Source organism: Sceloporus occidentalis, unplaced genomic scaffold, assembly GCF_023333645.1.
Source record: "Sceloporus occidentalis isolate IW3139 unplaced genomic scaffold, rSceOcc1.0.p SCAF_15, whole genome shotgun sequence".
Classification (NCBI taxonomy): Eukaryota; Metazoa; Chordata; class Lepidosauria; order Squamata; family Phrynosomatidae; genus Sceloporus; species Sceloporus occidentalis.
This window is the reverse complement of record NW_028316995.1, coordinates 13,243,180-13,315,268: the sequence shown is the minus strand read 5'-3', so window position 1 is coordinate 13,315,268 and position 72,089 is coordinate 13,243,180. Positions and strand designations below refer to the sequence as shown.

General features: G+C 39.8%; 2 protein-coding genes across 4 annotated transcripts; one reads left to right on the top strand and one right to left on the bottom strand.

Moving 5' to 3' along the window:
* Window positions 1-25,484: 25,484 nt before the first annotated feature.
* Window positions 25,485-49,634, bottom strand: LOC149303277 (tRNA pseudouridine synthase Pus10-like). The gene is made up of 17 exons (XM_089481607.1): window positions 49,509-49,634; window positions 48,671-48,907; window positions 47,952-48,038; window positions 46,195-46,229; window positions 43,243-43,354; window positions 41,385-41,446; window positions 40,211-40,256; window positions 36,442-36,506; window positions 33,925-34,010; window positions 33,162-33,287; window positions 32,813-32,869; window positions 31,907-31,983; window positions 29,800-29,852; window positions 29,436-29,553; window positions 27,925-28,067; window positions 27,030-27,129; window positions 25,485-25,523 (listed from the first exon to the last, which is right to left on the bottom strand). Exons 1-17 carry the CDS (start codon window positions 49,632-49,634, stop codon window positions 25,485-25,487), a joined length of 1,569 nt encoding a protein of 522 aa, XP_089337733.1.
* A 3,193-nt stretch (window positions 49,635-52,827) lies between these two features.
* Window positions 52,828-57,074, top strand: LOC149303276 (peroxisomal membrane protein PEX13-like). Of its 3 annotated transcripts, none has more exons than XM_089481610.1 (4): window positions 52,828-52,876; window positions 54,342-55,025; window positions 55,950-56,075; window positions 56,779-57,074. In XM_089481610.1, exons 1-4 carry the CDS (start codon window positions 52,828-52,830, stop codon window positions 57,072-57,074), a joined length of 1,155 nt encoding a protein of 384 aa, XP_089337736.1. The 3 variants fall into 3 exon arrangements, with proteins under 3 accessions (XP_089337736.1, XP_089337735.1, XP_089337734.1); XM_089481609.1 differs by having other exon boundaries at window positions 52,828-52,879; XM_089481608.1 differs by having other exon boundaries at window positions 52,828-52,901; window positions 54,337-55,025.
* The last annotated feature ends 15,015 nt before the right edge of the window (window positions 57,075-72,089 follow it).

Here is a 72,089-nt window from a genome sequence, read left to right as displayed (position 1 = left end):
AATCCTGTCATTTGTAGTTTTCAAAATCTGGGCATTCAATGTATTAGAAGAAAAGAAGTTCGAGAGGCAATCCATAACAGGATTATGAGCAAAATCAATCCATTTGGTGGTAAGTCTGAGTTCCATTTTTAAAATATTACTTTGTGTAAAAGAATATAATTTTATAAATGATCTAATTCACATTTATATCAGTTTACATTGCTAAAACACGTAGTGTTGGCAGTTCCACAAGACGCCAAAAATTATCTTCAAGAAGTGTCTGCAATGACTAGTCAAGTCATTTTTATTATACGTTGACTTGATACATCACAATTTACCCTCGCTAGCTAAGCTTCTTTAAGAATGTTTTGCATCAACATAATGGCTGTTTTTGGTTACTGAGGAAAAGCTGAATCAGGGTGTGTCATGAATCAGGGTGATGCAAATCATTATGAATACTTTTGAGACTCACTTCCTGTTCAAATATAATTAATGAGATGGTGAATAAATGCCAGATATTTTTTTGTTAAAGGGGTAGTCACATGCAGGGCCGTAACAAAAAACCTCAGCGTCCTCGACTCCACCAAGCAACATGTCCCACATTGCCAGCTTTGCCCCCAAAGAACCTGTGAGTGCCACATTTCCCCCCAAATACCTTACTGCCATCTTAGCCCCAAACAGCTTGCTTGTACCATCTTTGTCCCCAAACAGCTTGTCAATGCCCACAAACAGCATGCCTGTGCCATCTTTGCACCCAAAACACAGTGGAGTGGTGTGTATTTCTTCCACCATTCTGTGTGCAGACCGATTCGGCATACAGGAAGTGGATTGGATGTTACTTCCTGCATGCCGGATCAGTCAGACACCGCGTGCAGGGTAAAAGCTGTGGTTATTACCCTCACCTAGTGACTTTAAAGTAGTGGACAAGTGGTCGCTCCTAGAGGGAGCGATAAAGGGCCGTTGTACGCCTATGAAGGTATTCCATTAAATATCAGCCGTATCCAGCTACAATATTAATTTACAACATTAAGGTCTACACTGTACTCTTGATTAATTTACTGTTATTTATATGGACAAAATGTGCTTTTCTTTCACACTTCTAAGTGATCCCAAACAGGTAGTGTATATCCATCCTGCTCGAGGAGCTAAACTTTAATCAGAAAAATCTTTATGAATTAATATTCATAAAAAAATGAAATTTTATTTTTTGCAAGGTTCCTTTTTTTGCATAACAGGAAGTGAAACAGTCTGGTTCTAAGTTTTACAAGGAAATACTTGTACCCAGCAAACCACCTAAAGCACTGAACAAATTAAAAATGCATTAACCCTTTAGTACAAGGTGTAAGGACTTTCAGACCTGAAGATGTTTATTACTGGTTATAAAAAGTGTGGACAGTTCCCCTTTTAGATTAAAAATAAGTTTTGTTTTTGAAAGGTTTTTAGTTTCTACATAATGTTTTCAGGCAGGTGCGTTTTAGCCGTTTCTGTGTGTTCTAGCGTTTATCTTAGTCCAATTAGCAATCACACTCCGATCATGCCAAGTCATATTGTTGAATTTTTTGTCCAATTGTGGTGTGTTACTAATTTTAATAAAAGTGTGGGGTTTTTTTTATTATTTTTAAAGGTGGGGGGTCGGCTAAGTGAACCCTGAATTTTCGGTTTTGGTCCAGAATTTTCATTTTGGTGCATCCTTAGAATAAATAGAACTATTTAATTTTTAATTACCCTGAATCCTGAATTTGTAGTCACAAAACTTTCTAGGCCCAGAAATCAGTGAGAGGAAAAGTAAAGGTTTTGTGTCATTTACTTTATTTTAATCTGCATATCTTATTAAAGGCCATATTTTCTCACAGTGAAAAAATGAGTGCGGCCCTCGCATGTATACAATTCTGAGGAAGTGGCCCACAGCAGAAAAAACAAGGACACCCCTGTACTAGACAAACACCCCAACTCCTTATATAATGCTTGTGGTAAACAATAGACTAACAAAACTCTATGGCAGAGGTGGCCAAACTTGCTTAACTTAAGAGCTTCCATGGCTTGTGGATAAAGGACGTTTATTGGGGCAAAATGAGAATAAAATGCTCAAGGAAAAATATTTCATATATTTAGTCTGCTTTAGAACTGGACTGTATATCCTTACAGATGGCAACAGGAGGGATATATTTATCTTCCTATGCAATGAGTTGATATGTTATTTTCAAAGATAATTGGGTATGTCAAGTTCCTCCATGTCATGATCCCTTAAATAATTCCATCTTCATGAGACCAGCAAGAGGTCATAGCCTTCCCCATCTAATTGCCAACATGTAACATGGCTTTTTAAAACAACCTAATCGTTAAACAGTTGGTGTTTTTATTTAGAAAATAATCTAAAACAAGAGGGTCAGATAATTAGATGGAATGGAAGGAAGTTTTACTTTACTCAGAGGGTGGAACAGTCTCCCAGCTGAAGAGGTAGATTCGTGATAGCTTTATGGCTATTTAATGCATGTTTAAATTCCCTTACTGTATTAGTCTCTAAGATTAGAGAATGTATTAGGGTTTGAGTCTTTACATCAGAAAAACACTAGCAGACTCGTGGGATTGAATGGTTCTCATCTGCTATCAAATTCTATCTTTCTAAAAATATATACAAAAATTAGAAGACTGTTAGTACATTTGTTATTTTTTGTTAATCACAAGTAGATAATCAATCAGTGCACATACTAAACAACAAAACATAAATTTAACATCCATGTTTATTAAATAATATTGTAGATAAAATATTGTGTATAAATAGTAAATACTAACAAATGCATAAGTACTTTCTTTTTCAGACTTATTTCTTACATCTTAACTTTTTGTTTCATTGGAAAAATAAATATAGCTCTCTGTTCTCACATTCTTTTCAATAGTGACTATTGTGTGGTAATTTTATTTGTAAAGTTAGTGTAGTAACGTGGGTCACGTAATTTGAATGCTAAAAGGTTGACATGCCTTGATAATCGCTTATTAAATGATTAGTTAATAATAATCGCTTATTATTAAAACACAAAATGACCATAAAGGCGAGGAACTTTGTAATTTTAGTAAAGAGCGATATATGCAATTTTTTTCACCTTTTGGTGACCTGAAAATGTAAATGCTGCAGTCATGTCGCTTTACCTTGGCAAATGTGGGCAGCTTTTCCTGTCCACTCCTCCTCCGTTTGTAGGTGTAGAGGAAGTGACTGATGTTACACTTCAGTTCTTTGACCTTATCAACAACACCCCATTCACATTAATTATTTGCATGGATTATAAATAGTAATGTTAACACATGAGCCGAAATGTGTAAGGAAGTCGTAGCAGGTACTTTGAGAGAACCACAGATGCAGCATCATCTGTAGACGTAGTAATTGATGTCATTGATGCTACAACTCCACAGCCTACCTTCCTGTTCGTGCCACGATTCAGGGTTTGAAGGCATATTCTTGACTTTGACACTTTGGCTATTTCAGAACACCTAATATATAGCCTAATTAGGTGTTTTAATTAACCTGTGAGTGCAAGAGAGGTGAGAAACAAGCAGCAGTTGTAATATAACACACACATAATGGCGTTTATTATTGATTTATACAGCGCCATCATATCCTGTAGCTCTGTACAATGGGTAAACAGGACAAAAAAAGAAGCTTACAATCTAGAAAGTTTCTGTTGGCTTTCTAAAGAAATAGGGATTTGTCCTCCCTTGCTGTACGTAGTAGACTAACTACCCTGGGGTCTCAGATGTTTTCAGGCTTCCCATATGATATCAGTTAAATATACTACAGATTATTGCTTTAATTATTTAATGTAATCATAATACATTTTTTGAATACAACCAACATCATTACAAAAAGTTGGCTTTTTTTCTGAAAATAAAGAGTGGATATCCTTTAGTGGTATTTATTTTGTTCACAGTCACTCCCAAGTCTGACCATTGGCTATAGAAAGCTTTATGATCCGTAATGTACAGTTGGCTGCTTCCTAGCAGTTCCTAGGTACGCTCACCTCTGTTCATTGTCGTCTATACTGAACCTTGCCAGAACCCCTATGACCATACCTGGGAACTTCTCGGCTCCGGCTACCCAGAGCCTTACTTTGCGGGACGCGGCCAGGACTGCACACTGACGTTGGTGGGCGGTCCCGCTGACATCGTTGAAAGTTCCCGCTGGCGGCAGCGAAAAACGCCCCCATTTAAAGGAAAAATGAGCGGGGAGCAGGGCGTGTCAAGACCCCGTTCCCGCGTCTCAGAGGGTTCGGGTCTTGCACCGGAGGAGCAGCGCTCACCCAGCAATATCCGAGTCAAACCTAGAGAGTTCCCAGGTATGCCTATGACACAATGGCCATTACAATGAAGGGGTCTCAGGCTTCCTGTAGACAGCCTTACACTGCCTGGAAGGCTGGGTTATTGAAACAAATGCCATAGCTGTTACTTTAACTTTAACAGCTCTTTGCATAACTGTCTTATGATCTATAAACTTCCTTTGCCGAGTTTGTTTGTTTTATTTTCACACACTCTTATCTGGAAGTCATCACATCACTTAATACACTGATTGTAAACATTGTTATGCAATCCTAGATTTAATGTATAGCTGGTTGTATATCCAAGGAAAGAGGAAGGTCAGTATAATGTGTTAAAACTGCCACGCCAAGGAAATATATCTTAATGCACGTGGGACATAAAAATCCGCAATATAGCATTAGGGACACTGTTCTGTCGGTGACAGTAGAAGAGAGGGACAGTAATTATTTCTGATGACTTAGCAGTAAGCAGACAATATAATAAAGCATCTGAGGGGGTAGTAGAAGCATTATAAAACACAATCTACAGACACCAGACAAGCCAGAAGGTTTGTTTTTCCCTATATGGTCTGTGCAGGGCAAAAGATAAAATTATCTTCAGAACATGTCAAAATAAATTATGAATACAGCCTATTATTGATTGGTTATGAGGTATAAATCACCGGTTTATGGATCCAACACATCCAAGAATGCAACAGCAAACAGCATGTGTTAATATCAAATCAGTTAATGTCCAGTCCACTCAGCAACAACAAATAAAATAAAAGGCAATAATTAGGGTGGTAACAAAAAGATCACTATATTAGTCCGTAGCAATGGTACTCATATATATGTATTTTAATAACGTGTATAGATTATTAGTGAAATTTCTAATAGATGTAAATAATGTCAAACTTCTGAAAAAATAACAGGTAAAAATACATCACTGCCTTTATTACGGGTTATAAACTGCAGTCTCACAAGCCGTCATATACAATAATGAAATATATTATTTCCCCAAAGAAGGGATAAACTCTTCTACTGTATATTAAATCAGACAAAATCCACGTCTATTTAGAATTATAAAACGCCATCATATTTACCACCAATTGTTGCTTTGGTTCAACTGGTCCCTGTTGATATAAATCAAGGTCCAGTGGTAAAATTAAGTGGAAAGAAAAATCTTTTTTAACAATAGGCAGCTGCCATAAAATTCCAATTATCCAGGAAAAGATAGTAAATTTGATTATTAGATAAAAGTAATTATGAGAGTAAAAATACGGTCCAAAATCTCAGTAGCCCAAAATCAATTATCCCGGTCCCCTCATTTGTCTAAACATAAACTTTGTTACCATAATCTCCACCTATTGATTGAAATTGAAATATATCAGTATGCTAAAACAAATAATTGTTTATGATTCTATATAAATTGCATATAAGAAAATGGACCAGATCATTGTGTTTTATCTTAAGCAGGATTAGGTGGGAAACTCACACTCACATGTATAATACATTTCATGTCCTAAAGTTGTCACCCTTCTCCTCATCCATCCTTTACCAAGGTTATCTGAACATTCCACAACCAGATCATTAGGTGCACCTCAATAGATCAGAGATAGCTTGATAGGAGGAATAATGTGTGTGCATGCATGAGATTGCAGCTGCAAAGAGTCCATTTGTGAAGCAAGAAGCCATGAAGGGACCCTCTAAGACCTTGAAGCTCCTTGAACTGCCGTAGCTTCACAAGCCCAAGTTACTTCTCTGGTTCAAGTTGAAAAATCCTAAAAGGCATGCATTCTAAAAATATTTTTATCGAAACAAATATATATAATAATCTAAAATATGGTAAATAAAAAGCATAAAGTAGATTGATGATAATAGTATCTAAAGATGCAGAGCAACTGTTGGTCCTTAACATAATGTTTCGATTTCTTATATCTCTACGCAGTGCGAGAAGAACAACTTCTTACCATTGAGGATTATGACCTGAATGTTGTACGGCTGTGTTTCCAAGTATTCCTCCCTGACGAACATGGAAACTATACAAGAGCTCTGGCACCTGTTGTTTCAAACCCAATTTATGATAATCGTAAGCTATTTTTATTTCATATTATTTACTAATAACATGCATATTATAGTATTTATGTATGTATGTGTGTGTGTGTGTGTATATATGTGTGTGTATATATATATATATATATATATATATAATAATACAAAAGCATAGCATTCACATAATATTTGCAATAAATTCAATATGAATATGTGGGTTTCCTGAGATTATATGTCATTACAAGACAAATTAGGAAAGTAGGGCATAGGTTCCCTGACAACATGCATTTGGTTGAAGAGGAAATATCTGCTGTCTCAGTCACCTCTTCTTGGTTACTTCACCGGCAGCTGTCCTCTTCATCCCGACAGGTCATTCAGTGACATGTGGTTGTTTGCTGCCTGTCATGCCTACCCGTCCGGCTGGGGTCCCTCGGCGTTCCTCGCGCCCGTCCTCCTCGTGTGTTGCCGTGCGTGCGGCGCGCACACGAGGGGGCATGTGTGTCGGGCAGGCACGCCTTCCTGCCTCTGACAGTCCTGATCGGGCTGCCGCTACATGTCAGCGGCGATCGAGGAGACGATCCGCCGCTACATGCTCGCGGCACCCGACCAGTACCTCTTCTGCCTGTGTGGCGCTGCCGCGTCGCTCGCGGCGGCAGCACAGGCAGAGAGGACATTGTGGTTAGCCGCCGCGGGTATGTCGGCGGCGATCGAGTGTTCGATCGCCGCTGCCTGTCCACGGTGGCTGTCTCCTTCCTCTCCTGCCTGTGTGGCGCTTCCGCGTCATTCGCGGAGGTACCACAGGCAGGAGGGTTTGTTTTGTTTCGTTGCCATCGCGACGACGCTTCTCTTGCGCCAGTCGCGATGACGTCATCGTACCTGCTCTCCCGCCATTGGTCCTATTTAAACTTCCTGGTCCTGTGTTTCCTTGCCCGTTCAACGAGTCCATATCATTGTTCTCGGGGTGTTTGTTTCGCTTGTGCCTTTTGATTGCTATTTTTGTGTACCAGACCTTGGCTATTGTTCTTTGACTTTGCACCTGTGCTGCCTGCCTCGATCCCGGCTTGTTTATTGGATTTCCTCGCCATTCCTGCATTGTGGGTCCATCACCTGTGGTGCCTGATTCCACGTAACACTGCCAGTGCTATCAACTTTAGAGTTTAAGATTGAAATATAGTAAAAGGAAGAAAGTATTTTACATGTGGCCAAAGATGACTGACCCCAGTAAAGAATATTGCCTTACAGTGATAATGCTAGAGGATTTGGTTACTCTACTACTCATGCACCCCAATAATATGCTTGTACCCATATTGTTTTTTTTCCCAAATGACGTTATTTAATAAATTATAGATTTGTAAAAATAGCAAATCCTAACAGAAAACATGAAATAATATTTATTAGGTGCTCCAAATACAGCTGAGCTAAGGATCTGCCGTGTAAACAAGAATTGTGGAAGCGTAAGAGGAGATGATGAAATATTCCTTCTTTGTGACAAGGTTCAAAAAGGTAAATATGGTGATGATGATTGATCCAAAAATGCTACGGTGACCAGACGTGACAATTTGGTGGGAATGGATAATTAAAGCACACACTTTATAGCTAAATTAAAATGCTGATTATTTCCGGAACATTTGGTGAAAAGTAGCATATATTTATGTGTGTTTTTTCACTCTTTTCATGTCCATCACTATACTCAATAAAGAAGGCAGACTCTCTAGAAGGTCATGCCCTTCACTATCAAATACAACGTTTGTTCCTCCGTTGATACCATTATTCATTTTTTTCATGTTTTCTGTTGTAGATGACATAGAAGTCCGCTTTTTCTCAGACAACTGGGAAGCTAAAGGAACATTTGGACAGGCTGATGTGCACCGTCAAGTTGCGATTGTGTTCAAAACGCCTGCATTTCCTTTCAACATCACTGAACCAACTACTGTAAAAATGCAGCTTCGAAGGCCTTCCGACCGAGAAGTCAGTGAACCAATGGATTTTCGATACCTGCCTGATGAGAAAGGTGAGGCAACCTCTTTACACTCTTCTGATGACAACATTGACAAATTATCAATGCACTATTGTTCTGTTTACTGAATATAATGCAAAAACAATTAAGGTATTCCTCTTTAGGACCCAATCGGTCTTTCTCTAATGCCCCTATTTTCTAGGAGCTCAGGCTTTAAATACATTTTCCCTCTATAAAACCTTACTCTTACACAAATAATCAGCTGGTCACAAAGCCTCATGAAAATTTCTAGTGAAGCCCTCATCACAGCCATGGAATAAAAGTGTCCATCTTTGGCCATTTTAAACGTTGGACAGTACACTGTGTTACTGTTCTTATAAGCAACTCGTAAGCCAACCTGGTGTCACCATTAAATGGCAACTTGTAATCAAAGTCCTTTTTATGGATGGATGTGCTTCAGAATGCAAGACCGTGTCTAACAAGTAGCATAGCCTTTCTGGACCATGAGGATTCATGGTGTCTCCTTCTTAGAGGAGTTGAAGCAGAAAGCTTCAAAACCTTGTATCAAATGTAAAAAAAATCTACATTTTAGCCTATATTATTATAACTATATTTTATTCACAGTTACTTTAAATCTATGTTCTTAAAATCTGTATTAACGAAATGTTGTTTTTTTTCTGCAGACCCATATGGCAATAAAATTAAAAGGCAAAGAACATCCTTAGTGCTACAGCAATTCAAAAAGAAGTATGGTAAGTAACATAATTACCTGGTTAATAACTAATACTTTTCCCTCAAACACTCTTTTCCAGTATGCAATGGAGATCAACAGAATGGGGGGCAGCAGAGTTCCCAGCCGCACAGAGAAACCCCTTCTTTCATACTCTTGCCACCTATTGTCAAAACCATAGGCTTCCTTAATTTAACCCAAAAATCCAGGGGTGCAGCCTATATTCGTGGATTTGCCTACAGTCAGGACATATGATATTCCTGATTTCAGTTCTTGTTTTGTTTGATTCCAAAACGTTGTTTGCAAAAAAGGGTTGAAGTGTAGATTCTCAACGTGTTCAAATATTTCTCCTCTCTATTATCTGGTCTAGAAATGGAGGAAAACATCAGAGTTGTGCCACAGCAGAAGTTTGTAGATGACAAACAAAGTATAAAACCAGGTAATGTGGATGTACAATATTTCATACGTAATAGTGGATAGTTTATCTTCAAATGTGTGCTTATCCTGTTATGGGAGACTAGTCTAGTCCTTAAAATAGTATTCTTTTAAATGCACATGAGTCTATTTTACACAGAATCCAATTAATTTGAATGCATGAAAATTTGTACATACATTTTAGTTGGAATGAGAAAACAAGATTTATTTTTGATTTAACAATACTTCCTGCATGTGTTCAGTAACTCTCCCATTGGGGTCAAACGGGATATTCAGTTTGCTTTATTCCTATTATTTCTGTAATGCACGTTATTTTAGAAGTCTTATACACCTCGGCCATCACATGCACATTATTAATTCATATGATAGCTGAGAGGTGCAAATGCAGAATCCCCCGCCCTGTATGCATTTGCCCCTTCATGCACGTGGTATACTTACCTCCAGTCAGCTCCAGTAATGTGCAGACCTCTGTGCGCATCTTCGGAAGGCTTTGTCATTGATTTCAATGGGAGCGCTTTCCTGCCACTGATTGGCTGCTTCAAGAACAAATCAGTGGCAAGATTTATCAGAACTGGTGGCAGGTACAGAGCTGCAGTTTCTTTCCAAAGAATGCATATTAAAGTACTCTAAGTACCTTAGTATGCATTATGCTTAATCGCTTTAATGCCTATGATAAATGCCTATGATAAAGCACATGTGATATGTGATATTTTATCAGGAAATTATTAATTGTTGATTAATAGGCTAGTTTGCGTTGAAACAGTAAACAACTCTTTAAATATGGAGCATTTTTTGTGATATAACCTTCGGAGGAGATAATGAAATGACAGGTCTGTTAAGGTTTATGTGCTTAACATCCCGGAGTGGCCAGTTAATGATCTGTCTATAAAGAACAGAAACGTAGCAAGCAGACAATTCCTGACTGGGAACCTATGCCTGAAGACATGTCTAGGTAATCACGTATTTACCTGTCTTGAGTTTAACCAAATTCTCCAGTATTGTTCCACAGAATATATATATTTGTGTGTGTGTGTGTATATATATATATATATATATATATATATATATATCAGATGTATTTAGCGCTTTACAGTATAATGAGTGAGTAGTATATTAAGTGTTATTCTCACAGACAACTATCAGAATTTATTATCTTGTTTAGTTCATAAGCTCACAAGATGTTTGAATGTTAGTGCTGTATATTTCTAAATGTGTCCTTCTCTTTTCCACCTGCCAGCTTTAGCCTCAGCCACAAAGTCTTTCCCTGTAGACCGGAAGGTGGAGTTTGTAGTGTTTTTGCATAAAACCTTAACCTGGTCCTGCCTACATGTTCATTTATTTCACATTTGAATAATATAACTTTTTATTAAACAAATGCTTTATTTTCCTTATTGCAGAGCCATTCGTTAATCAGTCGGACTGTATGAACCCTTCTCAAGTTGCGCAACCCTCCCCAAAAGCATTGTTTTCATCAAACACCCTCAGCAGCTCTGTAATGCTAGATTTCCAGAGGTTTGCTGTTCAGCCAAGCACACAACATCTTTCCAATTCACTCAGGAATTTGTCGAACATGGGGGACAACTCTTATAATGTGGCACCTAACACTGTCCCTTGTACCTTCACGCAAAATGAATTTCAACAGCTTCCAATGATTCATAACCCTGGGCCCCTCTGTGTAAGTGTTCCATATCAGTCGACATGTAGACCTCATAATGATTCCAGTAGTGCATCCAATTTGCAAGGAAGTGGTTTTAACATGTATGAGAACAGCCTGAGGAACCCATTGACTGGAACCAATGGAACAGCAGCCGGTTGTAGAAATGTACCAAGAGAAGTAAGTTACATGGGCATTCCTATTCAAAGTATGACTTATCAGTCAAACATAAAGGAAGGGACATCTCTCCTGGATTCATTAAGTGGTTTGAGCACATCCACGTCCTCGAGAGTTCTACCCAACACATTTCAGTCCAGTGGGTTTGTGCAATCAACAGTAAACTTTCAGACTTTGCAAAGCGACAGTGACATGCAAAATCAAGAAACACAACAAAACGAGGACACGTTTATAAGTATGGAGTCTCAGCTAGAAAGTATATTGAAGACGTTAGCAGAATCAGATTAAAGATTTAATGTCTAGCAAACATTCGTCGGGGAAGGCATCAACTCCCTCGCCTTTTATAAACAACACGTTCTGTTTGAATGCATTGTTTGCTATAAAAATGAAAAGCTTTTACTTTCCGGGAACCAAAGGGTTGTTTCGTGCATGGATCCACAAAACTTTGTTTAACCCCTTAAGGACAATGGGCGGTCCCTAAACCCATTGAAAACAATGCATTTTGATTTGTCATTAAGGGGTTAAAAAAAAAATACAGAGATTGTGCTAAGTTACCAAAACACTTCTCAAAACCACAGGGATTGTGCCATCCATTACTCATTTACAAATAGCAAATGTATGGAAAGCCAGGACCAGGACAAAACATCGGCCCAGCCACTTCCACCATTGTCTCAATGAAACTATGGTGTTTCTGCTGTCACAGTGTGTAACAAATGACATCATACAATGTTCATTGGCCCACAGGGCATTTTTTGTTGAAAATATGTTATGCGCCATTGACTAAGTGTTATGGGAGCAAAGAAGAAACTGAATATGATTAGTGAAAAATTTACTAAATTCACTCTATTATCTGGTAGATGTATGATTTTAATGAGTACTTGTAGACTAAAATACTCAGGGCATAACATTTTCTCCGGCAAAATCCAGTCAGATCATTTAGATGCATACTGTGGATATACCCATGCTAAATGTATGGCATCAAAAATGCAATTAATGTAATGAAGAAATTCAAATAATGTTTTTTTTAAATTTGTATGTTCTTTTATTTCTACTAAATGTTCTAGAATTTATATATAGGTTACAAAAAGTGCGGTTGATAATTTTTTTAATACTTTTTAAAAATGTTTTGAACATATGCAGTATTCGCTGCTATGCGAATGTTCATCAACAACCATAATGACTGTGTCATTGTATCGAAGTGTAAGCTAGATTACATCACCTAGATGTGTTTGTTACCTTTTTAACTAAAAGAGGGGTATGCAGTGTATACCCTTCCCTAAATCCAGGTGTTAAAGATGCATTTGCAACCAAGCAATACAATGGCAAGCAATTCCTAAGTGGCCTGCGTTCCGGAATGCAGGTATAGAGGGGAATAACAACCATGGGCAGATCAAGATCCCTGCTTGCATGGGGTCACATGTCCTTGTACGGCACCCAACGCATAACAGCTGTGAGACGGTTTTCCTTTTCTTTGGGGAGGGGTAACAGGAGTGGGTCCAATGAAAGAATTGTTTCTTAGTGTTTGCAATAGTTTTCCTAACGGCATAAGTATACGTTAGCTCACTCCTGAGACCTTTAAAGGTCCACCACAGTGTATTCTGAATTGTCACCTGCGTTAAAGCAGGGATAACAGCTGTATACATCAGTGATAAAGCACTACCTAAGATGTCTCCAGTTTGTGTGACCCTGACCATCTGCCCTTTTACCCTAAGACCTTGGGATAGTAGTGTAGAAATGCCATGTTACCAGAAATGCTACAAATGTAAATTAAATGTGTATAGTGTTCTAAATGATTTTTTCCAATGTTTTGGCTTCCAAATATTTTAGTATAACAGGTTGTGGTAGCTTCTCTTCAACTAATGTATTGATTCCTCATGGTCTGTCAGTTCTAAGTTTGTCAGACCCTTTGAAGCGCTACGGAAACTGTTGGCGCTATATAAATAAAAGATAATAATAAGGATAATACTGCAACTTTAGCGCATCTCCAAAGGAAACAATAATATATATACATTTTTGAAATTCCATAGTAGTGAAGTAGCAATTATGGGTAAGGGTAGTGACATCTCAGAATGCTTTGGAAAGACGTATATTTTCTTGGTGGGACTACAGGATATGGTGCTTAATGTAAAGTGAAATTTGGGTTCCCTTGCGATCAGGTACAGCAGTAGAATCTCTCCCCCCTGCAGATTTTGGCCGAGGGGGTAGGGGACGGAGGGGTGGCATAAGTGTTTGGGAAATGTCATCGTTCAAGTGCTTTAACTTTCTGCCACTAAGTGGATATAATCTTTATTTTTGCTAAGCAATGTGATGCTGATGCCCCGGGAAATAATGGGGTGAAGCAGTAATAATTTCCAAAGTGGGAATGTAAATTGCTGTAGATATGTAAGCATATGCTTGCAATTTTACATTACATACACTCCTAGCTTATTTTTCCTTTTATATTTTCACTTTTATGTGCAGTAATTGGCTTCAGTTTCTCTAACACACATGTGTTAGGCATAATCAGCCCTTTAATATTCTGTTTAAATAAACTGAGGTTCATTGGGCATTGTTTCCAGTTCATACCATCTATTAACATGTATGTATTAACATGCACAAAATACGATTTACTATACCCTTACCTTCCCACCCCTTAATCCCGAGGCCCAAAACATTCTGAAGTATCTCTCTAATCGCTTAACATTTGAGGGTCCCTTGTCCGTATTCTGCTGGTTCACACCTCAGCAATACAGTGTTCTGACGTTATGCATCATTGGGTATTTTGAGCATGGGGTATGATGTCATATCTAGGAGCTCGGTATCTGTGGGTGACATACAGCGTAAGTTTGAGACAATGGAATCACAGACCTTCACTCCTTCATAACCCTACTTTATGGGTCCTTCCATATAGTGGCATCAGGGCACCCCTCGGAATGCCAATAATTGCAGCTGCAGAGTGCCCACTTCCAATCCATGAGTCTAGGCCAAAATATGCTCCTGAGTGCCCAAAGAGCACCAATACGGCCTTGGATGCTCCAAGCTTTAATGGGCTTGGTAAACAGTTATGTCTGGTTAGGCCATGCATCATGATACAGTAGGGTGACTAGATGGACCCTTTAACTGTAGCCATCTAGTCACCTTATGAAACAATGCAATCATTTAAAATGTAATGTGAGTTTTACATACAGAAGACCAATAGGTTACCCTTTGAGGAACTCTACTTTATATACTTAACACCATCATAGGGCAAGATTTACAAACCCAGAAGTCTGCAGAAAAGTTGAAACGTTCAATTCATTGATAATACTGTTGCTACTCCTGCAAGAAAGACCCTTAAAATACATGGCGATATCAGAGAATTGAAATGTTCAACTCTCCTGCAGATTAGTTGCAGGTTAGTGAATATACCCCATAGTTACATAACCTGCTCTATAACTATGCCTTACCCTTTAGACATATAGTTGTTCATAGAGATATAAAATAATATATCTTTGCATTGTTTGTTTGTCGCATAAATATATGAGATGGATATGGATGAAAAATAGCCCAGCCAACTGCCCAGGCTGCCATACTGGAAGAATACTGTCACAAAAAAATGTAATGACATTATTTTTCTTATGATAAAGTTCTCAGTAAATTTTGTTTCAATTTAGACTGCGTTTCCTCTTTGTTCTCCTCGAGAAACAGATCATTTTACACTTTAAAACTACTTATTTTTTATGTAATTTTTTTTTATCCTTGTGATTAAAAACATCTTGAAGATTTTTTTGTAGACTTTGGCTGGATAAATGATAAAATTATAATTTTAATACTGTATTTTTTATTATGTTGTATAAATAAACTTATTATAGCAAAATACTAAAGTGTCTTCTTGACTCTCCCACTACTCCCATAATTAGCAAAAATTGAAATGTCCATGTACATGCGCTGTTTAAAAGAAAATAAGTGTTTGTAACTAGTCATAACAGCAGTAGTTTATTGATAAAGGATTATTACTGTTTTTCCCATTACTATTTGTCATTCATATATTCTACAGTGCAGTAAAATGGTGGGAACCTATCTGGAATGCTGACATATTTAAATCAAGACAGAAGCTGTGGGGAAGGCTTTTCTGATTTATAATTCTATTTTGCTAATTTTATTAATCAGCAGGTAATGAGGGTCAAATTTTAGACATTTTGTTTAGAATATTATTAGCATTTTTTCTGTTGACAAAATATAATTTCTTTCTTTGAACTGAAATAAAATAGATAATTCTCTTATATACATACATATTTTACAGTACAAAAGAGACCGGTATCTTAATTTTCTTTTATTAAAACTCTCCTACAGTATTCTGGATTTATTTTTGAATCTCCGGGAACCATTAAGTTAATTTTAATGAACCAGAATTGTGCTATTCTGATGCTTACAGCAACATCTGATAGTGAACACACTAAAAATTACACATTTATTTAGAATCCCAACATTTGTGAGAACTATAACGTTTTGTTGTCCAAAATGATATTCCATTATGATCTTTCCCCACAGGTTTAAAACAAGACAGGTCCATGACCTGGACTTATGTTGCAGAGTTAAGTGGGCCTTCACGGGCATCTTTGGGTGTAAACAGAGAAACATAGATAACCATACGGCCCATCGAGTCTGCCCTTGCAACAGCTGCACCCACTATTATTCCGCCCCTGCCTTAATCATTAGACAATTCATTGAAGTTAGCGAGAGATTGCCAAACTGTTGGATCTACATTTTTGTTCACTTAATCAATACCGATAAGTAGATGTTAGTATAATTACTACGAGCCAGTCTATTACTATAGTAAGAATCTGTGATCTGGAAAGGAAAACCCTACATTGATATTATGAACTGCTGAACATCATCAGCAGACCAAACTGACTCGGCAAGTAATGTGGTTCAGTGTGTGATGACATCATAAATTCAACTCTTTGTTCTTGCATAATGTGACGGAAGCCTCCTTCACTGGGGCCACTGGAGAAGCCTGACTGCCAGCCTCCTCCCTATTGACTATGGGCCCTGGGTTTGTAGAGACTTCTGTGGCTACCCCCAGCAGTATCATCTCATCACTGGCTGAGGGGATTATCTCCGGCAGACAGCCAGGATCTGCCACCAGGGAGTGACCACCATTCTTTGATGTTTAATGTTGTATAAATCAGTCTCCCCCCTATTGTATTGTTAATCTCGTTACTGCCCCTGTTGTCTCTGAGAGGCAGATTAAGGGGGAGGTTTGTGTCCCAATATCTTGTTTTATGTTAATGTGTGTTTTGCTGGATATATCCAGCTCTGTGTGTCTAAAATAAATCAGTCTTCGTTTGGTTTTACCCTACACTGAGTCTCGGCGAGTGACTGGGGAACCGGGGAAAGTGTGTTGTCCCAGGCTAAGGGAGCACAAGACAGCGGAGGCAGTCGGTCGGACGAGCCAGCTCCGTGACATTGGTGGCAAGCGGTGGGATTGCTTCTTAGTCCGAGGGACACTTACTTTCTACCGGGATTAACCGACAGGACGGCAGACTTCGGTCGCCTTGACGAGGACATGGATGTGGTATCAGAATTCCAGGGGCTGCTGCGGGTCATCCTCTCCTGCTACACCACTGCCCTGCCTACAGAACAATACCAGAACCTGAGGCAAGTGGTTCGACGGTCAGTATGGCAGAGGGCTGTTATACGCCGGGGTCAGTGTCTTCCAAGCTCCGAACAAAAGATTAGAGACCAGCGGGAACTACGGATGTCATTCCTGGGACAGCAACCCCAGGAGCAATGGGTATCCGAATTGGACAAGCTGGTCCAACAGGAGGTAGAGCTGGAAGATCACTATAGGGCTCTGCAGTGGTATACAGAGCAAGCATATTGGGGAACTGCGAAAGAATGTTCTCCAGAGGGCTATGACTTCGGTGGCCTGGGATTATTATGGGATAGTCTTCAGGAGGATCCAGACTTCGGCAGCACAGCGGAGTGGCGGATTGATGACATCCGGGATTTCAGGGAGTGGGACCTCCCAGATGCACTAGAATTTAAAGGTGATTTAGACTTTTTAATTACACAGGAGTGGGAACTGGAGAAGGCGTATAAAAAACTGTTCGAACGCGTTCGACAGAATGCCCCAGTGTCCAGGGATTGTGTGGATTTTGTGGATGTGATTGAGTGGTCAGCTGAGGATGTGGATGGGACTGCGGTCTCCACCCCTGAGTCACAGGGATGCTGGGCAGCTAATCCAGATCCAATACTGGAGCTGTGCGACTTTACACCACAACCAGAGACTGGGGATTTATTTGATTTATTGTCTGAGGATGTTAACCCAAGAGGGGTGGATAACACTGCAGTCTCCACACCTGGGTCCTCAGAATGCTGGGCAGTCTGCCCAGATCTCTTAGTCCCAGCTGAAGAGCTAGCAACAGGGCAGAGCGCTGCTGGCTTCTGCCCCACACCTGCAATCACTACAGGGATCCAGGGAGATGCGGCAGCCGGCCCTTCTCCCCAGCGGCAGCTCACATGTCCGGGAGCGGAGGAAGCGGCCCTCCCTCCCCAGCGGCAGGCCGACCCACAAGATGCCCTAACCCCAGCTGAAGTGCTGGCAACAGGGCAGAGCATCGCTGGCCTGTGCCCAGCACCTACCAAAGCTGCAGGAATTCAGGGAGATACAGCGGCCGACCTGCCCCCCCAGCAGAAGCAGGGAGGTGGAACAGCCGGTCCATCTCCCCAGCGGCAGAACCTAATTCTGGGACCGGATCAACCTGAACTCCTTCCTCAACGGCAGCAGGAGCACCAGGGAGGGGATGCAGGCGGCATCCCTCCCCAGCGGTACCCGGGAGATGGCGCAGCCGGCCCATCTTCCCAGCAGCAGCAGGAGCAACAATTTTGGGAGGGCATTGATGGGCCAAATAAACTGACTGACTACGGAGTCAACCCGTTTGGGGTCTCATCCTATGTCAGTCCAATTCGGAGGGGGAAGAATTGTGACGGAAGCCTCCTTCACTGGGGCCACTGGAGAAGCCTGACTGCCAGCCTCCTCCCTATTGACTATGGGCCCTGGGTTTGTAGAGACTTCTGTGGCTACCCCCAGCAGTATCATCTCATCACTGGCTGAGGGGATTATCTCCGGCAGACAGCCAGGATCTGCCACCAGGGAGTGACCACCATTCTTTGATGTTTAATGTTGTATAAATCAGTCTCCCCCCTATTGTATTGTTAATCCCGTTACTGCCCCTGTTGTCTCTGAGAGGCAGATTAAGGGGGAGGTTTGTGTCCCAATATCTTGTTTTATGTTAATGTGTGTTTTGCTGGATATATCCAGCTCTGTGTGTCTAAAATAAATCAGTCTTCGTTTGGTTTTACCCTACACTGAGTCTCGGCGAGTGACTGGGGAACCGGGGAAAGTGTGTTGTCCCAGGCTAAGGGAGCACAAGACAGCGGAGGCAGTCGGTCGGACGAGCCAGCTCCGTGACACATAACATGAACATTTTCACAGCATACAACCTGAGACTAAATGATACTGAAATAGTAAGTTTCCTCATTTCTGCTATGGAATTTTAAGCATTATTGTCCATTGAGTTAGTAAAAATGGCTTTTTCTCAGTCCAATATGAATTAGCTTAAAAAAAAGACCTATGTCATCTCATTCAGATAGGTTACCATGACTCAGTTATACACTTCAGGATTTTCATCTTCTTCAACATTCCTTAATAATAAAATTTTATAGAGGCTGACATGACCAAGCACACAGTAGGTGTGTTCATATATAAATATAATACATTATAATGCCTAAATAATTATGACCTGTTCTGCAAGAACAAAGTTTCACTTATCATTAAATGTGTGTCCCTGCCTTTCACATGCCATCTTTTCTCCATACCGCCCTTACCCTAGGGTGTCCAAATTTTTTCTGCCATTCACGGACACAGTATGAAGCAGATGAGATTACACACAGGTGCATATATACAGTATATAAATATATATATATATATATATATATACATATACATACCTGAATATAAAAATACCCTATAAGAAAAAAGTTTTACTAGTAAATATTAATTCACATGTAAACTATTTTTTCATATTTAATAAAAACTATGATTGAAAAATGCATTTTTTGGTTTTATTTGCCAACCTGCCCCCAGTTATGCACATCTGCCCCCCAGAAATACCTTATACCCCCTTATATGCCACTCTGCCCCCCAAATATGCCTTATATACCTCTATATGCCACTCTGACTCCCTGATATTCCTTTTAACCTCTATATGCCAGTCAACCTCCCTGATATTCCTTTTAACCCCCTATATGCCACTCTGGCTCCCTGATATGCCTTTTAATCCCCTATATGCCACTCTGCCTCCCTGATATTCTTTTTAACACCCTATATGCCACTCTGCCTCCAGAAAGCCCGTATACCCCCCATGTGCCACTCTTACCCTCCCCCGACTTACCAGTGCTTCTGTAGACCTCTCCCCGTGCTGCAGATTCCTTGGGGTGTAGTGGGGCAGCTGATGAAGGTCTGTGCAATGTGCTGCCAGCACTTCCGCCTGGGCTTTTATGAATGAGCACCGGAAGGTCATGTGACGCCGGCCCTCTGTCATAGAATCCCCTGCAGAAGTGCCAGCAGTAGCGGAGGCGCACAGACCTCCACCGGCTGCCAGAGAGAAGGATCCGGGTACCCTGCAGCTCTGCGGGGATCTGGATCTTAGTCTTTCAGTCAGACCTCTATTTGAGATCTGATTAGAAGACGACCTTGAATATAAGACGATGGTTATTTTTCATTAAAAAAAACTTGTCTTCTAATCGAGCAAATACGGTATATATATTTATACACTGATTCACATATGCACACCGTCACATACACATAAAATACATTTTAGATATTATATATATATGTGTATATATATATATATATATATCTCACATACAGGGCCGGCCCAAGACATAATGCTGCCTGGGGCGAAGTTTGAAATGCTACCTTCTCATTATCTACCCCCCCTTTGTACTTCACTTACCTTCCAGCAGTCCTGCGGCGAGTCTCCCTGCTCTGCCACAGTGCGCGCTACTTTACTGCTGAGTGTCAGAAATGACGTCATATTCCGGCGCTCAGCATTACAAGACGGCACCAAGCTAGAGGGCTCGCAGAGGAGAGAGAGGGGCGCAGAGCGGGTACTGACAACTTGATAAGCAAAAACCACCCTGCCTGATGTCCTACTCCATTGGCCCCATACCTGATAAGAGTTACCACTCTCAAGATAACTAAAAAACATTAAAAAAAAAAATTCCTTTCATGTGGGTAGAGGATCTGTCGCCAGGCAATATGTAATGCGAATTAATGTGTTACACACAGTGTACTTTGGCAGTGCCATTGGCCACCGGCCAGCAAACATTTGCCAAGTTGGCAAGATGGCCAGTCTGGGCCTAGTTCAAGCACTCCCTTTCCTATCATACATCACTAATCTGTCACAATGAGTGCTCATCAGGACATGTAATGTCACCCTACAGTAGTAGCAGGACAGCACTGTGTAAGAAGTGGAGACAGGTAAGTTTAAGGAAGAGTGTGGCTATTATTATTATTTTGACTGTGGTGGACACATTTCATTTGCCCAACATGGTCTTAATCTAGCCCCAGATAGTACGGACGGTACTAAGTACCTGGATGGGAGGCCGCCTGAGAATACCAGGTGTTGTAGGCTTTTGCTTTTCCCCATGTGTTTCTTGATCATCATCAAAGCTTTAAGCCCTTATTTGAACCTTCTTACCTTCTCTGTCCTGTCCCAGGGCTTAAAATGCTGCCTGTGTGACAAGCAGCAGCAACAGAAGAAGAGGAGATGACGGCATGAAACGGGAGTAGGAATAAAGAGGTAAATCCTGAGTCCTGGGCTTTCCTTTTTATGTCCCTAATTTCCAGGAGGAGGCAGCGTTAAATTGGGTCATGTCATGTTGAGCTGCACTTTCATAGGGTGAGTGAGTTGTGTGTGTGTATCTGGGTATGTTAGTGTCTGTGTACATGTGTGTTAGTGTGAGTGTCTGGTTGTGTCTGGTTTGCAGCAATAATTTTATTATTCTCATTTACAATTTGGCATCAATCCTGACTCACAGTCTGGATCTGGTTGCACAATTGGCAACTGTCAGACACAGGCTTCTGCATCAAGCATCCACAGATAAGTAAAAGTTTTTCTGTTAAACTATTAAAGGGACACTCCAATCATCATATAAACTTTAAAGCATGTTATAGTTTGGGGTTCTTTTACATTTATGGGCCCCCTTTCCAAATGCATAAGGGGATATCCCCCATACACATTAGCCCTTTTGTCCAGCTCCACTTGAATAGGACGAGGCACCCTCTGCCATCCCTGATAACACAGGCAGCAAATCCAAGTTGATAATTCTGCTCATTATCATTATCAAAATACAGTGCACTAATAAACTGGCATGGATCTGGACATGAAAAAGCATTTAATTTCCCAGGATGCTGCTGAAGTGACCAATATAACAAAGATAATACAACAAAACAAGGAATCCGTTCACGCCCATCAAATACTATTTAAAAGCATCTAAAACATAAATATTGGAGATTCTGTCAAATTAAATAGCCATGTACTGCTTTGTACACCTAATTTTACATGGCTATAATGCTTATCGTGTAGCCGGATCAGTGGGATTGCATTGCTTTTCAACCCACTGATGGCAGGAGCCCATCCATCCCACCCAAAGCGTACTTGTACTAAGCCGTCATAGTCCATAATTCCATTTCTCATGCAACATTTATTCTTTTGGAAAAATTTAAGTATTTTATGGTACATGAACATTTTTATAATTGCACCTTAACTCAAACAGTGCTAACATAGTCTGCAGTGACTTGCCTGGAGTCTAAATGGGGAAATTACTGTCTTTTTCTTAGTATTTGCTGGCAGACTACATCTTTCAAAGAAGAAAAAAAATAACCAAAGTTACATGGAGAATGTCCTGTGAATGGGCAGCTGAATATGTTCCCATATATTAGGTGCCAACCACCATCCCACAGATAGAAAAAAATAATATGCCGGTACTGTATGGTGAATATGGAAAGGTACACTGAAGAACTGTCCCCACTTCGAACACTGATCACTTCAATGCACGTGAGTGGTTTCAGATGACGAAGATCTCCCACACTAACTACGCACCACACACCCAAACCCTGAAATGGAAATGTGGTGAGAGTGAAGGAGGTGATAGATAATGGGTTGAGGACGGCAACATTTTTTTAATTCCCCCCCCCCCCCCATATCATCTTTATTGATTTTCCTTAGAAAAAAAAACTATAAAATACCTCCTCAATAACGTTATCCAGATAACTTGCAACCACGTAGTAATCTTGGTAGTAGTTTATGCAGCTTGTTTCAAAGAAGCAACTTTTTACTTTGTAACTTAAACACCAAATGCTAAGGGGTTTCCCCATTTGTCTCAATAAAAGCATAACGTCCATAAATGTAATATTAGCAGAGAAAGGTTAGAAGCACTAGAGAACACCAACCCTTGGTATCCCTTCACTATGTCTCACATATATGGACTCGTTCAAATATTTCCATTCCGTCTTTTCTCTCTTTTACTTCTCCTAATCCTGGTCCCTCACACATCTCTCTCTGTTCCCACATGTACAACACAATCTCGCCCCTTCTCCATACCTTATGCTTCTCTATACTCCTTTACCTCTGGATTGTAAGCTTACGAACCGGACCCGTTTTACCTAATTATCAATTTGTCTTAGTCTGTCAGTTCTAGTTGAAGCACTACGTAAATTGTTGGCGACATGTAAATAAAACAAAATAATGATAGCATGTAACAGAATGCTAACAAAACAATGAAATGAAGCAATCTCCACTAGATACAATGTGCTTGGAGGAAAGTGAGAGAGGAAGTTAGCGGCTGCTTGTGTGACAGAAATATCTTTTTTTTGGGGGGGGGGGTGTAGACAGACATTCTTGTGGTGTAATACGGTTACTACTACTACTACTACTACTACTGGCTATAATGTGTTATAGGTGACTACTAGCCACTCAAAGACTTTTAGATTCCACCCTTGTAAGCTACATTAGCACTTGGAAGTATTCACACTTTTTCATGTACATTTTGCTTCAGTCTGTTGTGGATAACCCTGTTGGGAGTTTATGGTGCTCCTATCCTATCGACCTTAAATCCAGAGAAAGTCATTAATTGCGACCCACCAGGCTATCAGGAGACATTTTCGGTTAACAACTAAACCATGATCAAAAGTATGTGGACACCTGACCATCACACCTATATGAGCTTGTTGGACACCCCATTCCAAAACCATGGGCATAAATATGGAGTCCCCTCTTCCCCCTCGAGGCTAAAGCTGCCCCCATTCTTTTGAGTAGGTTTCCACATAGCATTTTTAAGGTGTGGGGCACTGATGCTGGACAAGAAGGCCTGGGTGCAAATAGTGTTCCAATCCATCCCAAGGGTGTTCAGTTGGGATTAGGTGAGGGCTCAGTGCAGGCCACTGAATTTCCTACACACCAAAGTCAACCATGTCTTTATGGATCTTGCTGGGGCTTACTTAAACTGATGCCACAAAGTTGGATGCATACATTTGTCTAAAATGCTATGTATGCTGTAGCATCAACATCACCGAAACTAAAAAACTTAACCCAGGTTTGAAAAGCAGTCCCAGACCTTTCCGTCCGCCACACTTTACTCTAGGCACCATGCATTCCAGTAGGCAGCTTTCTCTTTTCTCTCTTGTAGCCTTTCTGTTACATTCCAAGCTGTGTGCTAGCCACCTTCTGAAACCAGGCCCCTGTGGTATTCAAAGGTATTCAACCACATTTGGACTACTTTTGCCTGAACCCACTTAGCCCTAATTACAGCTGCAAGAGACCTTCTACTTTTCATCCCTCCTTTTGTTTCTATTACCCATACTACACACTTAGATTGTAAGCTTAAGAGCAGAACCTTTAAAAGCTCACCATTACTGCCAGGAACTTTGTGTAAAAGTACTATAACGCTAGATGGCAAGATTACAGGCAGGGTTCTCACCTCCTGGTGTGTCTGTTTGTATTAATGTATATTTGTTATGTATGTGTTACTGCCCCATTTAAATTGTACAGCGCTGAGTAATTTGTTGGTGCTTAATAAATAAAAGATGATGATAACAATAATAATTCTGGCATCTGCTAAATCCATTAGACTTCCCATGTAGTAAAGCAAGATTCATCCCTTCAGAGAACGCTATGCCTTGTATAGTAATAGGTAGCACAATGGTGACAGATAATCAATCAATAAACATTGTGTTCACCTGGGCAAACCTAAACAAAAGGTGGGAGCCATTACCGTGCGCCGGCATTTGCCTGGTATGAGGCTTGGGACGAAATTCACTGGCAGCATGTGAACATACAATCCCTGTGCCCAATATCGGGAGACTGCTGCTGGGTTAATTAAAGAACACAATTTCTTTATGAAACATAGAGATAATGACACTAAAGACAACCTAGTTCAAATATTTCAAGGTAGGTAGCTATTTAATAATAAAAACTATCTTATAAACTACAGGACTGTTTACAAATTGTGGCACAATGTAGAATTCAGGCGGGATCCAATATGCAAAGAGTGTACACAAAATTTAAGACACTTTTAATTTGGAGCTTAACAAATCCTTATATATGTGCCATATATGTGATGTTTTGATCTGATCTTTTTAACTTCAGAAATGATACCCGATTGCTTATTTTTATTCCAGGTAACTTCTGGCCAGCTTCATTTATGCTGGGATCCATATTTAGTTTTACATGTAATTATATGTAATTATAGAACCTATGTAGGTTTCCCAAATCAATATGTAACTTATAGGAGAAGACCTTATTAGTTTTACCTACCATATCTAACATAAATCAAAGAACATAATTAAGATGCAACTGCATACATTAAAATACATTTTCATATCCACCTTTAAAGCTAAAGGAGGGACATTTGATGTCTTCAAAAGCATGTGTGACTACATGTACTGAATGTCGGTCCTAGATTTATTTGGCCTAGATTGTCCATAAAAGCAGTATATTGTTTACAGATTGTATTAATGTTATTCTATTCTGTAAACATACTAACTAAAATAAACAAAACAATTTTATTGAAAAAAAAGTGTTAGATCAACATGATCTGCAGAATCTTGCATCATCCACGGATGGGTCGAGCTTCACATTCATTCCATGTGACGCAGGTTTAGTAACTGTCTCTGGATTCTGGAGATTAATCATCCAGGGCAGGAGGCCAATCGATGTCGACAGACTTTGTGTATGAGAATAGAAAAAAATACCAGATTAAAATATTAATACAAAACATGGATTAATCATTCTGAGGAACAGGCTTTGCCATCACCAATTAGTGCAATATGTTTACTTGTTTATATATTATGAGAGAAAAATCCGATTCGTATTAACACATTTATATATGTCATTATCAGCTTTACAACCTATATGCGGCACCACCACCACCATGATGCTGAATAAGGTATTCTCATGGGGACATTTTTGGGTTGTGAATATATTCAGGGTGTTGGAAAAGGTTAAAGAAAAAACCGTCCCCGTAATAGCATTTTTATATGAAAACTACCTACAGCTCGATTTGATATCGATGCATTTTCTGTCATCTTCATGCATATAACTGAAGCTTAAGCTTTGCCACAGGCTAATCATCCAGGCAGGAGATGAGAGTGTGACTTTTCGCAAACATGAGCTACAAATATCATCTCTGTGTTTTTAAGGTATTTACACCAGTTTGTTTTAAAAGTGGCATCAAGATAACTAATTGGGGGAAAAAATGGAATTAACACTAAAATGTGCACAGCATAACATTATTATTTTATGAGAACACGTTAAATGGCAGGTGACATCTAGTTTTACAACATCTTTAGAACATAACTCCATTTGAAAATATTTTAATGCTAGATCTAGTCCGGCTGTCTGTCCAATTGATTAACTAATTTGGGGGTTATAGGCCCACCTCAGTCTTGGTGATTGTGCTCCTCCTGTATGACATCCGAATTCCTCCATCAGATTGACTTGATTTCATCTCATAAATTTACTTTCTAATCTAGAATGTGGCTAACGGTGACCAACGTGGTGCCACACGTTACATAGGCATAAAAAAAGACATGCGTCCATCAAGCTCAGCCTTTCCCATATGCGGTTTTGTGAGAGTTTTCAGCAGTTTTTTTTGCCCTTGGCAAATTATGAAATGGTTGAAAGCTATGTTTTTTTTTCTCATTAACATGGCCTGTCATTCACAAATGTTTGGATGACAGGGTCCATTACAGGAATGTACATATCGTATATGAAAAATACATATCGCTACCTTGGCTTAGCACGTGCATTCACACTCACCCAGACTGCTTTCTATCACAGGCAGCCATGTTTTAGCTTTTGGCTCTGTGCCATCAAACCTGACAGCAGATAATATTTAGTCCTGAAAAATAACATTTCGTCTATATGTCTCCTAGCAAATTGTGACTGCACAACGTTATACATTTTCAATGATAGGTGCACAGTATTAATTTTTTTTAATCCCCTAACCATAAAATGTTCTAGAGGTGAGTAAGCAGCATGAGCTACGTCCAACCCCCGTTTTGGTTTATCCAGCTTTACTGACCCAGAGCTTAAGAAAAGGCCACTCGAGTGTCTCACAACAGCAAACTAGAGGATGAATATGAATCGGTTCAGCCTGGTCTGAGTCAGGTGCTGGGCTCGAGCCAACAACAGTTTGTCCTGCTACAGAAGTAACAAAAACCCCACTAACCTCTACATCAAGCTCCAGAATGTCCGCTGTGGTTTGCAGTATGGAACCTATATTTGGTTTGGTTCTTCCAAAGTCTCCGTGTACAAATTCTTTTATATAGCTTGATACCAGCTAAGGAAGTCATTTGGAAACAGTTTGTGTGCACCCTGCTGGTCCTAAGGCAAGCATTAGAACATGTATGATGAAACCTACCAACACTCGTATAAAGGCACCCAATAGACAATATTGATGGTAATGCAAGACAATAGTCAGTTAATATAAATGTTTCTGTTCATGAAGTGGTTACATAATTCTCACTGGAATGGCCAGTGCTTGTGGTCAACTTTGGGACAATAAACATCCACGCAATGTATTTATATTGATAACGATCCAAAAAGAATCCTCTCAACTAATGAATGGCACAAGGTACTCTTTCACAATATCTTAACACATTTTTTGTGTAGTAATAATTATGCAGATCCTAACAACAGGAATTTAGTGATGGCTGCTTTTATGGCATTAGTGTAAAGTGGATTCCTAACATACCTGATTCAAACAGTATTTTCGTCTGTAAACAAAACTACATTTTGTTTTATTTAGTATAAAATTTATGACTGGGAAAAATTGACGGATCGGCTTTAACTTGAGGCTCTGTGAATGCCACATGCGGTGGCCTACTAGGTGGCCCGGTTGCATTACTAAGGACTAATGACCTCCCTGGTGCACCACAGCTCTCAATTGGATGGCTAGAGATTTCTCCCTTGAATCCGGCCATTTTTGCCCCCAGAGCTCTGTACAGATCTCCATCTGACCAATGCTGGGATATGGGATCATGGCATGTCCGGGAGGTCCTTATAAATACATCACTGGCCAAGTCACTTCATCTTACATGAATGCAACTACGGCAAAAGGATACGTCCCTGCTTGAGTCTTTAAATACAGGCGGAAGTGGTGCTCATCCATATACTCTGTTTTCATTGTGTGGATGATTCGAGGCCTTGAAGCCAAAGGGCGACGATGAAGAACTCGTAGAGGAGTTTTCTGGTCTATTTTCAATTCCTGCCAACCAAAGGCACAATAATATATACCGGCTGTTATATCAGAAAGGAAATCAAAGAGAAAAAACAGAGAAAATAAAGAGACTGGGTCACGGAGTGTAGACACTAGCGCTGAGATCACAAGGATACTTATAATTACTACACGTGTGTGGTTGCTATAGAGTTTAGAGTAGAGCCCTGCGCGGGACTGCTTTTTTATTCCCGCTGATTATTTGCCCAATTCCACCCGCTCCTGCAATGTGGGTGTTCCGCTCCCGCCACATTTGTGGCCAATCACGCCCACCTCCTTACCTGATCCTGCGCAGTCCCGCAAGGCTGCCCTCGAGTTGCTCCCACGCAGCGTCTCTTGTCTTGCTCCGCCCAGGAACAAGGCGGAGTCACGGGAAGTGACATCACATCACGTGACTCCGTTTTGTTCCTGGACGGAGCAAGAGAGGAGACACTGTAAGGGAGCAGCGAGAAGGCAGCCTTGCGGGACTGCGCGGGATTACCGGGACCCGCAGGTACAGTGCCTGACTGCCCGCCCGCAGCGCCTGCAAGTTTTTTGGTGGGTCCCGCTTCCCAATGCAGTCCTCTAGTTTAGAGGAACTGCCCATTGACGCATAAACAATATTTGAAGCACTGATTTCAAGTAATCAACCAGTACCAATAAATGCAAGTACACGAACATGCCAAAAGATGAAGTTTTCATTATAGTACTTACTTCCTTTTTATATTAACAGATTATTCAAAGGGTTAGAACAGAAATAATACGACAAATTTGCATTTTATTCCAAATTTGATTTTGTTTCAGGGAACAATATTTTCTGTTCATTTGTGTTGGTTCCAGATAACAATGAAAAAAAACATTTTTTTCTAGGGAAATGAGGCAAATACACATTGGCATCACTACGCATGATTATTTTTTTATTAAAGTTTCTTATTATATATTGCCGTCTTTGATTTATTCATTTTCCACAAGCGGAAACGGACATTACTCCTCTCTTTCCCCCACCATCCATGTATGTCTATGTAAGCATAGGTTAATTTTATTCAATGGCTCACCTCTCCCTCTCAGACTGAAATGACGAGCAAGATGGAGAGGGAAGCAACGAGTGGCAGACGATGGACTAATGTTTGTCGACTGTGTTATGAACCTTAGTGAACACAAAGGGCCTTGAAATGTTGGCAGCAAACTCCAATAACTTCTATTGTTCAATCAAGAGATGGGGCTGAGACCACAAAGGTAGTCCAGTGTGACCTGTGGATTTATCGTGACTGTTATGGGATTACGAGGTTATAGTTTCATTTTCTAGCTAATGTTGGTCACCATGTAACTATGGGTTACTGCCCATCAGTCCAGGACCTAAAAAGGTAATCCACAACTTACCACCATACTATCTAACAGTTTGAGATCTTCTTCCCGGACTGCTTTCTCTGTCCATAGTAAGGCACTGTAACACTTGGTCTTCTTTTCCTCTCCTTCTTTCATATGTGCCACTGCTTCTCTACAACATAGTGAAAGGTTGTATAAAACATGATTATGTATGAATCTTCCTTGCCTTTTGTTTCCAATTTACTACGTGATGCACCGCTGTAGAACACGATGGGCCTACATAAATCATTAAATAATACTCTGATTCTGCATGGCCATCCACACTTAACAGGATTTCTGAATTCTTTTGTGTGGGTTATTAATCTAACACAAAAAGGGTCAACGATATCCGTTTAAAAAAACAAACGTTGACACTTACCTGTTGACAATTTGTAGATCCCGAACTTTGATTTTATCTGAATTGTTTATTTTCTGAAACAGTACAAAACAATGTAAATTCATCAGTGATAATCCAGTGATGTGATCAGAAGTCAGATATGAAATGCAATACATATACCGAAACAGTGGATGTTATGTAGAAGAACTGACTATGGCGCAAAGGGTGAATAGAGGTCTTATCAGTCTAGTAACCAATGTAATGGTGTTGCGCACATGCGCTTTATATCGATAGCATGCTAAGGTGATAGCATAAACCATATTCTGCCATGTTTATGGTGAAGGTAAGCCTGATTCTGTATTGTTCCCTGTTATGATTGATGTCATTATTTAGAGCTAATGGAGCACCAATCAAGTGGCTCCTGTAGTTCTTAGAAACGGAATATATACAAAGTTCATATAAAACGAAGGACAGCTATTGTAGTTAACTAAAGTGTTTCTTTACGAAACGTAGTCAAATATAAGTGTTTTTTTCGGCAGCTCTAACTTTGACATCTGCTTACATCTCTTGCAAACCAGCAGGAGTTTGCAGCAAAAACTTGCTTCCTTAGAAACAATGTCTTCTAACATCACTAAACTCTGCAGGGCTTTGGGTTCCAGATGAGTTTGAATCCAGCTATCTACCAAGATAGATCATTAAATCAATGGTGCGCTTATGAGGCATGCTGTATTAACTGAGTGAAATGTTTGCAATTAAATTTACATCCACTAACAGGGTAGTGATAAAAAAATTCAGAAAACCACACACAGATCTGGGAGTCCACGAAAGAGTAACAGGACTAGAGGTCACCATCTCGAGCCAGGGGCAGACCCGGAAACCACAGGGCCCTGGTGTGAAAATTGCACCAGGGTCCCAAACAGCTTGACTGTGCCATCTATGTACCCAAACAGCCCACCTGTGCCATCTTTGCCCCCCAAACAGCATGCTTGTGCCATCTTTGCCTACAGCCTGCCTGTGCCCGTTTACACCACCTACCTGCAGGAGTGGTGTCTCTCTCCTCCACCGTGCTGTGTGCACACTGATTCAGCATGTAGGGAGCGAATGTGATGTTACTTTCTTCCCACTGGACCTGTCAGACAGCGTGCAGGGAGAGAGTGTGAGAGATCATCCAATTGCATGATCTTTACACTCTCTGTGCCACTAGCTGTGAATATTACCCCCATCTACTGGCATTAAAGGGGAGGAAAAATGGCCATGATTGTGAAGCCCCTGGCTGGAGGTCTGTTACAGTGTGGCACCCCCCTGATGAATGGCAAAATATAACATTTGTGGGGGTAAACTAAATGAGTGGGAAATCACAGTTGAATAAAGACACAGGATAAGCCCTAAAAATACTTTGTGTAAAAACATGCAAAACATGCAAAACAGCCTCAGAAATTTGCTGAGGTGCAATATATCACAAATATTCTGTTTAGCTGTGAATCTTAATGAAAGAAAGAAAAAAAAAAGAAAAAGGCCTGAACCTGTTGGGGAAAAAGAAAAAAGAAGAAAGAAAAAAATCACTGTTTTTGCTTTTGTTTGTTCTACACTCTCAGTTGCACTTGAGTTTTCTCTACCTCCTCTGCGTCTCCTTTACCACAGCTCTGCTTCTTCTCTTGTTTCTTCTTGATCTTTTGTCTTCATTCTTCATCCGCGTCTCCCTGTTATCACCCCGTTTTCCAGGTACTTCTGCAAAAAGAGCGGAGTCTCTGCACCCCCTCCCTTTAACTGGAGGAGCGGACGAGAGGCTGTCCTTGTGGAGCACACCATGGCTCCAGACTGATTTGCGGTGAAAGCGAGGCAGACATACGCTTCCCTTTATCCACAAATCGGCCTGCAGTACATCCAACGGGAAGGTTGAGGAAATACTTGTATAACGGAGCTGATACCGGGGAGAAGTGGACAAAGAAAGAAGATAGATGAAGAAGAGGCTAGGCAGGGACACAGAAGTTGTCGGCGCAGAAGGATCTGAGGTCTGAACAAAAGACAACCTCGATTATAAGACAAGGTTGTTTTTTCAGAAGACTTTTTCGAGAAAAAAAAAAAAAGATTTATAATCAAGCAAATGCAGTATGTGGCTTTACTTTTCCTTCAAGTGCATTACATTTACCTGCTGTAGTTCCTTCATGTGCTGCAGAGAGACCTCGACCCGGTGAGGATTCACAAGTTCAATCGCAAAAGGTCTTCCTAAAACGAGAGATTAAATTGTGTTTAGCTTCCCGGCTAGTCAACGTAAAACACGTTGATTTGATAGAACACCCCCTAAAAAATGATTTAAACAATTAAATGTGCAAGGACCATGGCCGGACTGGGGATGATGAGGCAACACTGGAATTTTTAAGGCAGGCGGCCTACAAATTACACAATGACTTTAAGGCTCATGCAGCATTTGTGTCATAGCCTGACTTAGGCCTAAGCATAGGGTGCCAGGTCCTGGGGGGGGCACAGTGTGAGTTTATGTAGCCTGTGGGAAAGAGTAAGGGACAGAGAGTGTGTGCATGTATGTATAAGTGTATGGTAGTACAATGAGTGTGTGCTTATTTTGCGGGGTGGAGGTGTGAAGAAATACTCAACCCAGTTGCCACACAAAGTCACATAAAAAGTCTATGTAAAGCCTCATACCCTAGCCACTAGAACAAAGGTGGCCGTTTAAAATCTTGAGAGGTATGACTGGTGTGATATGATGGTTTCGAGATCTTACATTTCAGTAACAATGCTGTCTGGTCCACTTGTGAACATGCAGAATGAAGTCAACAATGCAAGAGATTCTCCAAAGTTTTATTCAAAGACTCCATGTTCACAGGAGTGGAAGCTCAGTTGTTTCCATTAGTATATCTCCTACTTATTTGAAAATACACTGCATTGCCATGCACTTTACAAGTGAAAGAGGGAATTATTAGACCTAAGAAGGATCCATACAACTCAGAGTTAGATTTATAAAAGGTAATTGTCTAAGGGTGAAAACCCAAATGTTTATCTATAATTTAGCATCTAGAACATAAGAATGCTACTGTACCTTTCCCTAGGGTTCGAACATCAACATCTTCTCTTCCAGAGGATGAAAAGTTGAAACCTTTGAAAGATATGGATGTTAGCTCAAAACCAAGAACAAAAATAGTATAAATAGCATCGGGTAAAGCAAAACAGAAGGTAACTCAATATGCTGATCCTCTAATTTTAATGTGGTCAAGGGCACATTGTTACGTACATCGAGATAAGTAAAGAAAACAAAAAAAGAGTCCATAGATGCTGCTCATTACTTTGAGTCATTCGTGTTTGCACTCCATCATTAAAAAGAGGCTAATCACACAATTTGACATGACTTTGTAGTAGGTGTTAGTATTAACGGTAACAGAATGACTTACTTTCTGCTTTAAATACAGTCATCAGGTGGTCTGTTATCAGCTCCTCCACTGAAGATTCCATCTTCCTCTCCCCATCGATAACCCATGGTGTTTGAGGTAAAGTTCTTGAGTATTTGTTATATCTGCCTGCGCAAGATTATTTCTTAAATGGCAAAACGGTAAAATAGCCCAATGCACACACAAAACCAGAAACATGAAAAAAATAACTACAACAAGAGTTAACTAGGGACAGCTGATGTGGTACTCTTCCTACAAACTATTGTCCGTCCATCCCTGCTTTACAACATGGAGAGCACTCGTTTATAGGTGCGCTACTGAGCATGTGCAGGATGTTCACATAGTAATGCTTCCTGGCTTCAGTAGAGGAAGCTGGAGAAGTTAAATGAGACCATTCAAAAAAGAAATCCAATCCAATTTTGGGAATTACAGTATACCTTTAATCATTCTGGTACAGATATATCTCAAGCATAAAGCCCATAACCCTCACCATCTCATTTTCCACAGAACATCCATTAATTTTTGGAGTTCTCCCACGATTTCATCATGCTCTGGTCTGGACAGCAGAAATTTAGAGGTATGCACATGTAGTCTCCATGAAATAAACATCACATCTCAGGCTACTACTGAAAAGATTTTGGTGCAAGGGGAGATCTTGCACTACTAGGTGCACATCTGGACCGGGAGAACTGCTCTAAACCACATTATAAACAAAACTATTATACAATCTGCCCAGGATTCTGAATAAGTAAGAATAAATACATGCCGGCCACGAAAACAGAAGAATGACTGCACTGGATATCCACAAGTTGACATACTGTCTCTGGACACTGTAGGGGGTATGGAAACTGTCTGAAAAATAAAATAAAATAAATCAACTATTGGGAGTAAGTCAACAGTGTCTTGATTTAAATCAGATGCTAACAATGAAAGTAACAACCATGCCAATCTGGTTTTTTTCTGTCCCTAGAAGTGAGAAGTTGATGGGCTATGATGTGTTGTGCTATTGATAAATCGGGGAACTTGCATCCTGTAGTAAGTTCTCTTGTTTATATATGTTTTGGAGAACCTGAGTCCAGAGCAGCAGAGTTTTAAGCCATTTTGTTGCCATCTGATAACCACTGGTCCAATCATCAATGGTGGGACTTTTTTGATTGATGCTGTGTTCTACATCTAAATATATATACGTTTAAGAAAAAAATATCCACTGCTTGATGTTCACAAGGGAGAGCTGTCAGAAGGGGGTTTCAATTCCCTTACATCACCATCCATTACGAAAGGCCGTAAAATGCATAGTTCAGTGGGTTAGGAGACTGAAGGAACCTCACCGAATGACCTATACATAATACAGGGCTAGCCAAGCTCTTCCTGCAGCAGATGTATACTCACTGTCCACTTTACTACGTACACCTTGCTAGTACCGGGTTGGACCAATTTTGCCTTCAGAATAGCCTTCATTTGTGGCATACTTTCTACAAGGTGCTGGAAATACTCCTCAGAGATTTTGGTCCATATGGATCATGGGATCACGCAGTTGCTGCATTTTTGTCAGATGCACATCCATGATGCTAATCTCCAGTTCCACCACATCCCAAAGCACCAATACTCAGGTTGGCCATCTTATTTAAACAATGCTCAATTGGTACTAGGGGGCCCAAAGTGTGCCAAGAAACCATCCACCACACCAGCCTTGACCATTGATACAAGGCAGGATGGATCCATGCTTTCATGTTGTTTACGCCAAGGTCTGACCCGGCCATTTGACTGTACCAGCTGGAATCGAGGCTCATCAGACCAGGCAACGTTCTTCCAGTCTTCCATTGTCCAATTTTGGTGAGCCTGTGAGAATTGTAGCCTCAGTTTCCTGTTCTTATCTGACAGGAGTGGCACCCGGTGTGATCTTCTGTTGCTGTAGACCATCTGCTTCAAGGTTCGATGTGTTGTGTATTCAGAGATGGTAGTCTGTATACCTTGGTTGCAACGAGTGGTTATTTAAGTTAACAAGGCATTTTCGTCCACACAACTGCCGCTCACTGGATATTTTCTCTTTTTTCAGACCAGCAAATCTGGCACCAACAACCATGCCACGTTCAAAGTCCCTTAAATCCCCTTTCTTCCCCATTCTGATGCTTGGTTTGAAATTCAGCAAGTTGTCTTGACCAAGTCTACATGCCTAATTGCTTGAGTTGCTGCCATGTGATTGGCTGATTAGCTATTTGTGTTAACAAGCAATTGAACAGGTGTACCTAATAAAGTGGCCAGTAAGTGTATATTTGAAACGTATCTGAAGCTGCCAACTACTTCATCCTTTTCAGCAGGCATTCAGCCAGCTAGGGCTGGGGTTTTCCACATCCAGAATGCTGACACATAACATGGTCATGCAACTCGATTTCACAAGGCCCTGTACTACGCTCATATCGTGTGCAATGAGTGCTCCAATTGTGTGGTAAGCTGATCATTTGGTTGGGAGTATGTGAATCCAGTAAACTAGAATTTAGGTAATTAAATGGCTATTTTGTAAAGCAATTTATTGATATTTTGGGGGTAGTAGTGGGCTACGAAAGCCTCCATTACTCTAGCAGTGGCTACTTATAACTCCCATTAATTAGCCGATTCCCTGAATAGTCCACTATAGGTGGAGTAGCTCTCCTTTGAAACACAGTAGCTGGTGTTCTTAATAGTACAAGGTTAATAATTAGTGCCCTTGCCCCACAACATATTATGGGAACCTGACAGTGGGCAGAGACCTAATTTCCAGATGTATTCATACCTATTGTACCCTGGTCATAATTTCTATATGGCCATTGTACGTCTTACTGTGGCACCCTTTTATTATACTGTAAACTTTTAAGTATATCTATTAATTCTGGTGCAAAAAAAATACACATAAGCACATTCATCCTGGAAAAAGATTACTAACCACGCTACATGGCCAGGGGTAAAACATTTGAAAACACAGTTCTGCTGCATATCACAATTAAATGTATTTACCATCTGCAATGTTATTATACTTGGAAAGCCATTTTCATTTCCAAGCTAAGAAGAAAAACCTCATGCCCCCACAGCCCAGATAATCAATGATGTGTATGAGTTTCCAACTGCTCAGTAAAGACAGTTCTTTGAACACGGAACAGATTTCTGAAACATATGACATATTTGTCTGAAGCCCCAAGAGGAAAATTAAACCGTATATCAACAGATTATTAACAATTAGCTTCAGAACTTTTTCCAGCTCTGTCAATGACATGCTCAATACTTAGAAGAAGCTTTTAAAGAAACTCACACACGGAAATCCTCTTCTTTTATCTTGTCTAAAGCCTTCAGAACTGCCATTCTGGTGAAAACAGACTGTAGATGAAAATTAAAAAAAATATATATTTAAAGCGTAGATAGAGGATGTGGCATTACCTGCTTTAAGTGTGGAGGATGTGGTAATGTCCACAGGAGAACAATGTATTTCTTCATCCATCTACATATAACACTTCTTATTAAAAAAATGATTACAAAATTATTCAAATTGGACCTTCCTCTCTTTCCAAAGCCCTTTATCCCCTTAATGACAATTGCCGGTCCTGGCACGGCACGGAAAAGCATGTGCTTTACGACAATTGACGTGCCAGGACCGGCACGTCTTTAAACGGGTGCAGAAAGCGATCTACTATCGCTTTCTGCACCCAAAAAGCGTTGCTGAATGCCTCGACCTCGAGGCATTCAGCAACGCCGCGATCGGCACGAAGGGGCCATCTCTGGCCCCTCCACGGGGCGTCAACATCCGCCATACTTTGTATGGCGGCGGACGCCCGTTTTAAAAGCGATCGCCTCCTAAACTTAAATGGTGTCGCTGGAATGCCTCGATCAGGAGGCATCCAGCGACACCAAACACTAACCTTTTGATGGGCTGTGACCGCTCCGGAGAGCGGTCACAGCCGCAGCTGCCGGCAATCTTCGCCATCAAGGAAGATGGCCGCCGTCCTGTAACAGGAACCACAAATTTTAAAAGTTCGCTAGATAGTCCAGACCATCTAGAGAACTTTGGCTCCACTTGCAGGTTGAATACAGGTACTGCATTCACCATGCAAGTCAATGGAGCCCAGCTTTCTAATCACAGTGTGATTAGTAAAAATAAATTAAAAAATAAAATAAAATTAATAATAATTAGAAAAAAATAGTAAAAAAACAGTAAAATGTAAAAATCATTTCCCACTGATGTCACTATCAGGGGAACCTCCAAGTTGAAAAAAAATGTTAAATTTTTTTAAAAAAAAAATAAAAAAAATATATATATATATAAAAAATATATTTTTGTGAGCAAGTCCTAAAATTAGCATATTAGCTTAAAACAATTCTCGCATGGAAAGAGTTAAAATACTGGCATATTAAATGCCCGTGGGGTGTCTACTTTTAAAAAATGTATGATTTGATGGGGTAAATTGAATGGGCCAGGTTCAACAACGTCCCAATTAACACGGGGGGAAGGATGGCCACACATCTAATTTCCAATTAGAAAAATGCACACGTACCAAATGTGGCCTTTTAGTTCCCCCAAAAAATGACACACCCATGCATGTGGGGTATCACTGCACTCAGGAGATGTTGCTGAACACATTATGGGGTGTCGTGTGACAGCGGCATATACCAGGAGCTGTAAATTCATACATAAAGTAGGTGTGTGTGGGAAAAATACACACACAAAAATATTACTGCAAACTTTGAAAAAATGCTGGTGGTAAAATATGTGCATGCAAAGAGTTAAAATACCAGCATTTAAAATACCCTGTGGTGTCTAGTTTTGAAAAATATATGGTTTTGTTGGGCACACTGAAATGGCCTGGCTCAAAGATGTACCAAATAGGGCATGGGCAGTGGATCCCAAATGCCAAAGTTCAACATTGAAAAAAGCGCATGCCCCAAATGTGGCCCTTTTGCCCCAAAACAGCCAGGCAAAATCATTCATGTGAGGTATCGCTGTACTCAGGAGATGTTGCTGAACACATATTGGGGTGTTTTGTGATAGTGACATATACGAGAACATTTTAATTCATACCTGAATTAAAATGTGTGTGGAAAACCAAATGCAAAAAAATGACTACCACAAAGTTTGACAAAGACTGGTGGTAGATATGGTGCATGGAAAGAGTTAAAATACTAGCATTTGAAATACCCTGGGGTGTCTAGTTTTCAAAAATATATGGGTTTATTGGGCACACTGAAATGGCCCGGCTCAAAGATGTACCAAATAGGGCATGGGCAGTGGATCCCCAAATGCCAAAGTTCAACATTGAAAAATGCGCATGCCCCAAATGTGGCCCTTTTGCCCCCAAACAGCCAGGCAAAATCATTCATGTGGGGTATCGCTGCGCTCAGGAGATGTTGCTGAACACATATTGGGGTGTTTTGTGATAGTGACATAAACTAGAACATTTTAATTCATACCTGAAGTAAAATGTGTATGACAAAACAAATGCAAAAAAATGACTACCATAAAGTTTGACAAAGACTGGTGGTAGATATGGTGCATGGAAAGAGTTAAAATACTAGCATTTGGAATACCCTGGGCTGTCTAGTTTTCAAAAATATATGACTTGATGGGGTAAATTGCATTGGCCGGGTTCAAAGATACCCGAAATGGCACATGGGGGGAAGAATTACCAGATTTGGAAAAAATGGCTTTGAAATAGCAAAACGCTACCTGTACTTATTGCCCCATAATGGGTAGAAAAAAGCAAAAAAACATAAAAACATTGGGTATTTCTAAACTCAGGACAAATAGTAGAATCTATTTAGCAGGTTTTTTCATTACCTTTTATAGATGAGTAAAAGATTTTTCAACTAAAAGTTAGAAACAGTCATTTTTTTCTAAATTTTTCACCATATTTTATAATTTTTTTAATAGTAAATAATATGATACAATCAAAACAATGTCATCTAAAGAAAGCCCTTCTTGTCCTGAAAAAAACAATATCTAATGTGTGTGGGTTCAGTAAACGGGAAAGAAGAAAATTACAGCTAAACACAAGCAGCGCAGAAATGTTAAAAAGGCCATTGTCACAAAGGGTACAAAAAGTAAAATCAGCCTTTGTCTCGAAGGGGTTAAAGTAAAGGAAGAATGCGATGAAGTACGTCTGTTGACAAACATATATTATAACACTGGCTGTCACAATACAGATTATTTCGCAGATAACCTACTAAAGGTTTGGTTCCATTTATTTACCACTACATGCTAGAGAGCGACTGAAGGTCCACTGCATCCCTATTTTCACGTTAAATGTGTGTTGACGTAAATGTCTTCATGTCCTAAACTTCATATCCCCGTGCGCTGTATGTTAATTATTATCATTTAATAAAGTCTTCGGGGGATGTGATAAGCTGGCACAGCGTCCGCAGCGTAAATAGGCCGGTCGGGGAGATCAAAGACACCTGCCGCCCTAGGCCTGGTTTTGTGAAGAGACTTATAGCGCCATTCAACACGAGACACATTATAAAACGTAGTTAATTCTTTTTATGACAGTACCATGAGGCAGATGGATACATTTTACCAGAAAAAAAGGAATAGGACCCCAAAAATGTCCTTGATATTAATTAGAATCTAGGACTTAAAGACGCCTTGATACTATAAATTAGAAATAATCACAGGCTTCATCTAGACTGATTTGTATAGAAGCTTTGGTTAATTAAAGTTCTAAAACCAGGGAGCCCCGACTTCTGGAAGGTTACAGCTGGCTCCTAACATTTGTTTTTACTTAATTTGTACCAAAGCATGACTGCAAAGTCTTCCAACGAGCAAAAAATTGATCTATACCTCTGATGATGATTAAATGATAAAAGTATAGCTCAAAATAAATTCTGACCCAAAATTATCTGTTAAGGTTCACCGTTTGTATGTAGCCGGCAATGCATTAGGGCATTAAGTGTGGAACATGAAAAACAGCCATTTAAAAAACATCAAACATTTCTCAAAATATCGATAAACCCTTTTTAACCACGATGGCTGTGAAGATCTCATATCAAATAGACCGATTCTTGATACAGATTTAAAACGTATAAATACATACCTGCTTATTCTTAGTCTGTTTGAAACAGTCTTTGCATGCCGACGCTCTAGATAATAAACAAGAACCAAGAGCTATTAACGTACAGAAGAAAAGAATGGTAAATATTTGTTATTATTCGTAACATATGTACCAGCTTTAAATATACATTTACGGGTCCGGATTTGCAAGTTTGCGGTGACAGTGTGGCCATTTATAGTTATTGCTGCTTTAACGCATTGTAATTCCACTGTTTGGGTTTGTACGTAACAGAGTTTGTCTGGGATTCTCAATTCGACTCTCCAGCCATCATACGCATTTTAAAGCATATGATAGCCAAGTGTGCCCAGCAAACTAACTTTTCTATGCCACGTAATACCATATGGCACCGTATGGCAAGGATGGAGTGAAAATAAAGTCATTGATATCCGTGAGAAATCTTGAATTTTTGGTGTTGTGCCTCAAAACCATAATAATAATAATCTAGCTTTGTTAGACAGTGATACTTTGGTCGCCAAACTGGCTGGCACAACCTGTAGATGCTATGACGTCAAATAGCACCAGTTGATCATTAAAGGCAATTTGCACCATGGCCATCAGCCGCAGCAGAAACAGGCAGTTCCACCGGCTTCTGCATGCATCTTTATTCTCATAGTAAAAGTGGGCAAGAATGTGTGGTTTCCACAGTAACCGAGAATTCTTTGCTCTTCTTCAGCTCTAGAGTTTATCAAGGTGTTAATCACATTTTGTTCAGAACATTAAAAAAAATCCCTACCACAGATATTGCGGCCACATTTCTAATTATATATATATATATATATATATATATATATATATATGTATATATATATATATGTATATATGAGTGGTGGGGTGTAGAGAATTACTCACTAACTTTGAATATTATTGTTTTGAGACACGTTTTATCTTTGTTCAAAGGTGTGGCACAAACGTTACTAAAAATCTAAAAAACATTAGATCATTTATGTATAGTATCATATTTACAAAGCGCGTGTCCCTTGGGCTTCTAGAAAAAAATAATGTGTTGGATAGATAATGTTCAATAGATGACTTACATTGGGTTTGCCCTGTATTATATGACATGCAGCTACTAAATCACGGTGGTTTTGAATAGGCAATAGAGATGATAATTAGGTAAGTGAGAAACATCCACATGACTTTGGTTAGCGTTACTTACAGGAAGTGGCAGTCAGAATCGGTTTCTGGGTGGGCAAACACCACGGCGACTTCAAACACACTCTAAAAAGAAAAAAGGGACATTCAGAAGACAGAAGGAAAGGAGATGAATTACCCTCTGTTAACCCTTAATAATGATCCAGTTTGAGGTATAGATAAAGGAAGTAAGTTGATCTCTTTAAATAAAGGTTGTAAGCAGGTGCACGGTGACCCGCATGGCCCATCTTAATCTGTAGACAAGGGTACCAAAATAATGTGATGGGGTATGTGTGGCTTCTGTGACATTTGAGTCAGACAGAACAAGACCAAATTTTAGTCAGACAGAACAAGACCAAATTTTATGGACATATTACGGTCCCTGACAGCTCCACTAAAGAAGAATGCATATTAAAGTACTTACAAAGAAAAGCTCTGAACCTCAGCCCGCAGCATTTGCTGATCCATCTCTGGAGCTAACTAGCGGTAATTATATATCACGTGCAAGGAGATGTGTTTAGTTAAACACATTAGAAAGATATATAGAGCTAGGGCTGGGAGGGCATATGGACACTGAGGGGGTAGAAAGGGTCTAGAAGTCACTATGGGTAACTAGATGAGTGTGGTGCCGATACTCAGGGTCTTATACTGCTTAAAAGAGATAGAAATCTGAGCACAGTGCCTAGAGACCCTCACTGGTCTGATATTACCAGGGCATTTGGAGAGTTGGCTTATACCGTGGGCACTGGTTATTGCCGCTAAGCCAGTCACTGTACAGTGAGCCAGTAACACTGTTGAATGCTGGAGGTTGATTCTAGGAAAAATAAGAATCTAAGTAAACTATCTTGGTAGGTGACAGACAGTAACACATACTTTGTGGCTGGGTGTTGTGTCTAGAGAATGCTGCTGTGTTTTTATCTTAAGGAAACCGTTGGCTATGCTGGTCATGACATTTTAAAAGTGAGATTTGATTCCAAGGTAAACAGGACCGCTGACTTGATAAGCTTTGGTCTACAGGTACTTCTAAATCTACCCACATTCCCATCAAGTAAGGCAATAGCAACGCAACTCAAGAAGAAAAAGCCCAGCATACACTAGCGTCTAAAACAGCTAACACCTGAATGGGAAGGATTAAAAACCCCATTAAAACCATGGGCAAAGTCCTACAATGAAGACAGTTCCACGGTGACCAATGGCTACAATCTATGTTGAGTGTATGTAGCCAAAATTCTTAGATGGGTAGGTTGGAATTCTTAAGTCCCTGAAGCCTATGTTGCCAAAGCCTTAATTAACATAACAGCTATCAAGAGTCAGTTTGTTAAGTAGATCATGTGCAGCCCACTTAAAAACACAGACTCAAACAAAACCTTTATGTTATACTATGCTTAAAATATATCCCTGGTAATGGATATGCACTTTCTTTACTGCTTTTTCAGAGAAGCTCCTGAAAATCATCAATAAGTAGATTGCATTAATTGAACGGTAGGAGACTCTGATTTAAAGGTCTACTAATACCCACTGATATTGGTTATTGTATTATGTATGTGTAATATATATATATATATATATATATATATATATATATATATATATATATATATATATATATATATATATATATATATAGTCCAAGAACTACACTATACACAGCATCATACCCATCCAAATCCAGTATCCCAATTGTAAAAGTTATCCAGTCCCATCGCCTTCCGTGCCAGTTCATTGTATCCCTCATCATATTTACCATAATGCCCATGTTTACTTTATCTCCAAGACAGAACTGCAGAGCATACAGATTATTTTTAAAGGATAAAAATGACAGCAATATCATATTATTCTATGAGCGTAGACTCTGGAAAACCCCATGAATGCTATGGATATACCTTGCTCAGAGCTTGAACCCCAAGTTCTTCTGAAATAAGAGGATGGATAATCCACTTGTAAGCTTCCTTCAGTTGGATAATGGCTGCCTTCTCCAAAGAATAACCGTGTTTTCTGTTTTACAAAAACATATGGAAAAGAAGATGTTAAACCAATGAAAACCCAAATATAATAGAGAATACGGAGATAGATCAATAAACTAATATACTTAAAATATTAAATTAATATGAAATATTTTAATAATTTTTTCATAGTTTTTTTTACAGTAGCTAGATCAATAAACTTAAATAAAATGTAACAAAAAAAATAAAATAAAAAAGCAAGCATGTTTGATGTTTCATATAAAGACACTAATTCTAAGTTATTAAACCTTTTGAGAGTCATGCAGTAACACCCCCATCTCTGGCACATGAACACAGCGTGTCCTCGATCCGTGACTCACACAACCTCTGGTATCATGTGAAATGATCTGTAAAAAATACCCAGATAGCTACAAACTGCCCTCAACTTTTACACAAGTATTTTCCAGGAATTTGTTGTATGTTATTTACAAGTCAATAAAAAAAATAATAAAAGAAATACATAGAAGTATATTGATCTAAGGGGGTGGGGGACATCACAAGGCAAAAATGATAAAACCTATAAAGGGTTTTCTTGTGACTTTTGTTTGGAATTTCTAACACAGAAGGGGCAATCATTAACATGTTTTCCTGGACATGCAGAAATGTATCTGACTGGTAAAAACTTAAAAACTCGGGGCATGTATCTGTAGCCTTAGAAAGCTTTCCAGGGGAGGGCTACGTTTATAGCCTACTTCACTACGCAAGACACGTTCTATTAAACGCTATTGAAACCGTTTAGGTCCTCATGTATGCATCACTTTGAAAAAGCCAGTTATTTTAAGGTGAAACGCATTACTGTACTACTATATATATTTTCAATTATAATACATCTATTTCATTTTCATCACACTTGGACCTCCCTGATTTTATCCTGATAGGAAACTATCACATACGCCATATAGATTGAGCAAAACCCATTTTGCTCTGTCAGTTAGTACAACCTTTTTATTATTTTATTATCAGTTTTATACAGCGAGCACAATATTTTTTCCTTTCCGTTTAAGAAATCACAAATACACTACACTATATTGTGTTTTCTTATTATATATTCATCCCCTACTACTGGGATTTTTAGAATTCCTTCAAGGTGCTCCCCCTTCCTATTTGTCTATTTGTACTTCTATTAAATTGATGTTTAGATTTAGCGGGCTGGTAGTAATTGTTCCTGGGTGCGTCTAGCGATAATTACATTTGCTAATTGGTTGCTTTAGAAACTAAGGGCACTGGCGTAACTACAGGGATGCCTCTAGGGGGGCTTTGTGCGACCCCTTCTTCCTGTCTCCACGTGCCGTGTAGAGGTACGTCCACAAAAGGACTACCCTTAGGATGTACATGTATGTCCTGAGTTTTTCATATCCCTGTCTTCCTGCCAACCAATCTTGCGTAACAGCGCTCAGCGGGAGTACACGGTTGCATAGAATGCCTGATTGTGTGATCAGACATTCCCCTTTTGGTAGCTGTCACTGCTGACACCCACCAAAAGGTCACGGAAGGACAGGAGAGACTCGGCAGGGTCTTCCCAGACCCTTCTTGGATCTCTGGTTGCTCCTACTGCTGGCTGACTGCACACATATGGAGTCCTGCTTGCTGGTCACAGTGTGATCAGCGCAAGGGAGATTAGACAATGTTTTCTTTCTCTTTCCACAAAGGGAAAAAGTTAAAAAAAAAAAAAAAAAAACATTTTTTAAAAAGGTATTTTTAATGTAATAAAAATAAAAATGAAAAAAAAACAATACAGTGAGCTCAGTGATGTCATTGTGACATCAGTGGCATACATAACATGTAACATGTAAAAAAGACTTTATAGCTCATTGCCCAAGCACTACATGTAAAAACCCGTTCACTACCCCAAACCCCTTAAGTAAGAAGTATATAAAATTCTGTGTAAGGGATGGATGTTGCCGAACTTAAATCATCACCTTTTTTTTCATTTTACATACTAGCACTCACTAAAATTTTTGGGTGTTTTTTGGTTTCAAATGAAAGCTCTTTTTTCTGAAGAAAAAAAAAAGGATGTAAAATAGTGTGTGGGTACATCAAACATGGAAAAGGGGATTCTTCATTAAATCAACAGATGGTGAAAATGGCAAAAAATAAATAAATAATAATAATCGTCTTCAATTTTCCTTATGGGAAGGATCCATATGAAAAAAAACCCCACCGGGTGAAGGAGACTTAATCGTTCTGGAGATTTCTGGTTACAAATAGGGGAGCAAAATCTACATTGCTAACTATGTCCTCGTACGGATCACGTAATCCATCTCATCACTCTCCTTAAAACATAACAGACTAACCTATTAGAGCCCTGCGCGGGGTGGCTTTTTTAATCCCGCTCCCGCTGATTTTTTGCCCGCTCCCCCAATGTGGGTGTTCCGCTCCCGCCTCATTTGTGGCAAATCCCACACCTACTTCCCAGAACTTATCTTGCTCCGCTCAGGAACAAGGCGGAGTCACAGGACGTGACATCACCTCACGTGACTCCGTTTTGTTCCTGGGCGGAGCAAGAGAGGAGACACTGTAAGGGAGCAGCGAGAAGGCAGCCTTGCGGGACTGCGCGGGATTACCGGGACCCGCAGGTACAGTGCCTGACCCCCCGCAGCACCAGCAAGACCGCCCGCAAGTTTTTTTGGCGAGACCCGCCTCCCAATGCAGTCCTCTATTACCTATTAAGAAATATGCATCAATACCTTATAATACTTTAATGAATCTTGTTTTAATGTTTAATAATCCACTGCCTAAGATAATGCACTATATCACATTTTGCTTTAAAAAAAAACAGGTTATCAGATAAAATAATAATGTTAAAGATTCCCTCCAAGGACCATTACTCACCCCATTTCCTGTTTTGCTTGAAGCCATGCAGAATGCTACCCATGGGCAGGCAGCAACACCCAGAAAAAGAAAGAAAAACAATAAATTAGAAGAATCCCTTTGTAGTTGTGATTCATTATTTTTGGGAGTTGAAAACAGTGTCTTATCTGATCTTGATATATTTTGATATCTGTTCTAAAACCTCTAAATTTATTAGGTCTTTGACCTTGCATACTTTCAGTATTTCCTTATGTTTATACCAATTTCACACTAAATTCCTCTGTATTACTTTTATTGGCTGGCTATTTGATTTTCTATCATTCGCTCAGCAAAATAAAATAACACAAACACATCTAACTCTCTAAATTATGGAATGCTCCGACAGTATTTTGGGCGTTGGGTGGTGGCCCCGATGCTGCCATATATACATCAAGCACAAAAACACCCTATTGGCTACTGGCCAGCGGGCCAGTTGTGGAGATCGGTTGCTCGCTTGTAACAAGCCTTTTAGGTCCCGTTTCTCCTTTTGTACCAGTTTATTATTGCCCGTGATTTGAAATGATTCCGCTGATGGTAACAGCGCTACGGAATCTGCTGGCGCTTTATAAAGGAACGTGATGTAAATTGGCTTCTGGGTGCCACAATGACGAAGCCAGTAACTAGAAACTGAGTTTACGGTGTTAGGTTTTTGTGAGGTTGGAGAGAGTTTGGACCAAGAAGGGGACTTCCTAGAAACTCTTGTGACATACAGCAGCTGCAGTGTTTAGGTTCAGGAAGTATTAGCAATTGAGAAGAATAAAGCATCACCGGGCACAGAATGAGAAGTAGCCTAAATAAACAATCATTTTCATTGTAACCCATCACCGTGGGATAGTAAAATACTCCACATTTCATTGGTTTCCGTTTATCACCTACGGGAAGTTAATAGAACAGGATCACCACATACAAACTCCATACGTATCACTGGAAGAGTTCATCTGTGCTGGCCAGACGGTGCAGGACATGAGTGATAGGGATATCTTCCCTTCCATTGAGTGCATTATCATTTTAACGGCTTATTTCTAATTCTTACTCACACTATGGCCTGCACGCCATTAATCTCAATTAACGTTGTAATAACATTTGATCAACTAAAGTGTCCTTCATGCCATGCATAAATAGTGAGTATATATACCCAGAAGTTAAGTGGAGTTTAAAGTGAGTTTGGTAACAATGAACCAAGGCTGCACTCGGGGAAGGCGAATTTATGTACTGGGGCGATGGTGTTGTGAGTAAATAAGCAAAGCACACATGCAGTTGTAGAGGAAATAGAAAGTTAATGCCATAGATGATGTAGAAGTCATATGTTATGGTTTACTCAAACTGAAAGTAACACTTTATTATTATTTTCAATAGCGCACAACTAAAATTGCATAACGTCATGTAAGGCTGCAGCAAATAGAAAGTCTGCTTGGATCACGATCTGCTCTTAGGACGCCCTCTAGTGGAATTTCATTGGTAATGGACCAGTCATATTGTGAAAAAGTCCTCTCAACCACTTTGTGCCACGCTGTATTATTAACGGCACTGCACCAGTGAGGTCAACACCGTACCCAGAACATCTAGTGTGGGGAGAATGTGGGTTACCAAGTCACCGTAGAGCATATAATTCAGGCATCTGCTTACGATTTCTCAGAAAGTCACACCAAAAGTACATTGTGGGCTTTGGTGCAGTCCCCAAACAATAAAAATGGTCAGTACGGACATGTACTTCACAAACAAGCCAATTGATCCCTCACCTCTCGAACAGACAGCTGAGCAGGTAAAGACACAGAAAACACAAAATCTTTGAATTCATAACCAGCATTATTCACTTTCTCAAAAATCTGGAAAAAAAAGCACACACAAAATCAAATATTTACGTAACATGTCTACTGAGTGAGGCTAACGATGTTAACTTTTATAGAGACCTAATAAAAAAAATTCTACCATTTTATTTAATATTTTAACAGCAAATCCTCACATACGAAAGAGGATCACAAAATATCATCTGTGACTTTCAACTACAAGTTAAATAATCATGATCTACAAGAATATCCAAATTCCTACAGGAACTTTCAGCTCACACTTTTTTTTTTTTTTTTTTTTTAGCCACTAAGCTTTTTGAATATTCAGCACGTTCTACCTATAGCATTAAAGTGTCATCGTGTATTCTAAAAACTCCACTGCAGTAATCTACCCCGGAGAACCAGGGAAGTGGAGAGATAATATAAGACAGCAGGCCTTCAGCCTCAGACACCCCAACGATGAACAGAAAGGGGCTTATCAGCTGCACGCCTTTTGACAGCCCCCCCGATTTGATGCCCAATTAAAAGTTTTTTACCCATGCCACTAAGGAATGCCGGCAGTCTCCGTGGCTAGGGTGTCTTCAATATAAATTGGGCCCCGGATACAAACATTGAAAAAATATATATAAAACAGAAAAATAAGTCATGTCTCCAACAAACTCTGAGTTTACCTTTTTAACAGACTCCACTTCACAGAGATGCTGAAGAACCCCCAGGCACAAATTACAAGTTCTCGGACTTTGAGAGTCATTCCCGTGATCGGGTTCTGGGGAACTGATTGATTCTCTGTCACCTGTACACTTCGCCGTTTCTTCAAGCTTGGCTCTCTTGCATGGTGGGCCACCGACTACATCGGCCATATCTTTATGGCTTATCTCCAAGTAGTTCTGAAGTTCACAAACCAGATCCTACAGAAGGGGATATTTGAAATGAATTTATCATAATCATACTTTCTGGATTAAGTGTCAACATATGATGCAGCGCTACACAATTTAAATTGGGTGGTTAACACATACAACACATATATTTACACGTACAGACCTTTTGTTGGGACAACGCAGAAAAAAAACACTAAGTTACTTTTGGGACCTCAAAGGTCCTGCTCTCTTTATTTTTTGATATCTGTAGATACTCTGATTTGTCCAGGAATCATATTATGACACAAGAACACATGGTGAACACAGAATACTTGCAGCTGCAGACTTTTTATTCCACCTTAGAAGCTGTGGCAAGACAGGTGTAGGTTGCCCGTCTCTGGACACTTGAGAAAGACCCAGTAAGAAATAAATATTGTATGACTGTGGGGTAAAAGAAAAAAAATGCCTATAAACATTTCTGCAGCTGCAAATATTCTGGTTTTCTAAATGGTATCTGTAGGCCTCTAACACTATTTCCACTGGAAAAGGCTTCTTCCTTGTGCAAATCAGGATATTTTTAAACTTGGGCATAGACAGATAAGATTAGACCAACTGACATCACAACTTATTTTAAACCAATACACGTGGGTACCTTGTACGGAAGTCGGTAGGGAGCTGTGGAGTCAACACAGCAGAAGCGAAGTACACAACGCGGGCAAGATCCTGAGGAAAACAGCATCTGAGCAACTGGCTTATACTTTCCGTCTATGAGAAGCATGTTAAAAAAACCTGTATAAGAAAGAAATGAGGCAGTTACAGTCCTTACTGCTCAGATATAAGTTACATTATTGAGATCTCTTTATCTTAAAGGAATTTGAAATGAAAAATTGAAGGTGTATTTCAACACTGCAAATTGTGTTACAGCTTAATCAACACATCTAAACAGGGCTTAAAGTCTTATTAAGAGGCCAAGGGACTTGAATTATAACTGTTACAAAAGGATATCTGTTGCAAAAAATGAAAGCGAATGGGGGAATATTTCCATCGCCCTAATTGGTCGGGGACGTTCCTACAGTCAGGAAAGAGTAAAACCGCTGTATATAGGTGGAACTCGTGACCCGAGCAGTGCAGGTCCTTTGTTATGCTCAAAGCAAAGTTAAAATGTAATGGATATAATAATGATGAGGGAGCACAATGGATAAGGAATGAAAATGTTACATACCCTGTGTCCTTATCTGCCACAAGTATACTAAGAATTCAGTGCAGAAGCGATGTTAGACATGTTCATGTTGGCATTTGTGTACTTTATCTTTCTTCAACTAGCCTGATCAAGCATTTTCCTTTAATGTTTAGATCTGAAGTTAAACAATAGTATGACAGAGCCGCTCAGTGGGACTACAGACAACTTGCCCTCTCTGTAAGTAGGGAAACTGTACAAATCCAATATACTATATAAAGCGACTTCTCTGAGCTGTCTCCTTGCAGGTTTTAATAAAAACCAAACCAAGGAGTGCAACGCAAGGAAAACAGGTCACGTGACTAAAGAATCGCATTAGATCCGTATTTATAACCACGTTTCCTTTCCAAGGTGATCGCAAAGCTGCCAAGAACAACCCGACACAATTCTTAAGACAGGCGTGGAAATTAAGTTTCAACAGTAACTTAGTAGTGAATTATACTAATCAACCACATACAAAACTAAAGCCCATATAAAATGGTTATCACGCTTACTTTTTTGCTTACCTTAAGTCTTCCAAATTTGTCTGCGAAAAAAATAAACAATATATGCTAATAAGGAATCTATATTATTAAAAGAAATGTGGAATGGATGGGAGGGATGTTACTGCATGTCACTGTATTTCGAGATCATATTACAAAAAAGAATAGTCTATAAATGAAGTTAAATGCAGGAGAGGAGCTGTTCTATAACATGTATCTGCTTGTTGTAATTTACACTACAGGGTAATAGAGAACACGTTCGGAATAGCATGGAGCATCGGGGTGCTATGGCGAATATTACGGCTTATAGTCAGACTAAAGCTCCTTTACTGTCATATACATTTGTATAAACTGTATCTAAGCACATGGGCTGACCATACAGCGTGCTGACGGGATTCACAGGGGCGGAACCTGTGAAAAGATCTGCATTGCTCGGGGAACCGGATAGCATGAGCACCAGCTAGGCAGTAGCAATCACACACAGATAAGCTTCGGGGTTATAATACTGACATCTAGTGTTCGGGAGGTAATATTGCAATGTTACATTAATGTATGAGAAATGCTTTTGACTTGATAAAGGGAGGACTCCCGAAAGCTCGTCTATTATTTTAAATACTGTTAGTCCAATAAAAAAGGTATTACAAGATTCTGCAACATTCTGTTTTTTTGCATTCTTATACACTGGACTAATACGGCTACCCCAAACTACAGTATTAATGTATTAAAAAGTACTACCTTTATTACAGGTTTACTGAGTTTTTACCCCAATGCACACTTTGTACATCTAAATGAAAAAAACTGCTGCTGCTACATTTAAAAATATCAGTAATTTAACTCTTGCTTTTAAGACTTCCCATTTTACAGTGCTGCAGAATATGGTGGCGCTACATAAATCTATAAATAAGACTATTTGGCATGATGCACCCAAGAGGCAAAGGCTGATCTCATATCACCACGTATATAGCATAAGAGTCTGATTGTATATGTCTTTGGGGCCAATACCAGATATTTATGTTTCATTTATGACACTACACCGAAGGCTTCCATCAGCATAACATACTGATCACTGGATCAAGACAACAGAGCGCAGAAGGAGTTTGACCGCTACCCCACTGTACAGCACTACAGAATATTATAGCGCTATATAAAACAATAAATAAAATATTCAGGATGTCCTCGCTTTCTATTGTACCCAGAATGTACATACAATGCTTATATTGTAATATACCTTTAACAGATACCAGCGAGCAGACTGACCTGTTTGCTTGTTTTGTATGCTCACATACATAGGACAGGGCCTGACACTTAACATGTAAATATTAACCAATTCCCTAACGGGTTAAGATCTGCTCCCCTGGATCTGGATCTGGATCCAGACAGGATGAAACGGCGATTTATTGATCTCACCTTCTATTCTCATTATGGGTCGACTTATCTACAGTCCCGGTTATATCTCACAAAACAAAGACGAGGGTCAACTGCCAGGATTTTGAAAGATCCAGCACATGAAATAGGAAAATAAAATCATCATCAGGAGTTATCTTAGCAGATGATTTGGTGATCTAGAAGTCATTTCAAGACAATATTTATTTAGCCGATAAGTTGAACAGCCTCCTGTCAGAGGTGGTAGTGGTTGATACAGTAAGGAAAGATAATGAGATGTACAAAGCTATCCTGAATCTAAGACGAGACCAAGGACTGACTAAGGTCTCTACACCAGGATAAACGTGGGGCCGAACTGTTCGTATCTGAGGTTGGAACCTGTGAAGCGAGGGGCCAGTTTTACTTAGATGGCAAAGACTTGGTTGGCAAGTTCTCAGTGGGGGCAATTAGCCCATGGACACGTCGCCGGGGCATTAGTAACTGATGCATGTGAGTGCATGCCATTTAGGAGCACATGTTCTAGACATATTATCAGAGACAGCTATGTTACAAGGTATCCTGAGCGCTGAAACCTCCCAAATCTCCTTATTCTATGTGCACCACACGCATGCATGCATGCATGACCTGTTAATACATGTGAATATTAAAATTTCATACACAGAAGGATAAGTCCACGAGCGTGTTAATAAGTAAATATATCCATTATTTACATACAACTATTTGCTTTGATATCTTTATATAATTTCATACAACAACCAAAAAAACGCCTATTTCTCTGGCTCACAGACACCAAAGCCTCTCCTTCCTAGATGTTCGATGCTGCAGAATTCGATTCTCACTGTCTGTGTATGGCGTTCCAGTCTTGCGGGATGGCGGCTCAGCCTCCTCCTAAACCGTGGGAGACCCGGCGCGTTATGGGTGGTCTCCCCGCCACCTCATATCAGTGAGTGTACATACAGCGAGGAGCGTTGTGGCGGGGGTTGTGAGGAGAAATACGGGGCTGTGGGAATCCGGGGGGAGCCAGAGGTGTAATTCAGTAGGAAGTGTTTGAGGGTTGAAGTCCAAAGAGCTGCTCTGTGGCCTGCGGTAGATTTGCAGCGATGACAACAATCCTTTACCCTTTAAATGAGGTAGCAGGGCACAGTAAAGGCCTTCTCGGGCACCTACGCACATATACAGTATTTAAACATTGGGTTATTGCCATGGTGCATTATTTTAACCTCATATGTCAGATGTATCTGCCGTGTACAGGAAGCCATAAGAATCCGGTGTAACTGCGTTGCTGGTTTTTGAGCCCCTGACAGGGCCGTCATTAGTAATCTTGTGGCCCAGTACAATCCTAAACATAGGGCCCCCCTGCCTTCTCCCACTGCTTCAACCAACCCAATACTCAGAAAGGGGTGATCTGGGCCCCAAGGACTCTGGTAGTGGGCAACAAGGGCCAATTAGTAGGCCCGTGACAGATCTAGGTGCCCAGCTTGCATGGGCCCCATATACAGGGATTGGTTGGGCAGCCCTGATGGCAGCCCTGACACATAGATGTCGAAATGAAATGATCAGTCATCATTCCTAGGAATTAAATAGTTGGGAGGGACATCATTCCTAATAATTCCTTAGGAGAAGAGATCACAACATCTGGATGTCACGAAACATTCTTTTAATAGTCAGAACCTGTGTTTAAAGCGTCAGAACTTTTTCTTGCGGCGCTTTATAGAGTGCCTCTTGGGCAGGCTGTTTACACACACTGAATTACTTTTAAATCATACACAGCTACAAGTGGCAGGCTCTTGGGAATATTTTGTTATATATTACAACAGTTTATTTCTTTTAAGCGTGCACTATATATATATATATATATATATAATTATAATTTATAAATGCACATGGGCAACTCCCACATATATGGTACAATGGTACATAGAGAAATGATGTTTGGTGTCAAGAAACTATTAAACCTAGGACATAATGTTTATTAATCTAACTGCAATTTTGGAAACATGCTAGCAAAATGCATAATTTCAACTATAGTAATGACGGTTTTGCCTATTCGCTCTTTAATATTTCTGTTATAAGTTGCCTCTTTGGCAGATCTGATGCTTGGATGGTTGTAAAAACCATGGGAAAACAAAAATCTTATGTTTAAACATAAAATATATTTCTTGTCTTCAAATAAGCACATGTGTAAAAATCAGATAAAATGCCATTTAGACAGATTCCCACAAATCAGTCTAGCATTCATGGAGGGAAGTTGGTACTGCTGCCATATCCCTAGACTAATGTTTCTTCTCAGCTTTTTTTCTTGAATGTAGTTTATATGGTGTTCTTGGTGTCTTTAACATATTTATTAATAATGTCTTTTTTATTTTTTTTTAATCCAGTTCAGCTGATCTTAGAGCTAATGTCTTGACTAGACCAGGACAGCCAGCTCTCAGCCGAGTGCCTCCTCCGGTTTTACCCAGACCGACACAGCAGACCAGAAGCAGTACAATCAGTCCCTACCGGCCCGCATACAGCTCTTTCTCACCAGCCTTTGGAGGATCGTATGGCAGCTCGTTTTATGGCAGCTACAGTCCGTATAGCTACGGGGCTGGCATGGGATTTAATCGCTTTCAGGCAGACGATGTGCCCCCTAGTAGGTTTGTCCGTCAAGCTGAAGAGAGCAGCAGAGGGGCTTTCCAGTCTATTGAAAGCATTGTCCACGCGTTTTCCTCTGTCAGTATGATGATGGATGCCACTTTCTCCGCAGTTTATAATAGTTTTCGAGCAGTTCTGGATGTAGCCAACCACTTTTCCAGAATGAAGGTACATTTCACAAATGTGTTTTCAGCTTTTGCACTAGTGAGAACAATCAGGTTCCTGTACAGGCGCCTGCAGAGGTTATTGGGTCTGCGGAAGAATTCCGAAACAGAAGACTTGTGGACTGAGAGTGCTGGGACTGTAGCCCTAAACAACTCCGAAAGGAATGCTAACAAGTCCTGGCCCATTTTCTTGTTCTTTGCTGTTATTCTCGGCGGCCCGTACCTTATTTGGAAACTTCTGTCTACGAGTAATGAAGAAGACGCTAATGGTAGGTAAATCAAAGTCACAGCTGAGAGCAGTCATAACGCATACCAATAGAATGTTTTTGGTATTTGCCCCATATTTAGCACCTTGCATCAGAATTGCTCTTAAAGGGGGACACAGTCTGAGACTTATTTTATGTATCTGTTATGTATCTGCTCTGTGAAGTCTTAAAATGACTTGATATAGTTGCTACAATTATACTTACAAGGAGACTATATGTGATGTAGTAGCCTGCCTGTATTATTTACCACTGCTCTTTGCCATTACTGACATGTTGCTGTATGTTACTGCTTGTTAACATGACCTTCTGAAGCACTAATGTGCAATGTGATCACAGTGACTTGTGCTTTTCTGGATTAAAGCCATGTAACAAGTTGCTTTCTCCTGTCACTGTCTATGGTTAATAGTTCTGTGAGCTACAAGAAGGATACAAACCAAAATAGCAATATGTTGCTTTTTCATATTAATAGTTTTTTTTTTGTGTCTGTTCACCCTGTTTACTTTACCTCTGCCTCTGATCTACAAATATGTGTACTAATCACAAGAGCAACTCAAAAAGCCCGAGTTGGCATATAGTCCCGGTATAGCCTGTAGGCAAAATGTTAAAGCTGAGAAAATGGGGAGGAGGAGTGCCAAACACATTTCGATGTTTTACTCTTTATATTTTGGCACTAATAAATAATACACACTCAGAAGTACCGGTAAGTGGGGCGGGGGGGGGGGGGAGACAGGAGGATCCGGGTCCCCTGCAGCTGCGAGGGGATCTGGATCTTAGTCGTTTGAGGTCTGATTATAAGACGCATTTGCTCTGAAAAAAACCTCGTCTTATAATCGAGCAAATACGGTATATTTAGCCAGACCTCCTCTTGGCAGGATCCACGCCATCAAGGTTGCGATAATAAATCTGTTTGTTGCTTACACTGTTTAGAAAACATAAACTGGGCAAGTGGAGAAGATGATCATGTTGTGGGAAGAGCGGAATATGACTTTACTGCAGCTTCTGACGAAGAAATCTCGTTCCGTGCCGGAGATCTGCTGAATTTGGCTCCTAAAGGTATATTTATCCTTCCTCTGTCCGGTCCCTGACAAAGATTGTTAGCTTGTGTTGACGGTACAAATTTTGTCTCGTCACAGTGTGTTTTTCAGAAGACATAGTTACATCCGTCTTTCAAAACATCTTATTTGGAATGACCTTCTCTCTCTCTGACATGGCAGTATTTTACTGAGTAGATTTCTTAACCTAACCCTTTGAAACACTAAATTGCCGCATAATCAGTGCAATTGCATTGTATTTTCCGAATATGTAGTTACATGCATCTTATTTAAAATGAGCTATATTTTTTCCATGAATTTTTTTTTAATATAACTATTTTTCTAGCTCTCGCTTTGTTTAACTTGCAAGGAAATTTACACCATATTCTATGTGTCTAAATATTATTTATTTGTATGATTTGTTTTAAGCGTCGGACATGGATCACGTGGATCTGGTGTTTTAGGCTGAAGTATAATTGGATGAGCCAGCACCAGAAATGATCCGTGTTCTGGACATCATTGACATACAAGATCGTTCTTACTACCCAGAGAAGCTTGCTTCGTTTCTTGGACTGATCCGGCCAATGTCACCCATTTGCAATCAGTTGTCATTTTCTACCGCTGCGTATTTTGCTTTCCTTTTTGCTGTCATTGAAAGTATTTTTTTTGTATTGCTTCTGTGCAACATGAAAAGTTCATCTTTTTTTTTTTTTTCTCCTTCTCAGAACAACAGCCCAAAATCAGAGGTTGGTTGCTGGGAAGTGTCGATGGACAGACAACCGGATTTGTTCCAGCAAATTACATAAAAATCCTGGGTAAAAGAAAAGGAAGAAAGTCTACAGAATTAGAAAAGCGTGAAGAGTCGCAGGCTTTCCCAAGCAGCCCATCGGTACAAGGACCCATGGCAGTCGCCACTTTAGAAGAGCAAGAGGCAGCCCTGGAATCGGTCTTTGTGGAAACAAATAAGTCTTCATGTGACATTAACACAAGTGGATCACATGGGGAAGTATTTGATTTATAACCTCTTCTCTGTCCACAGTCCTTAAATATTTTGTAAAAAATTAAAAATAGCTATTTGTGGCAAATCGATTATATAGAGTCCTCTCACGGTAAACCTGGGATGGGGATAAAGTATACCAACGGTATTTTGTGCTACTGGCAAATAGAAATATTTTTTTGTGTAAGGGCTTGATGTCAGTAGCAGGACATAAGGCTGCCACATATTATATTCATGTTTCAAGTCTGCTGTTGCAGTGTATTGATCATTTTCTGCCTGTACTAAAAAGGTTGTGTTTAATTTTAAGTTGAGTTGAGGGAAGAAATGCAGGCCTCTTAGAAAATCGATTGGGAATGCAATGAAAATAGACACGGATCCAAATCACTAAATTCATGTTAACATCAGTGTGTCTTGAATGTCTCTGTTCAGTAACTCACAATATAATAAACATCTGGATCACACGATCATTAGAAAATAAAAATTGTTCTGACATTTTTTGGGGATTTCCTAGCCAAAATAATCACGACGGACAAAATTGGCATTAATCATTTTGGAAAGGAGGTACTACGCTAAATATTTTTCACCTTAAATAGATAAAGAGAATATACGTGAGCTTCAAAAAGATAACCTAAAACTGTGATGCCAATTGGCTGCTGGATGCACACATCCAGTTTAGAGCTCTTCTCCGGGCTCGTCAAATCGGTCCCTGAACATACTGAGCACTTCGTAGTGAAAATAGGTTTAGTTTAGTCTTCGTACAAAACGTTGTACCCTTAGGAGTCCGGTAAAGTTCTGGACGCAGCGTTACAAAGCATGTCCTTTGCTCGGTAATGCACGTTACAAGACACTGGTTTGAATATGGAAATAAAAGGATTCTTATTAATACTGCGCTGTATTTTGGAAGGCAAGGTATTAAGCAGTGGAGGTTTGCAGACCTTTTGTTGTCAGTTAAAATTCCTATATATGTTAAGAGCCTTTTTTTAATTAGCTTGAAAATATGACTCCATTCAATAAAACTGCAAACCTTTTCTCTGGAGAGAGATCCTTCCAATACGTAAAATATATATATTATATTTAATGTTTGACAATAAAACGACATAAGGGGATTGATTAGCTGCACACTTAGCTCTTTTCTTCTTTTATCTAAATTTGGTCGTTTTTACTGATAATATGGCCATATCTGTAAACATGAACCCTTCCGGTGTGAGATGGTTTCACATACATTACTCACTGGCACCTAAAAGGGCTCTGTTTTTTCTCTACACACATGATGAGTTGATTCTTATTTATGGGGACAGAATGCTCTGACAAAGTTGTAATGTTTAGATAACTATGTTCTGTAAATTGTTAATTTATGCAATTTATCATAATGTACATTAAATGAGCGGCTTTTGTAAAGATTAAAATGTCTGTGTCTTTTCTGTGTGCCGTAACTTTTGACAATTGCTTTGCGGCGAAGGTCAAAGTTTATACTCCATAACTTGCTTATGCTTTATAAATGACCAGCCCCAGTATGAATAGTCTGTGCGATGGACAGGGTTAGCTCTGCATAGTTAGATCATGACTTCTACGAATTTCAATCACACATGGTGTAATACATTATATCGGGCCAATGTAGCCCAAGCCTACAATACGTGCATAGCCACGTTAGAGGAAGAAGGCTTGGGCTACATTGGCCCGATATAATGTATAGTAAAGTCAGGGAAATGTGGTGACCCCCAGTATATAAAATATGTAATTCCTCCTTGTAATACATGTATACATACATACACTATATATAACATGAAGGACAAGTCATTTTATTGGCTACACAGTTTTGAAAATAAGGATACTGGTAGCCAGATATAGGCTATATATTTATCGGCTTATTCGATGAAGACTGAGTTTGCAGTAACGACCACCTCCAAAGAGTGTCTGCTAATTAATAGCTTCAAAAGCATATTAAAATCAGTGAGAGTGCTATACATTATGCAGGGTCGGCTCAGCCATACTTATAATGGCCCCTTATAATGTATAGTGAATCCAGGCAGTTGAAATCACAACTCTCTGGCCACCTACTGCTTTAGTGAAAATAGCCATGTGTTACTTAATAAACAAACGTAACATTGTGCATAGATTACAATTACCAATATATGTACATAATGCTACAGGAATAGCGTGAACGTCTCTACTACTAAAGGGAAAGTCTAATGTCATCCCCTGGAGGATGTATGTCACTTTGTGAGTACTTTAAATATCCAGTCTTCAAATAAAAAAAAAAAAAGCTGCAGCTTCAGAGATGCAGCAGAACGACGTGCTTTAAGCAGCCTAAATGTGGCAGGAAACTGTTCCTGTTTAAATAAGTCGGAAGAATCTCCGCATGCATTTCCACGGGGCTCACACAGCTGTATTAAAGTGCATGTAACAGCTGGGGTGTCCATTTAAATTAGGTCTCCCCGTTGGTGGAAACCTTGACAATTTTGGTCGCCATAGAACTCCCTATTGAACTACTTCTACAGGTTGATTTCTTGTTTCCATGGCAACCGGATGACCGAATGGGATTTCCGAAAACAAAAATGTTGGACGGATTTTTGTTGAATGTGAAAACGGAGATGGACCAGTTTCTTTATATACGAAAATGTTTCCCACTGAGAATGAACACAAATTCTGCCTGTGCCCAAGTCTATTTCTGTAACTAAACTTCTGCTTGAAAAAACCACCCAGTTAAAACTCATTTACAAATCTACACAGTTAATTCATTCATAAAAAAAACAAAATGTCCGCTCGATGGACGCAGACAACAACCCGCTACTGCTGGCACTTCCGCTGGAGCTTCTAACGCCGGCCTCCACCTGCTGCCCCCACCAGACACCAGGGAGTCAGAAGCACTGGAAAGTCGGGGGGGGGGGGCATAAGGCTTTTCTGGAGGCAGAGTGCCCCATAATATGCACTTTAACACCCTATATCCCAAAGTGGCATATAGGGGTATAAGGCATTTCTGGAGGCATTGTGGCATATAGGGGGTATAAGGAATTTCTGGAGGCAGAGTGGCATATAGGAGGGTATAAGGCATATCAGGGAGGCAGAATGGCAAGCCTGGAAGCAGATGTGCATAACTGGTTGGCAAATAAAAGGAAATAAAAACAAAAACATTTCTCTATCATAGCTTTATTAAATATGAAAAAATATTTTACATGAATTAATATTTACTAGTAAAACTTTTTTCCTATAGGGTCATCTTATATTCAGGCTTTTTCTTTTTTCCCTGAATTAATATTCAGATTTTGGGGGGGTCATCTTATAATCAAGCAAATACGGTAATTACTGACATTAACTAGCAATTATAAAATGTATTCAAATCTAGAAAAAAACTATTAAAAGTAAACATGTATGACTTGCTCTTTTGTCAATTCATTTCAGAGTACAGGAATAGCATACAATATAAAAGTTGATATGACGTTTTTGTAACGTGTGCATTTTAATCAGATATCTAATCAACAATACATGACAAACCATGGAATTATGTATGTAATTGTTAATTGGTGAGAAATAAAACCTCTATACATTTTTTCACTCATAGACAAAAATATCTACTGATAAACATCCTGTAATAAACAGATTATACATTAACATTTGGGACTGTGCTTAACATAAAATGCCAGCTGAATTATATTGCTTGAAAGTCCAGTGGAATACATTTTGTCCAAGGGTATCCGATCATCTCAAGGTCTACCGTGATCACTTAATTCTGCTGCTCTTGGTTACAAGCAAACTCTGTAACTTTTCCTTTAAAAAACAAATAAACATATAATATTAGTTTTTATATATATATATTGTTAACTTTGTTTTCAAGATGGGACAGAGCACACCAAAGGATGGCATCTGCTCCATGAGTGGCAATAAAGGTACATGGTAGGCGCCATTGGGCAGTTCCCAGTTTGGACCTGTTTTCAAAATACTCTTTCTAATTTAGCCGATTCATCCTACTTTAATTTATATATTTGTAAAAGTTTGCCATAGGCTGGAATACAGATTTTCTCAAACAACATTCTGCTCTTCGGGTCTGCAAGGTTCTAAAGACATTAATGACATTACCAGATCCTGTTAGTTTGTTGCATAGAGCAAAGTAGGTGTGGATGAATAAAGATGACAGGAGGTACAAGCGGAGTTTTATGTAGATTGTCTTTAGATTTGCAGTCTTACAGGGGTCCTATACTACCTCGATTATTGCTGAATGATACCGAAACCTGCTAAAGCAACATTAATAAAAAGGTTAGTGTAGTCTGGAAACTGCCTGCTCGGTATAAGTATAATGCTTCACCTCTGAGAAGTGTCATGGTCCTAAAAGAGATAATGTGGTCCCCTTTACGGTTTCATGAAATAAAAGATATCCTTACTTGTTCCCGGAGTTGCTTTTGAAACTTTTGGCACATGGACTGTAGCTCATCAATAGTCCTAGTCTTTAGTTTACGCTGCACATTCTTATCCTCGAGGGCTGATATCAATGATTTGCACTGCTCACACTCCTAGAAACACAACACGGAATTGAAAACTAAACCTCATTTACTACTTAGATCAAAATGGAACAGAAATCTGTTATAATGACTAATTTGACAGTAGAAGTATTATTAAACACTCATCTACAGACACCAGACAAGCCAGAAGGCTTGTTTTTCTCATGGTGCTGCCTCAACCACAAGGGATTCTGGGTAGGCGCATGCAAATAAGGTTAACAATTATCACCTATGCCTCTATATCCACTTTATACATGGATCCCTTGAAAGTAATTGCCCACTGTACAAGACAGCCTTTAGACAAACCTCGGGTAAGAGGTGCAATAGCCAGATCACCGCTCATGGACAGCTGTTTCATCCTTAATGGGTGTCTGTAGATGATAATACGTCCACTACCCCTTAAATTTAAGTGGAAGGGTTTCCATCACCTTTACCCACCATAACTTATGTAATGGTAATTTGACAGTTGTCAAATTCAATTATTATTTGACCCTTAGGGTATTATCAAAATAAGGAATTAAAATAATATTATAATACTACAGACATGTTAACACAGTGACAATGAAGAAACTCCTTGATTGGATGCAGTGACACAGTTAAGTCTCCCCAAAATAGATGGTAATGTCAGCTAAACTCTGAGACCAAAAATATGTGGATACCTGACCATGACATCTATATCAGCCTGTGGGACATGTCAAACTGTGGACATTACTATGGAGTCATTTGGGAAGGCTTTCCATGAGATTGTGCAGTGGGTCTGCGGGAATTTGTGCCCATTTAGTCAAAAAAGCTTTTGTGAGGTCAGACACTGATTTTGCAGAAGGCCTGGCTTGCAATCAGAGTTTCAATTCATCCCAAAGGTGTTCAGGGGGGGCATGGGTAGACCCAGAGCCTGATTTCAGGACGTACACTCACTCTAACACAATCAGACACAGACACTAAGACCTTGCTTTTTGTACAGGGGCACAGTCATGCTGGAACAGGAAAGGGCCTTCCTCAAACATGGAAGCATGTAATTGTCTAAAATATCTTTATATAGTGTAGCATTAACATTACCCTTCACTACTAAGGGTGCTAGCCCAAACCCTCAATAACTGCCCCAGACCATTATCCTTCCCCCACCAAACTTTACAGTAGGCATTCCAGTAGGTAGACTTCCAGTAAAGTGTGATTTATCGCTCCTGAGAACACATGTGTTGTACACCACTCCAACACTTGGCATTGCACACATTGAGCTCCAGCTTGTATGCAGCTGCTTTGCATGGAAACCCAATTCAGGAAGCTTCCAACACACAGCGCTTGTGCCAATCTTCCTTCCAGAGGCATTTTGGAACTCTGCAGTAAGTCATGCTACGGAGGACAGGCGATTATTACGTACTACATGCTTCAGCAATCGGCAGCCCTGCTCCCTCAGTGTGCGTGGTCTATCCCTTTTTGACTTCACAATGATCCTATGATAGTGCCACGTTTAAAGACACTGAAATAATCAGTACGTCCCATTCTACTGCCAATGATTGTCTATGGAGATTTTATTAAATACCGGTTTATTACTTCTCAGCTCTTCTCAGCTTCTACAGTCCATCATGCAAAGAGAATACAGTTATTTAACTCCATATAACTGGTTTGTCATCCCAAACACCACAGGTGTCCACATACTCATGATCATATATTGTATACTGTACATGATGGTTGATAAATGTTTATCTAAGGCCTTTAACTTCTAGCTAAAATGCTTTGTTAGTGATGGCATTGTGGTTACATGTGGAGAAGAAGAAACCATGTTAAGGTATAAGTGGGACTTGCCGTTCCCGCGACCTGGAGTTTTCCCATAGTGACCCAGGAAAAGTGGCTCTGCAACCAGAGTCTCCAGGTAAAACCCAGAGAGTTCCCGGGTATGCCAATTAGCCAGCTTGATGTTCGGAGCCAAGAGTTACTGTTCAGCATATACTGTAATATAGAAATATACCCTAGACAAAAATATAGCATCCCGGATTAACAAGTCAACAGATTTCCTAGAGACACCCCTTGTTTCTTGTATTTTGTCCACATACCTTTTTGGAAGAAGTCTCTTTTCTAAGCTGGGTTTGAAGTAACCGGTTTTGTTCTGTTAATCGATCTAATTCCCTTTGGCGCTCCTCCATTTGCTGCTGATGTTCCCTGCATAATAAATAAATTAAACAATTTCCTGGATGCATTTAGGAAACTGATGACTTCATCAAATTTCAGCTTGTCCTGAAAAAAATATTTATTATGTATATGCTCCACATTCATATATCAGTTGCTCTCCAAGCCCTCTCGGTTTGATATGATCAGCTCCTTCAACTTGTCAAAATTAGTTTTGTGTACAGAATGCTAGCCACTGCAAGGAAGAGGAGCAATTCTATTTCAGGGACCTTATTGTATTGATAGAGATTAAGATAATGCAAAATATAGATTTATACCACATCCCCCACGTTCTAAGAGCTATATTCCAGTGTACTCGCATTCAGATAATCCGTGATTTTGCCAGTTATTACATAGAGAAGGACTATGTGAACATATGGCCTTTGGAATAATAATATTTTTTTCCTGTGGCTTTAAATGGTTCATGATATGTCTTCAAGTAAAAATACATAAGAGCAATTATGTTGCTTATTAATGTTTCTCAAAGCTGTGGCTTCACTATAGGAGAAGGAGGTTTACTGGGGTCCCTAAAACAGCTGAACATATGGATTGTACATGGGGCCAGTCCAAAATCATGCACCGCGCCAGTGTTGAACTTGGACCCGAGGGACTGCAGTAGGGTGACCACATGTCCTGGATTGCCCGGGACAGTCCCATAATGGGACTTTAAATCCCGGGTCCCGGGCAGCCTCAATCCGGGACAATGCCTTACAATTGTTATTACAATAAGGTCATGTGACACTGTGTTATAAGACCCCATTAAGCCCCCACCTCTGCAAGTAGGCCTGTTTGAAGAATCTGGACAGGCCCAGGAAGGAGGGCTATTGCTCCTCTGCCCCTGACTAGCCCACGCAGACAATAAACCTGGGTGTAATAAGGAGTAACATTTAAATTCATAAAAGATGCTTATCTTACAGATTCCTCTTAATGCTAGACCTACTGTATAACTGGTGCATTGTCACATATTTAATCAGCACTATTTTCTGGCAGAGTGTGGTAATATTTAATAATTAGTGCAAATTAGTTTGGCACATTCCAGACATTTTTGTCAGCTTTTCTGCTGCCATTCTTGAATACAGCTTTTGCATGCCTTATTTTTCTTGGCAGAAGGGGGTTTTGATCAATGAATTAACGTTCTTTCATCGTATGCCTGCTAGTCAACGGTTTCAGTAAATAATTTAAACTACCAATATTAAACAAAAAAAAAAGCAGAATTTATTTTCAAAAACTAAATTCATCTTCATATAAGTGAATGACAGACCTGCTTCCTGAAGATAACATTATAAATTTAATTTATGATTGATAAAAAAGAGAGAAATTAATCTAATTCTAATGCAGTCTTGGGTTGGACGCAAAAGGCTGCCCAGGAGACCAATAGGTGTAAAGACAGCATGACCAGGCTAGACAGCGACCAGAAAGGGTGAGGGCAGACTCTGCCTGGGGGAGGACAGAAAATGTAGAGCGGGGTTATAAGGGCAACCAGAAGGGGCAGTACAGACCTTAAATTTTGATGACAATGAGTTCTCAGCGAGGGCCTTCAGAGCTGGTGACCTGCGGCTAGGGGGTTGTTGGGGTGTTTGGCTTAGCTTGATGATGGAAATGCTGAGTGATCTCCATGTGGGTGAATTTATATAAAGCTGGATGTGGCTACGTAGGATTAATTATTTTAATGTTCTATAAGAAGTTTCATTGATGTATCCACTCACCATGGTTTATCTTCAAGTTAACCACTACTTTATTGGTAATAAAGCTGTGGCAAGCTCAATCCAAACTTGTCTTCTGTGTGTTTATTACGGGTTCATTCAAGGAGGGAGGGCGCGACTTGGCGATGCCCTATTCATGCCCCTGCTCCTTAATACATTGTGAGATTGTACAAGAAATTCTCTCGATCATTATCAACCCATTATAAAACTCAATATGCCAATACCAAATATGAAGAATATAAACAGAAAATGTCAAATGAATACATTGTTTGATCTATACATCCGCTAGCAATTTAGGGAGATGCACAGTACAAGTGATGCAATCTCTAATGAGCATGTTTTAACCCTTCAATGCATTTGTGTTTTTAATATTAATGTTCCAGTACTATCATGTCCCTTGTAAATGATATATGTTAATGTCTTAAACTTAATTATGAAGCTCACACATACCTGTAACTGTGCTTGGAACAGTAATCTTAGAGCAAACATGTAAAAATGGAATATAAAACAGATGTCTTAACTGTACCATGATTTCTCTTTAAAGAGTTCAGAGATTTGGTGCTTGAGTTTGGTAATCTTTTCATCCCTGATTGATATCTGAAGTTGGGTCTGTTCATTTAATGAGACCACTACCTCTTCATACTGCATCAAATACAAAATTTAAAACTGCATTATTAACTTATACAACAAATCAGGATTATTAGACATTCAAGAGAAGTAAGGCAGTGGTTTGCACCACAACCTTGGTCCTCATTACATTGTTAAATGTCAAGAAGACACCATAAAACTTACCTGATCCTTTAACTCTTGAGTCATCTTCTCATAACGCATAATACTTTCATTTAAGAGCCGATCCCTTTCTTCCACCAGATTCTGGACTTCCTCCAGCTTATTTCTTGTTCTGTCATGGCTGTTTACTTCTTCTTCTATATCTTTGGTATATTGTGTCTCCTGCATTAGAAAGTTATTGCAATCTGACCATTTTGCTGCTAACACACAGCTAACTACTTAATATTTAATGGACCTTTAATGACAGACTGACATCAACAGTAACATTACAAAAACACGCATATAAATCATTACAAAATGAATCCTATTCAAGCCATTTATGATAGGGATTTAGCACCTCTAGTATTTGTGTTTAGTCACTTGGGATGTAGTACCACATACCTGTGGCAGTATACATTTTCAGCTTGCAACCGTTAATTTGATGCCCATCTGTAAGTGTCCTCACAGATCCGCATTAATCTTTTCTTATTTGCTGAATTAGTTGGGATTTTTATGGCTTATTGTTGTTGTTTTGATAACCCTTTCACAGGTTGAAGATGAGTACTCAAGGCCATCCTTCGACAATCCTGGAACTTTTTATGAGAGTCATGCGGCCCATCTAGCTTGCCCTTTTCTTTTGATCTAGAGACTCAGACCTTAATCAGTATTTGGTCTTTTTTAGAGATTTAACTCAAAAAAGGTACCTTTTGAAATTGACAAATCATATTCATGTGCCTGGGATGCACTCAAGCCCTGTATCCTTAAGGCTATTATGCCTATAATCTATTGATATGACTGTAAACTATTCCCTGAAATATCTGTTTACACTACCTTATCATGAAGTGCTCTCTTCAGATTGTATAATGTCGAATCCTTCTTCTCGATTATTGCTTTAAGGAAGAGGTTCTCTTTTTCTAAAGCTCTTATGTTTGATAGAGAAGTACCTTCTTCGTCACCAGATACCTAGGTTGAGAAAAGATCCTAATAATAACAACAATTTATGGAAGCTTTTTCAACAAGTGGTTGCTAAGTAAATCATCATGATGAATGACCTCCTAAATTTTACATTGGATGAAAATGATTAATATGTTGCATAAAAGCGATCCAGGCTTAGGATATTTCCCTTCTAATAGTTATGGTCTCCATGAAGACCAAGAATAGAACCATTTGGTTACCTCGATTGATGACTGGCTACTTAGAATCTTCTTCAAGGGATGTTTAAGGATGGATAATGTGCTCATCTTGCATTTTGTCATGTGATATACAACAGCCCACAATGCATTCATAAATTCACTAAACTCTATAAAGTAGTAAAGATCACTATACATACTTAAGACCTATAACAAAGTAAAATTATAAATGTAATTCCTGGTACTATGAAATGCTCAATGCCATTGCAAACATTTGTAAATCATGTAAACATTTGTCCATTAGTATATATAATATATAATATTTTTAGCCAGAAACACTTAGTTTTTTCTTAAACATGATTTGAATTTGGTTTTACAGGCAAACAAGACTGAGGTGCCTAGTGGGGGCCATGTTACATGCAGCAGTGCAGCACCTCGCATGTTAATGTATGTAAGCCTGTGTGTACAGCGCTGTGAAAAAGTATATGGCCCTTTCCTGGTTTCATCTATTTTTGCCTAATTGTCACACTCCAATGTTTCAGATCATCAAATTAATTTTAATATTAGACAATGATAACACAAGTAAACACCAAATGGAGGTTTTTTTTTAAATGAAGATTTCATGTATAGGGGTCTACCTGTTTGAAATTGACCAATGAACAAAATGTATTTGATAACTGGGTTCAATTTAACCAGATACATGAGACGTGATTACTGCCAACCCTGTTGAATCTAAACATCAATTAAATAGAACCTGTTGTGCAAAGTGACGTAGGCTAACAGGTCTAAAAAAAGCAGCACATGATGAAACAAAGTCATTGACATCTATTAGTCTGGAAAGGGTTACAAATCCATTTCTAAAGCTTTGGGACTCCAGAGAACAAATGGAGAAAACTTGAAACAGTGGTAAACCTTCCTAGGAGTGACTGGCCTGCCAAGATTCTTCACCAGAGCACAGGGACAACTCATCAAGGAGGACTCAAATGAACCCAGACTAACATGTAAAGGACCGCAAGCCTCACTTGCCTTAGTTAAGGAATCAGTATTCAAGATTCCACAAAAAAAATGTCAAAGAAGAGCCTTGGGTTAGTGGTGCAATGGAAAGGGGAAGAATGATGGAGTGTGTATCTGTACTGTATGTGTATAAGAGTGAGTGGGTGTTAGAGTGAGTTTGCGTGTTAGTATGCGCGCATGTTTTATTTACAGGAGGAGCCTAACCCTAGGCTCACTCCTACGTACTGTAAGTGATTTTTTCTACAATCTAGTTAAAGCTCTTGCAATGGCTTTTTACCCAGCAGAGTCATGCGAATTTACGTCACATCACATGACTCTCCTCCATTCCGAACGACACAGAGGGAAGCAGCGGCCCCTGCAGAAGTCTGCGAGTGGCACCGAGAGAGCTGCAGTGCAGGTAAAGGGGTGTGGGGGGTGTATGAATGAGTATGCGTGATTGAGGGAATGAATGAGTATATGAAAGAGTGTCTGTGTGTGATAGCATGGATGTGTAAGTGGGGAGGGGCATGACACAGGGAGGCTGTAAGTGATGTGCAAGCCCCATACTGCTGGCAGCATAAATACACAAGGGGGGGGGGCAGCTAGCCAGGTTTCCGCATGTACTTGGCATGATAGGAGTGTGATTGCTAACCACAATCGCAGTCCTCTCATGCCCAGGTTCCAGCATGTACTGGTTGCCTGGGCATGATAGGAGTGTTATTGCTGTAAGCAATCTGTAGGGTATGCAGGGTTTGGAGCGTAGCGCAGTGAGACACCAGATATGCAATAGAGGCAAAAAGGCAATATCAGGAATATCACCAAGTTTATTCCAAAGAATAGAAAAAGGCATAAACTGTACCGTGTAGCAATCCTGAGGTCAAGGGTAGGAGAAGTATATCAAAGTCCATAAGCAAGCCGAGATCAAGGGTAGGAGAAGTATATCAAAGTCCATAAACAAGCCGAGGTCAAAAGTCCAGTAAATCCAATAAAGGGGTATCAGCAAACAGGTTCAAAACAGGTATCAGCAAAAAGGTAGGTAGAGACTTGAACAATCAAGTAATGAGGCCTAGAAGCTGTGGGTTTAAATAGCCCTCTAGAAATCAGCTCCTCCCCACCAATAACAGAGACCCATCCCTCCTCAGTATGTCCAAATGGAGTAGTGACTGTCAATCACTACTTGTCCCACCCCTAACAAGGACTTTCTCATCAGTGGAGGCGCAGGCCACGCCTCCCCGCCATTACTCCAGGTGTGGCGTTTCTCCTGTGCGGCATTCGCCGCACTGGAGTCCGGGGATGCGGCCTACCATAGGCCGCAGTGGGCCGCGACTCCATCATCGGGTGGAGACCTTTGCTGCCGCCGGGGGATTGAGGTAGGACCCTGACACAATCACACTCCTGTCATGCCAAGTCAGCCAGTACATGCTGGAACCTGGGTATGCCTGGGCATGATTGGAGTGTGATTGCTGTTAACAATCATATATATATATATTAATATTGTTATTGAGGTTTTTTTGTCCAGTTTTGGTGTGTTAATCACACTTTTATTAAAAGTAAGTAACACACCAAAATTAGACAAAAAAATACAATAACAATATTAATTTATATATGATTGTTAACAACAATCACACTCTTATCATGCCCAGGCAACCAGTACATGCTGGAATCTCGGTATGCCAGAGATTGCTGTTAACAATCATATATACTATATATATATATCTATATTGTTATTGAATGTTTTTGTAAAATTTTTATGTGTTACTTACTTTTACTAAAAGTGTGGTTATTTTTTATTTTTTTTTAAGGGGCGCATTTTCCGTTTCAGCTAAGTGAATCCTTTATTTTTGGTCCAGAATTAAAATTTCGGTGCATCCCTAGAATAAATAGAACTATTTAATTTTTACTTATCCAGAATCCTGAATTTGTAGCCACTTCAGAGGACAAAAATTTCTAGGCCCAGAAATTAGTGAGAGGAAATTTATTTCAATTTGCATATATTATGAAAGGCCATATTTTCTCTCAGTGAAAAATGAGTTCAGCCCTCGCATTTATACAATTCTGATGAAGTGGCCCACTGCAGAAAAAACTTGGACACCCCTGTGCAATTTAGCTGTTTTCCCCTAAATGCATGAAATAGATGATGCCAAACTTTGTAAATAAATAATAAATTGGGAAGATTGTGATTGGAACCACAGAAAGCCCAAGTTTTTTACACTCAACTCACCTGAATTGCTTTGGACATAACAGCTGTCCGTGTCCTTTCTGGTCTCTGATTGCCGGGAAACTTTTTAGTTGTTTTATTCACTAAAAGGCTGGTACTTAGTCTTACATGTTGAATTCCTAGACCGACTCCAGCAATACCGGGAAGACTTTCTTTCTTACTTGTATTGTTTGCAAGGAGTGATTCTACCGTTGTACTCTGTGTAGGCTCCAGTTCTGTTACTACACTTGCAACTAATCTTGAGGTTTTCTTCATTCTTGATGTTGTTCTTCGCAGAGCTAATGGGTCATTAAATTTAGATCAAAAAGAACTGGAAGTCATTGACGGTAGAAAAGCAGAGTCATGGCAGTTTCTTTCCTGCGGTTAAGACAGGATAAGTGATGATCATATATACTTGTCATTAACAAACAGCAGAACAGGGCTTTCTGGATGCTTTAACAATACCCCATATGGAATCTGTATGTTTTTCTTATGCAAAAAGGCACACATAATTTGGGTTTAATATAAAAAAAAAGCTGGTTTAGCTAGCAGGTGCTATATGAACAGGTCTGAATGGATTTTGTACATGTAAAAAATGTATTTGATTTATTGTGCATATTTGTAATAATATCACCAACTAGTATATATAGTTTATTTTGTTGATTTGGCATTAAAGCATTATTTCTGGTACTGTTATGCATCCAAACCTTTCCCTGGAATAATCATGTAAAATGATGCCTCATTAATATCTTTTGATGGGAACATTTAATTGTCATGTGACACAAAAGTAGGCAATGATACATTGTTGCCATAGAAATGGAAAAAAACTTCTTAAAAGCGTGGATTGATTTTAGATGATCAAATCATCAGAGGGAAGAATAAAATGACAGATCTGCCAAGATGTTTTTGATTAACATACTAGAGAATGTAAATAATGTCTAAGTGGAACAGCACTTTTAATTGCAAATACAAGTACATTTTGGCAATATCAGCAGCGACCAATTGACACTTCTGCTTCTCCTTATTGAATACATTATCTATACTCAGTCTTACATATACAGGTGGAAAGACAATGAACAGCGGGTGGGCTTTATGGGTGGGTTTCTCCAAACGGCACATCAGGTTTCCGGCACACCGCGGCCTCCTCCCTTTTCTCCGTTGCTAGGATACGAGAGGACGCTCTGCTAGCACTCGCTGCACTGCGGCAAGGCAACCAAGCGCCGTGCAACCTGTCTTGTCTGTGACACGAGAATCTCTCTGCCCAGTTCCTCCGTGCCATTCTCACTCACCCTGCATTCCAATTGGATAGCTCTCCAGCCACTTCTGGCTCCGATTGGCCTGTTGGCTAGCGTGGTTGGTTGCGCCGGTCCCGGCTCCTGCGATGTTCCCGGGGTGTGTTTAGTGGAGGAGCGGCCCTTTGGACGGTGAGCTATCAGGTCACGATCGGTACCCGCACTCATTCATTCTCATCATGAATCTCTGAATCACGCCAAGGAAATGTAACATGATCTGTGTTTTGTCTGTTGTATTGCGATGTAACGATGCTGATTGTGATGTGACTTGCAGCGATGTGTGGTAATTGTATTGTAGAG

Bases quoted from the DNA above. Each gene is read 5' to 3' on its own strand.
- LOC149303277 (XM_089481607.1), bottom strand. From the start codon at position 49,634: ATGCTTCTCATAGACGGAAAGTATAAGCCAGTTGCTCAGATGCTGTTT. The intron at 32,870-33,161 runs GTAAGTCATTCT...TATCTTTCAAAG, and splicing joins GACTGTATTTAAAGCAGAAA to GTTTCAACTTTTCATCCTCT. The intron at 29,853-31,906 runs GTAAATGTAATG...GTACTGTTTCAG, and splicing joins ACATGAAGGAACTACAGCAG to AAAATAAACAATTCAGATAA.
- LOC149303276 (XM_089481608.1), top strand. From the start codon at position 52,828: ATGGCGGCTCAGCCTCCTCCTAAACCGTGGGAGACCCGGCGCGTTATG. The intron at 52,902-54,336 runs GTGAGTGTACAT...TTTTTAATCCAG, and splicing joins CTCCCCGCCACCTCATATCA to TTCAGCTGATCTTAGAGCTA. The intron at 55,026-55,949 runs GTAGGTAAATCA...TACACTGTTTAG, and splicing joins TAATGAAGAAGACGCTAATG to AAAACATAAACTGGGCAAGT.